Below are 72,089 nucleotides of genomic sequence, written 5' to 3' on the forward strand. Positions count from 1 at the left end.
TTTATGAGAGAATAAAATAAAAGTCAGCATAAAGTGAAGGAAGGTGTCATTGCATGCCGTGTAATAGACGGTCCCTATCATTACACATCACTGGGTGGTTTTTATGAGGACCACCGTCTTCACAGCCCAGTGATTTAACAAGAAAAACATCTAAACCGTCAGACAAGGGGGCATCAAATAGACCATGAGTGATTAAATCAAGTCAGACTAGACGATGCTAGATCTATATCTATTGCAGCAGACTGCTGGTCCCTTTCATGACCAATTTAAAGTTTGAGGAGGTAAAAAGGAAGTAAAAGTTGTTCCACTACAGATGCAGGATCTTAATTTGAACCAGTTTGCTTCAGCAGGAAAATTATTCTGCAGCAACAGGAGATGTGAATTATTATGTGCATTATAATTAAAGGATTGGTATATTTTTCGTTAGCGCAAATCAAGTCTGAAATGTAAAAGTGGTAATTACAAACTTTAAAAGCCTTTTTAAAAGTCAAATACACTACAAGTTTGAATCTCCATACTTGCTGGAAAATTCTCAGCAACAAAATAATCATCCTACATCTGTCATCTTCTTCTAATCTGTCACACAGTTAGATGTTAGTGCTGCGATGTAAAAATTATGAGAGAATTTCTCAAAATGTTGAAGATTTTAAAATAATGAGAAAAAACATTCTGAACCTGCTATGAGAAAATAGACTTAAGAATACTCACATTAAGGAATGTGAGTAATGACAAGCTTTCTCTGCTATGTTTAATTAAATCAAATCAAATTGTATTTGTCACATGCAGCGAATACAAAAGGTGTAGACCTTACAGTGAAATGCTTATTTACGAGCCCATAACCAACAATGCAGTAATTAAAAAAAAATAAGAATAGGAATAAGAAATAAAATTAACAAGTAATTAAAGAGCAGCAGTAAAATAACAATAGCGAGACTATATACAGGGGGGTACCGGTACAGAGTCAAGGTAATTGAGGTAATATGTACATGTAGGTAGAGTTATTAAAGTGACTATGCATAGATGATAACAACAAAGAGTAGCAGCGGTTTAAAAAAAAGGCGGAGGCAGGCGCCATGCAAATAGTCTGGGACGCCACTTGGTTAGATGTTCAGGAGTCTTACGGCTTGGGGGTAGAAGCTGTTTAGAAGCCTCTTGGACTTAGACTTGGCGCTCCGATACCGCTTGCTGTGCGGTAGCAGAGAGAACAGTCTATGACTAGGGTGGCTGGAGTCTGGGCAAAGCTTCCTGCCATCCAGGACCTCTATACCAGGCGATGTCAGAGGAAGGCCCTAAAAATGGTCAAAGTGATGTACTGAGCCATACGCACTACCCTCCCGGAATACCGGAACATATTCCAGTTTGTGCTAGCAAAACAGTCCTGCAGTTTAGCATCTGCTTCACCTGACCACTTGTTTATTGATCAAGTCACTGGTGCTTCCTGCTTAAATTTTGGCTTGTAAGCAGGAATCAGGCCGATAGAATTATAGTCAGATTTGCCAAATGGTGGTTGAGGGACAGCTTTGTATGCCTCTCTGTGTGTGGAGTAAAGGTGGTCCAGAGTTTTTTCCCCTCTGGTTGCACATTTAACATCCTGATAGATATTTGGTAAGACCGATTTAAGATCCCTGTATCATAGTCCCCGGCCGCTAGGAGCGCCGCCTCTGTGTGAGCGTTTTTGTGAACGTTTTTCTGTTTGTTTATGGTGGAACACAGCTCATTGAGTGAGGTCTTAGTGCCAGGATCAGTCTGTGTTGGTATGTAGACAGCTACGAAAAATACAGATGAAAACTCTCTAGGTAGATAGTGTTGTCTACAGCTTATCATGAGATGCTCTAACTCAGGCTAACAAAACCTTGAGAATTCCTTAGATATCGTGCACGAGCTGTTTTCTTTACAAAAATACATAGTCAATCTCCGCTTGTCTTACCAGACGCCGCTGTACATTCCTGCCGATAAAGCGTATAACCAGCCATCTGCCTGTTGAGAATGTCGTCGTTCAGCCACAGATATTACAGTTTTGAATGTCCCGTTGGTAGTTTAATCTTCCGCGTAGGTCATCGATATTATTTTCCAATGATTACACATTTGCTAGCAGAATGGGAGGCAGTGGGGGTTTATTTGATCGCCTACAAATTCTCAGATGGCAGCCCGCCCTCTGGCCCCTTTTTCTCCGCCTTCTCTTCATGCAAATGACGGCGATGTTCCTGGGAACGCAGTTTGTCATTCATTTCGGGCTCGTCTAAATCTTTAAAGGAAAAAAAGGATTCTGCCAGTTCGTGGTGAGTAATCGCAGTTCTGATGTCCAGAAGTAATTTTTGGTCATAAGAGACGTTAGCAGCAACATTATGTACAGAAAATGTTACAATATAAGTTACAAACAACGCAAAGAAACGAACAAAAAAACACAATAGGAAAGGAACATGTAAAACGTTAGCCTTCTTCTCCAGCGCCATGTTAGTGGATATACAGTTGAAGTTTAAGTTTACATACACTTAGGTTGGAGTCATTAAAACTAGTTTTTCAACCAATCCACACATTTATTGTTAACAAACTATAGTCTTGGCAAGTCGGTTAGGACATATACTTTGTGCGTGACACAAGTAATTTTTCCAACAATTGTTTACAGAGAGATTATTTCACTTATAATTCATTGTATCACAAGTCCAGTGGGTCAGAATTTTGCATACACTAAGTTGACTGTGGCTTTAAACAGCTTGGAAATTTCTAGAAAATTATGTCATGGCTTTAGAAGCTTCTGGTAGGCTAATTGACATCATTTGAGTCAATTGGAGGTGTACCTGTGGATGTATTTCAAGGCCTACCTTCAAACTCAGTGCCTCTTTGCTTGACATCAATGGAAAATCAAAAGAAATCAGCCAAGACCTTAGAAAAAAATGTAGACCTCCACAAGTCTGACTCATCCTTGGGCGCAATTTCCAAACGCCTGAAGGTACCATGTTCATCTGTACAAACAACAGTACGCAAGTATAAACACCATGGGACCTCGCAGCCATCATACTGTTCAGGAACGAGATGCGTTCTGACTCCTAGAGATGAACATACTTTCGTGTGAAAAGTGAAAATCGATCCTAGAACAACAGCAAATGACCTTGTGAAGATGCTGGAAGAAATAGGTACAAAAGTATCTTTATCCACAGTAAAATTAGTAAAAACAGTGAAAAGCCGCTCAGCAAGGAAGAAGCCACTGCTCCAAAACCACCATAAAAAAGCCAGACTACAGTTTTCAACTGCATATGGGGACAAAGATCGTATTTTTGGGAGAAATATCCTCTGGTCTGATGAAACAAAAATAGAACTGTTTGGCCATAATGACCATCGTTATGTTTGGAGAAAAAATGGGGAGGCTTGCAAGCTGAAGAACACCATCCCGACCGTGAAGCACGGGGGTGGCAGCATCATGTGGTGGGGTTGCTTTGCTGCAGGTGGGCCTGGTGCTCTTCACAAAATAGATTGCATCATGAGGAAATAAAATTATGCGGATATTTTGAAGCAACATCTCAAGACATCAGTTAAGTTAAAGTTTGCTCACAAATGGGTCTTCCAAATGGACAATGACCCCAAGCATACTTCCAAAGTTGTGGCAAAATGGCTTAAGGATAACAAAGTCAAGGTATCGGAGTGGCCATCACAAAGCCCGGACCTCAATCTCATAAAAAAATGTGTGGGCAGAACTGAAAAAGCGTGTGCGAGCAAGGAGGCCTACAAACCTGACTCAGTTACACCAGCTCTGTCAGGAGGAATGGGCCAAAATTCCCCCAATTTATTGTGGGAAGCTTGTGGAAGGCTACCCGAAATGTTTGACCCAAGTTAAGCAATTTAAAGGCAATGCTACCAAATACTAATTGAGTGTATGTAAATGTCTGACCCACTGGTAATGTGATTAAATAAATAAAAGATGAAATAAATAATTCTCTCTACTATTATTCTGACATTTCACATTCTTAAAATAAAGTGGTGATCCTAACTGACCTAAAACAGGGAATTTCTACTTGGATTATACATCAGGATTTGTGAAAAAGTGAGTTTAAATGTATTTGGCTAAGGTGTATGTAAACTTCCGACTTCAACTGAACATGTGATGGCTTGACAAAGTATATGAGGCTGCCATTTCTTCTGAGAGACTCAAATGCAGTGCCACTAGATGTTTGTCAGGTTGTTGGGGTGCTGTTGGCGAGGCTAGGGGGTTTCAACATATCTCTTCCATGGCAATATTCATGACACACAACATAATGTGTTGCTTTTGGGTCCTTCATATTTTTTACAATTGTTTATTTCCATTGCTCTACAAACCCTGTTTCATTGTCTTGTCAAAATTTCTGCAGACATTACCACAAAGTAGCGACGTGCCCGAAAGATCACGGAGGCCTGATGCTCCAACACGTTTCCAGCCTTTACCTTTATTAGAATCAAATAAAAGTCAGCATAAAGTGAAGGAAGGTGTCATTGCTTACCATGTAGTAGACAGTCTCTATCATTACACATCACTGGGTGATTTTACGAAGACCACCATCTTCTCGAGGACCATACATGAATTTACATGACTTAACATTCCCAGATCCTTCATTTAATGCTTGCTTATCTCTTCTCATATCAAAAAATGTAAACCTTTTGTTCTGAAGCCATGACTTTAAAAGACACACTAAGATGAAGTGGTGAAGATTTAACCAACTGATGATTCAATCAAGACAAGGCCTATGTAATCTGACCACCTCCATTTTAACATACACATCACAGTAGAACTGTAACAAATTATTAAGGATTTTAATATTTAACTAGGAAAGTCAGATAAGAACACATTCTTATGTACAATGATGGCCTACCAGGGAACTGCAGGTTAACTGCATTGTTCAGGGTCAGAACAACAGATTTTTACCTAGTCAGCTCAGGGATTTGATACATCAACCTTTCAGTTACTGGCCCAACGCTCTAACCACTAGGATACCTGCCACCGCTGAAGATCTCATTATAACCCTGGGCTCCAGTTTGTAAAGTGAACCTGATATTACAACGTTGATCTTAATGAATATGAATCAGATTCATATTCCAGTCAGATGTACATAACCCGCCTTCCACAGAACCAATTCAAATTCCTCAAGAACAAACTCAATGACTGTCTGTTGGCCTCTGCAGACTGCCAAAGATAATAATTACATTAATTATACCATATGATCTTTATAGTATATCTTATATCAAGATATAAGATGTGTTGTGAGCATAAAGACACATTTTCATTCTCTGCAAGTTAATGGACAATAAAACATTTTTCTTCTTCTAAGATAAAGGCAGCAGCACAATAAGCAGGAATGGAATAACGAATGATGGCGATGTACTTTGAATTAAATATTTTTCTCTCCCCCAGTGGAAGATCATTATCACACAGTTGTTTCCTATTATGTGACTCAGTGGACCCTCACATTAGCAAGCACTCTGAACAGCATTCAGTAATAGCTACAGCATTCAGTAGCAGTTACACAGCGTTCAGTAGCAGTTGCACGGCGTTCAGTAGCAGTTACACAGCGTTCAGTAGCCGTTGCACAGCGTTCAGTATCAGCAAAACAGCGTTCAGTAGCAGCTATACAGCGTTCAGTAGCAGGTAAACAGCTTTCAGTAGCAGCTACAGTGGTCATTAGCAGCTACAGCATTCAGTAGCAGCTACACATCGTTCAGTAGCAGCTACAGCATTCAGTAGCAGCTACACATCGTTCAGTAGCAGCTACATACAGCGTTCATTAGCAGTTACAGCATTCAGTAGCAGCTACATACAGCGTTCATTACCAGCTACAACGTAGGTGCACAGGTTGTGAGATAAAAAAAATAAAAAATCAAGGTGACTGACAGTGACACATTTTATACCGTCTTGCACACTCTTGCCTGCATCTAGCTGATTAGGGTGTAATCATTAGTCCAACAGTTGCAAACGAGAGTTTCTATTGGACAATTTTAGGTATGTTTATCCCTGTTTTGTACTGTTTGTTTCCGTTAAAGAAACAGAACCGGTGGAATGAATACACCCCTGATCACACGCGAACACAGTTCACATTCATAGCAGCCACATACAAACAGCATGATCTCTTTTATCATTGTAATTCCTTCTCGCATCTACGCGCACTCCTCCTCTCTCACCCTTTCCCTTTGCTTGTGGACTTCAGTGCATAACACATCAGCTGTGTGACCAAGCCAAACCATCATAACCGCTAACAGCTACTCACCACCTTTTATGCACTGCAGTGCTAGCTAGCTGTAGCTTATGCTTTCAGGACTAGATTCATTCTTTGATCCATTTTAATTACTGTGCATGTCTATGGAAGGGGGTGAGAATCATATTTTGAAGTCAATGTACCCAGAGGAGAATGGAAACTAGCTTTCCTCTGGCTACGCCATGGTTCTACCCTGCAGACTGTTGCTGCGGCTACTGTAGACCTTTACTGAAAACAGTGTTTTAATCAAATATTCGGTGACCTGGATGTATTTAGTATAGCTTTATCTAAAAAATTATAGCTTTTTTAATGTTTTACTATTTTTGTTTTTATGAAATTCACTGAGGAAGATGGTCCTCCCCTTCATCCTCTGAGAAGCCTCCACTGGTGTACGCCTCAGCAGCCCACAGCACTCTAATACATACATATGGGAACAGCATATTAGTCTGTGAGGTAAGTCGAATGGAGAAACCCACTGATCCATGTACAAAAGTTGCTTTGATTAAATCCTAATATGCATATTTTGGATCCTCCTGAGTAGAATAGACAAATAGACGTGTCAATACTTCACATTGTGTCGGCTTCCACCAGATGGCCCTGTTTCATACGTTCTCTCTGACTTTGTGAAAAATGCTGATTAATGCAAAGAGATCCTAGCCTTCTCCCAGTGAGTGTGTGTTTTTGTGTGTGTGCGTGCGTGTGAGTGCCCACCTCCCAGCAGCTCGCCCTTTGTTAATTGCTTCCATCCTCCGCTGAAATAAGGGGCTCTTGTTGAGCCCTGCACCACTATGTTCTCACTCTAGTGGCAAGGTCTGGTGTGAGGAGCAGTGGTTTGGGGAGAGGGTTGAGAATAGGGGAATGGAAAGAGTACAAGAGAGAGAGAGAGAGGGAGAGAGAGAGGGAGAGGGAGAGAGCGTGAAAGGGAGATAGAGGAGAGAGGGAAAGATAAAGAGAGAAAGAGTGAGAAAGATAAAAGTTGAGATAGAAAAATCATTTTGAGTGGCTGTATGGCTCCTTCAGCCCACAAGGTAACCAAAGCCTTGTTTAGACACTGCTGCACAGGAAGCCTGTTTCTGAAGTCATTGTTGTTACAGGAACATAGGATTAGTTCCAAATGGCACCCTATTCCCTATAAAGTGCACTACTTTTGACCAGATCACTATGGGGTGCACCAAATAGGGCATAGGGTGCAATTCTGGACGCACACATAGAGAGCTGCTAGCTAGCTACCCACTGGACTGGACACAGATATCAGTTCAACATGTCGTTAGAGACTAACATGAATTCATGGTCAAATAAACAACAAATACCACCATGTATTGGATATAGGTTAAAAGTTTGGTAAAGTAAAATCAGTAATACCCTTAGGTAGATAGATGACTGTGCAAATCCAATCAGTTTTCCACGTTAATTCAACATCATCACATACTGTCGATTCTTTTGGCTTGAAATTACGTGGAATCAATGTCCTGCTGAGTCAGTCATGTTCAAGTTCATACAGCTAGACAATTAACTTCCTCGTTAAACGGTTCCTTCAGAGTGAATGTTACCCTTGTTAAACGGTTCCTTCAGAGTGAATGTTACCCTTGTTAAACGGTTCCTTCAGAGTGAATGTTACCCACGGTAAATGGTTCCTTCAGAGTGAATGTTACCCTCGTTAAACGGTTCCTTCAGAGTGAATGTTACCCTCGTTAAACGGTTCCTTCAGAGTGAATGTTACCCTCGTTAAACGGTTCCTTCAGAGTGAATGTTACCCTCTGTAAATGGTTCCTTAACAGGCTCACTACACTGCTCGCATCGCGTGTGCAAGTGTTGCAAAATAAATGTAGAAATCTATATTATTCAATTATTGTTCCAACACTGCTCGCGAGCGTCTGCGTTGCCAAGGGCTAAAATAGAAGTCAGTTCTATTTCTGACGCAGATCGCGATGCAAGTCCTGCCTCTCCCATCTCCTCATTGGTTTATAGAAGCAGGTACCCACATACCATCTCCTCATTAGTTATACCTACGTGGGTTACTGAAAGACAAATGAGGTCGGTGGAGGTAATGGACCTAATTTATGAAAGTTGCCAATCGCAATATAAAGTCAAGAGAAGAAAAAGCCTAGAAGGAGAGATGACTAGAAACAATTCGATTGACCGTTTTATGTGTGGATTAATTGTCGGAGTAGAGGACCTTGTGCATTTCAGGCAAAATAACAACTCAATGTTTATATCCCAGGACAAATTAGCTAACAACAGCAAGCTAGCTAGCTAAATTGCCGTAAAGGTTTAATGCTTTTTGACCTGTCCCTAAATTAATGTAATTGGTTCAGAGTTTGTTTTTACATTTTAACCTGCGTGTCGTGACCTCGTTTGGTGTAGGGGACAAAATAAATGTATGCACGATGGCGCACGAGCGCAGCTGGTTTGGGTTCCGTGTCAGAGTGAATGTTACCCTTGTTAAACGGTTCCTTCAGAGTGAATGTTACCCTCGTTAAGCGGTTCTTTGGAAATGAATTTTACCCTCATTAAATGGTTCTTTCAGAGTGAATATTCATCTCGTTAAACGTTTCCTTCAGAGTGAACATTCCTCTCGTTAAACGGTTCCTTCCTTAAAATGCCCCTCACATTTGGAACCTGCATGCACAGTTGGAAATTAAACCTTTGTAGTGTTGACGCGTCTTTCTCGCTGACTCCATTTGCAATTACAGTAGACTCATATTCCAGAGGAGGGGGTGGGTGGTATTAAGGACTCACACAGCTAAGGCAGGGAAAGACAGAATTAAAACCCTGCCATACCAGGAAGACAGACAACGAGAATAAATAAAAATGTCCTTTCCCCTCAGGATTTGAAGCAAAGTTCAATCATTGTGTTAATTATGGTCCATTCCAGTGTTGATATCGCATCTGTCAGTTAGGATCCAATCAACCACCTCCCATGCAACGTGACTGTTGAGAGCTGATCAACATTGGATGTGTGTCTCCCTTCACGTTTTAAATGAGATCATTTGTTTTCTGAAATCAATCTGCATTACAAATGATTAGATGCTATGATTATTTTAACAATTATACCATGCAGCTCAATTAGCATAATGCATTTTCTTGCAGCTTATCTCCCTGTTTTGTTATAATAGTAAACATATCCATGTTACTATATGTATTCAATCCTAATGCTCACTAGTTATGCAGCCATATATAGTATTCTGAATTGTGGGGCTCCTTTCTGGGTGCCTTATTAAACTGGGATAATTACTCAGAAAGTAGCATTTAAATTGCTTGTACACCTGTTCTTATACCGCAGCTACAAAGGCAAGATTTTGTCATATCTTATCATTATTGCTAAAATGTTAGATGCTCATTGAACAAGACTAGTGTTAATTCGTTTCCACAATACCACACACACACACACACACACACACACACACACACACACACACACACACACACACACACACACACACACACACACACACACACACACACACACACACACACATCTGTGTGCTGCTTCAGTGGTGATTTTCCCAGCGAGCTACAATGAGTGGTGACCATATGTCTCCCACTGGTCTGTGAGGGTTTGTGTGTCTCCCACTGAGCTTGGAGAGGAGGGGTGTTCAGCAGGTATTCAGATGCCCACTCTCTCCAGAGCTGCCTCCTGTCTCTCCCTGATCACACAAGGGGAAAACATCATGAGACAAAAAAGATTTGACCGTGAGCAAGGAGAAGAAAATACTGTGAGAACTAGCTCCCCATCCAACATCTGTGGCCCCGTGTAGCAGAGCCTCTAGAATAGGCCTGGGGATTTCCTTTGAGTAGCTATATCAATCAATTAGTCTTGGCACAGACGTCTATTCCACATTGGTTCAATGTAATTTTATTGAAATTTTGTGGAAACAATGTTGATTCAACCAGTGTGTGCCCAGTGGGAAAGGGTGTCCCAAATGGCACCCTATTCCCTTTAAAATGCATGCCCTTTGGGTGCTGGTCAAACGGGGTGCACTCTAAAGACAATAGGTTTCCATTTGGGACAGAGAAATTATCAGGTGATTGGGTAGACTGAGTGAGTGTCTAATTCCATTAAAAGACTGTTCATCAACAGTGTAACCATGATTTCTCACACACTGTGGACTAATGTTTTAGGGGCCAACACCATAGCAATGACAGGTCCATATATTGGGAGTCTGGTGAGAAAGAGACCTTGTGAAAGGTGTAGCCTACCACCGATGCAGTATACAGTGTCTTCAGAAAGTATTCAAACCCCTTGACTTTTTCCACATTTTGTTGTATTACAGCCTGAATTTAAAATGTGTCACGGTTCATGAATCCACTGCCTCCCTCTCTCTTTCTCTTTCTCTCTCTCTCTCTCTCTCTCTCTCTCTCTCTCTCTCTCTCTCTCTCTCTCTCTCTCTCTCTCTCTCTCTCTCGTGGTTGTGTGGGCGTGGTTCCCAATCTCGGCCTGATTGTCTGTGCCAGCTGGAATCACTTATCTTCCCTTTATATGTTCTGTAACCAGTGTTTCTTGTTGTCAGATCGTTGTTACTTCTCTGAGGTTGTGTCGTGTGTCCGTGCTCTTCTCTCACCGCCCTTGTGTGGATTATCTGCTGTGCTCCCTCCTACCCATCCGGACACACTCCCCTGGATTTTTCAGCACGCTATCATCGGAAGATGCGCCCTAGTCCCTGGGTCGGATTCCGTCTGAGTACAGTCTGTCTGTCCTGTTGCTGCTGTAAACTGTATTCATTAAACCATCGTTGCTTGCATCTTGCATCCGCCTCTGTATTGTCACAAAATGAAGTTAATTGAGATTTTGTGTCACTGGCCTACACACCATACCCCATCATGTCAAAGTGGAATATATATATATATTTTTTTATGAAAAGCTGAACTGTCTTGAGTCAATAAGTATTTAACTCCTTTGTTGTGGCGAGCCTAAGCATGTTCAAATCAAAATGCATTTGTCACACGCCCTGAATACAACAGGTGAAACACTTACTTACAAGTCCATTACCAACAATGCAGTTCACAAAAGAGTTAAGAACATTTTCACCAAATAAACGAAAGTAAAAAAAAATAATATAAAGTAACACAATAAAACAACAAGAACGAGGCTTTATGCAGGGGTTACTGGTACTGAGTCAATTTGCCGGTATACGGGTTAGTCAATGTAATTTGTACATGTAGGTTGGGGTAACGTGACTACGCATAGATAATAAACAGCGAGAAGCAGCAGTGTAAAATAGTAGATAGTCCGGGTGGTCATTTGATTAATTGTTCAGACTTATGGCTTGGGGGTAGAAGCTGTTGAGGAGCCTTTTGGTCCTAGACTTGGCGCTCTGTTACCACTTGCCTCTGATACCGTCTAGGACAGGCCTGGGCAACTCCAGTCCTCGGGGGCCTGATTGGTGTCACACTTTTGCCCCAGCTTACACACCTGACTCCAATAATCAACTAATCATGATCTTCAGTTAAAAATGCAATTAGTTTAAATCAGCTGTGTTTGCTAGGGATGGGGGAAAAGTGTGACACCAATCAGATCCCCAAGGACTGGAATTGCCCAGGCATGTATATAGGTCCTAGATGACAGGAAGCTTGGCCCCAGTGATGTACGCACGGCCCTCTGTAGAGCCTTACGGTCAGATGCCGAGCAGTTGCCATACCAGGCAGTGATGCAACCAGTGATGCTCTTGATGGTGCGCCGTAGACATTTTTAAGGATCTGGGGATCCATGCCAAATCTTTTCAGTCTCCTGAGAGGGAAAATATGTTGTCGTGCCCTCTTCTCGACTGTCTTGGTGTGTTTGGACCATGTTAGTTTGTTGGTGATGTGGACACCAAGGAACTTGAAACTCTCAGGAGTAAATATTTGCTTCACAAGTCACATGATAAGTTGCATGGACTCTGTGTGCAATAATAATGTTTAACGTGATTTTTGAATGACTATCTCATCTCTGTACCCCAAACATATCTGTAAGGTCCTTCAGTCGAGCAGTGAATTTCAAAGACATATTCAATCACAAAGACCAGGTTTTCCATTGCCTCGCCTTAAAAGGGAACCTATAATAACAAAATCAAAAAGCTGATATTGAATATCCCTTTTAGCAGTTATTAATTACACTCTGTATTGTGTATCAACACACCCAGTCACTTCAAAGATGTTTTTTTATTTTTTATTTCACCTTTATTTAACCAGGCAGGTAAGTTCTCATTTACAACTGGGACCTGGCCATGATAAAGTAAAGCAGTGCGACAAAAACAACAACACAGAGTTACACATGTGATAAACAAACGTACAGTCAATAACACAATAGAAAAATCTGTATACAGTGTGTACAAATGAAGTAAGGAGGTAAGGCAATAAATAGGCCATAGTGGCGAATGAATTACAGTTTAGCAATTAACACTGGAGTGATAGATGTGCAGATGAGGATGTGCAAGTAGAAATACTGGTGTGCAAAAGAGTAGAAAACAAAAATAAATATGGGATGAGGTAGGTAGTTGGTTGGATGGGCTATTTACAGTATGGCTGTGTACAGCTGCAGCGATCGGTGAGCTGCTCTGACAGCTGACGCTTAAAGTTAGTGAGGGAGATATGTGTCTCCAGCTTCAGTGATTTTTGCAATTCATTCCAGTCATTGGCAGCAGAGAACTGGAAGGAAAGGCGGTCAAAAGAGGTGTTAGTTTTGGGATGACCAGTGAAATATAACTGCTGGAGCACGTGCTACAGGTGGGTGTTGTTATGGTGACCAGTGAGCTGAGATAAGGCGGAGCTTTACCTAGCAAAGACTTATAGATGACCTGGAGCCAGTGTGTTTGGCGACGAATATGTAGCGAGGATCAGCCAATGAGAGCATACAGGTCACAGGGGTGGGTAGTATATGGGGCTTTGGTGACAAAACGGATGGCACTGTGATAGACTGCATCCAATTTGCTGAGTGTTGGAGGCTATTTTGTAAATGACATCACTGAAGTCAAGGATCGGTAGAATGGTCAGTTTTACAAGGGTATGTTTGGCAGCGTGATTGAAGGAGGCTTTGTTGTGAAATAGGAAGCCGATTCTACATTTAATTTTGGATTGAAGATGCTTAATATGAGTCTGGAAGGAGAGCTTACAGTCTAGCCAGACACCTAGGTAGTATTTATAGTTGTCTACATATTCTAAGTCAGAACCGTCCAGACTAGTGATGCTAGTCGTGCGGGTGGGTGCAGGCAGCGATCGGTTGAAGAGCAGTTGGAGGCCATGGAAGGAGTGTTGTATGGCATTGAAGCTCATTTGGAGGTTTGTTAATGTCCAAAGAAGGGCCAGATGTATACAGAATGGTGTCGTCTGCGTAGAGGTGGATCAAAGAATCACCCGCAGCAAGGGTGACATCATTGATATATACAGAGAAAATAGTCTGCCCGAGGAATGAACCCTGTGGCACTCCCACAGAGACTACCAGAGGTCTGGACAACAGGACCTCCGATTTGACACACTGAACTCTTTCTGAGAAGTAGTTGGTGAACCAGGCGAGGCACTCATTAGAGAAACCAAGGCTGTTGAGTCTGCCGATAAGAATACAGGGATTGACATACGTCGTGCCTAACTCAGTTGCCTGAGAGGAAGGAAACTGCTCAGGGATTTCACCAAGAGGCCAATGGTGAATGTAAAACAGCTACAGAGTTTAATGGCTGCGATAGGAAAAAAATTGGGGATGGATCAACAACGTTGTAGTTACTCCACAACACTAACCTAATTAACTGAGTGAAAAAAAGGAAGCCTGTACAAAAACATATACTCCAAAACATGCATCCTATTCACAACAAGGCACTAAAGTAACACTATAAAAAATGTAGCAATGCAATTCACTTTTTGTCCTGAATACAAAGTGTTATGTTATGTAAAATATTTTCAGTCTCCTGAGGGGTAATAGGTTTTGTCGTGCGCTCTTCATGACTGTCTTTGTGTAATTGGACCATGTTAGTTTGTTGGTGATGTGGACAACAAGGAACGTGAAGCTCTCAACCTGCTCCACTGCAGACACGTCGATGAGAATCATCTCCTTTGTCTTGATCACTTTGAGGGAGAGGTTGTTGTCCTGGCACCAAACGGCCAGGTCTCTGACCTCCTCCCTAGAGGCTGTCTCATCGTTGTCGGTGATCAGGCCTACCACTGTTGTGCCATCGGCAAATTTAATGATGGTGTTGGAGTCGTGCCTGGCCGTGCAGTCATGAGTGAACAGGGAGTACAGGAGGGGACTGGGATTGCACCCCTGGGGGGCCCCTGTGTTGAGGATCAGTGTGGCGAATGTGTTGTTACCTACCCTTACCACCTGGAGGCAGCCCGTGAGGAAGTCCAGGATCCAGTTGCAGAGGGAGGTGTTTAGTCCCAGGGTCCTAAGCTTATTCGTGAGCTTTGAGGGCTCTTTGGTGTTGAACACTGAGCTGTATTCAATGAATAGCATTGTCACATATGTGTTCCTTTTGTCCAGGTGGGAAAGGGTAGTGTGGAGTGGAATGGAGATTACATCATCTGGGGATCTGTTGGGGCGGTATGCATTTCGGAGTGGGTCTAGGGTTTCTGGGATGATGGTGTTAGTGTGAGTCATGACCAGCCTTTCAAGGCTCTTCATGGCTACAGACGTGAGTACTACGGGTCGGTAGCCAATTAGGCAGATTACCTTAGTGTTCTTGGGCACAGGGACTATGGTGGTCTGCTTAAAACATGTTGGTATTACTGACTCGGTCAGGGAGAGGTTAAACATTTCAGTGAAGACTCTTGCCAGTTGGTCAGCGCATGCTCGCAGTACACGTCCTGGTAAACCATCTGGCCCTGCGGCATTGTGAATTTTGACCTGTTTAAAGGTCTAACTCACACCGGCTGCGGAGAGCGTCATACAGTCTTCCCGGAACAGCTGGTGCTCATGGATGTTTCAGTGTTACTTGCCTCGAAGCGAGCATAGAAGTAGTTTAGCAAGTCTTTTAGGCTCGTGTCACTGGGCAGCTCTCGACTGTGCTCCCCCTTGTAGTCTGTAATGGTTTGCGAGCACTGCCACATTCGACGAGCATCAGAGCCGGTTTAGTACGATTCGATCTTAGTCCTGTATCGATGCATTGCCTGTTTCATGGTTCTTCGGAGGGTATAGTGGGATTTCTTATAAGCTTCCGGGTTAGCGTCCCGCTCCTTGAAAGCGGCAGCTCTAGCCTTTAGCTCAGTGCGGATGCTGCCTGTAATCCATGTCTTCTGGTTGGGCTATGTACGTACAGTCTCTGTGGGGATGACGTCATCAATGCACTTATTGATGAAGCCAATGACTGATGTGGTGTACTCCTCAATGCCATTGGAGGAATCCCGGAACATATTCCAGTCTGTGCTAGCAAAACAGTCCTCTAGCTTAGCATCTGTTTCATTTGACCACTTTTTTATTGGTCTAGTCACTGGTGCTTACTGCTTTAATTTCTGCTTGTAAGCAGGAATCAGGAGGATATAATTAAGGTCAGATTTGCCAAATGGAGGTATAGGCAGAGCTTTGTATGCATCTCTGTGTGTGGACTGTTGGTGGTCCAGAGTTCTTTTTCCTTTTGGTTGCACATTTAACTGCTAAAACAGTAAAACAGATTTACTAGGATTAGATTTACTGGGTGAGCTATTTCTTGTTTGCTTATGGCAGAGTACAGCTCATTGTCTTACCAGACGCCCCTGTTCTATCTTGCCGGATAACCAGCCAGCTGTATGTTGATATAGTCGTCGTTCAGCCACGACTCTGTGAAGCATAAGATGTTACAATTTTAAATGTCCCGTTGGTCGTTTAATCTTACGCATAACTGGTTGATTTTATTGTCGAAAGATGGCATGTTTGCTAGCAGAATGGAGGAAAGTGGGGGTTTATTCGATCACCTGTGAATTCTCAGAAGGCAGCCGGACCTTCGGCCCCTCTTTCTCTGCCTCCTCTTTATGCAGATCACGGGGGCCTATTCCCGAGGAAGCAGTGTATCCTTCGCGTCATGCTTGTCAGGGTTGTGGAAGGAAAAAGAGGATCCTGATAGTCCGTGGTGAGTAATCGCAGTCCTGATGTCTAGAAGTTATTTTTGGTCATAAGAGACGGTAGCGGCAAAATTATGCACAAAATAAGTAAAAAACGAAGTTACAAACAACGCAAATAAGAGAACAAAAAAACACAATTGGCTGGGTGCACATAAAACGTCTGCCATTTTCTCTGGCGCCATTTTACACCATTTGAAATCTTTGGCCTGAATGCCAAGTGTCACATCTGGAAGAAACCTTGCACCATCCCTACTGTGAAGCATGGTGGTGGCAGCATCATGCTGTGGGGATGTTTTCTTTCTTGGGTATGACGCTACAAGCTTGGCATACATGTATTTGGGAATTTCTCCCATTCTTCTCTTCAAATCCTCTCAAGATCTGTCAGATTGGATGGAGAGCGATGCTGCACAGCTTTTTTCAGGTTTTTCCAGAGAGATGTTCAGGTTCAAATCTGGGCTCTGGCAGGGCCACTCAAGGACATTCACAGACAGTTCCCGAAGCCACTCCTGCATTGTCTTGGCTGTGTGCTTAGGGGCATTGTCCTGTTGAAAGGTGAACTTCGCCCCCAGTCCGAGTCCCTGAGCACACGGAAGCAGGTTTTCATCAAGGTTCTCTCTGTAATTTGCTCCGTTTATCTTTGCCTCGATACTGACTAGTCTCTCAGTCCCTTCCACTGAAAAACATCCCCACAGCATGATGCTGCCACCACCATGTTCCACCGTAGGGATGGTGCAAATCCTTCGATGATAAATGCAAATCCGACCATCACCCCTGGTGAGACAAAACTGCGACTCGTCACTGAAGAACACTTTTTGCCAGTCCTGTCTGGACCAGCGACAGTGGGTTTGTGCCCATAGGCGACGTTGTTGCAGGTGATGTCTGGTGAAGACCTGCCTTACAACAGGCCTACAAGCCTTCAGTCCAGCCTCTCTCAGCCTATTGCGGACAGTCTGAGCACTGATGGGGGGATTGTGCGTTCCTGGTGTAACTCGGGCAGTTGTTGTTGTCCTGTACCTGTCCCGCAGGTGTGATGTTCGGATGTACTGATCTTGAGCAGGTGTTGTTCCACGTGATCTGCCACTGCGAGGACGATCAGCTGTTTATTTATTGCCCTGGCCACATCTGCAGTCCTCATGCCTAAGGCACATTCACACAGGTGATCAGGGACCCTGGGCGTATTTATTTTGGTGTTTCTCAGAGTCAGTAGAAAGGCCTCTTTTAGTGTCCTAAGTTTTCATAATTGTGACACTTAATTGCCTACCGTCTGTAAGCTGTCAGTGTCTTAACAACCGTTCCACAGATGCATGTTCATTAATTGTTTACGGTTCATTGAACAAGCATGGGAAACCGTGTTTAAACCATTTCCAATGAAGATCTGTGAAGTTATTAGGATTTTTATGAATTATCTTTGAAAGACAGGGTTCTGAAAAAGAGACGTTTTTTTGTTGTTGTTGCTGAGTTTATATATTTGTGCCACTTCAATTTGTGGCACAGCGTATGAATTGGCACTGATGAAAGGGCATGTAAGTACAATTTCATAATTCCCAGTCTGGGTCTGGTCTCCTGAACTGTGTGGGTTGGTGTATGTGTGTGAACCTACATATCTAGCGGAACTGTTTCTGCATTACCAGCCCTGCAACCCCAGCATTATCTATGGCTCCCTTCAGAACCCAGGGGGCTCATTAGGGATGTCCATTGTTCATTTGGATCAGATCTTTACTGGAATATTTTTTATTATTGTGATCAGTGAATGTGTTATGTCCCCCGATTTCAGCAGCAATCCTTGTTTGGCCTATGGCCTATGGCCTCTCTCTCACTCACTCACTCACTCACTCACTCACTCACTCACTCACTCACTCACTCACTCACTCACTCACTCACTCACTCACTCACTCACTCACTCACTCTCACTCTCTCTCTCTCTCTCTCTCTCTCACTCTCACTCTCACTCTCACTCTCACTCTCACTCACTCACTCACTCACTCACTCACTCACTCACTCACTCACTCACTCACTCACTCACTCACTCACTCACTCACTCACTCACTCACTCACTCACTAATTTTCAAACTATTTGACAATATACTGTATCTTTCAGTGCCCAGTCTCTGTTGATCCAAGGTGAGGATAACTCCCTGATTTCTCCCTGATAACTCCCTGATTTCCTTTTACGACCAGTCCCCTTCGTAATATATGACGGCATCTGTGGAATGACACAAATGATTACACATGGCTTATGCACTGATTAAATAACTTATTACGTGTGTAGGGGAGCCAGTGCTGTATATCCCTGCAACATGGCATCAATTGCATTCGGCGGCTGTCCAAGACAATAATGCTGAACAGTGCCACAGTGGATACAAAACATTAAGAACTCTTGATCTTTCCATGACATAGAATAACATGGTGAATCCAGGTGAAAGCTATGATCAATTATTGATGTCACTTGTTAAATTCAGTTCAATCTGTGTAGATGAAGGGGAGGAGATAGGTTAAAGAGGGATTTTTAAGCATTGAGACAATTAAGACATGGATTGTGTGTGTGTGTGCCATTCAGAGGGTGAATGGTCAAGATAAAATATTGAAGTGATTTGAACGGGGTATGGAAGTACTGTGCCTTGCAAAAGAATTCACGCCCTTGGCATTTTTCCTATTTTGTTGCATTACAACCTGTAATTTAAATGGATTGTATTTAGATTTTAAGTAATGGACATACACAAAATTGTCCAAATTAGTGAAGTGAAATGAAAAAAAAATACTTGTTTAAAAAAAATACAAAAAATGTACAACTGAAAAGTGGTGGGTGCATATGTATTCATCCCCTTTGCTATGAAGGTCCTAAATAAGATCTGGTGTGACCAATTACCTTCTGAAGCCACATATTTAGTTAAATAAAGTCCACCTGTGGGCAATCTAAGCATCACACTGATCTGTCACATGATCTCAGCATATGTACACCTGTTCTGAAAGGCACCACTAAGCAAGGGGAACCACCAAGCAAGCGGCACTCTGAAGACCAAGGAGCTCTCCAAACAGGTCAGGGACAAAGTTGTGGAGAAGAGCAGATCAGGGTTGGGTTATAAAAAAATATCTGAAACTTTGAACATCCCACAGAGCACCATTAAATCCATTATAAAAAATTGAAAGAATATGGCACCACAACAAACCTGCCAAGATAGGGACACCCACCAAAACTCACGGACCAGGCAAGGGGGGCATTAATCAGAGATGCAACAAAGAGACCAAAGATAACCCCGAAGGAGCTGCAAAGCTCCACATCGGAGATTGGAGTGTCTGTCCGTCCATAGGAGCACTTTAAGCCATACACCACAGAGTGGGGATTTACGGAAGAGTGGCCAGAAAAAGGCCATTGCTTAAAGAAAAAAATAAGCAAACACATTTGGTGTTCAACAAAAGACATGTGGGAGACTCCCCAAACATATGGAAGAAGGTACTCTTTTTTTTATAAAGCTTTTTGGCCATCAAGGAAAATGCTATGTCCAACACCCTCTCATCACCCCGAGAATACCATCAGTGAAGCATGGTGGGGGTAGCATCATGCTGTGGGGATGTTTTTCATTGGCAGGGACTGGAAAACTGGTCAGAATAGAAGGAATGATGGATGGCGCTAAATACAGGAAAATTCTTGAGGGAAACCTGTTTGATTGCCAGAGATTTGAGACTAGGACGGAGGTTCACCTTCCAGCAGGACAACGACCCTAAGCATACCGCCAACGCTTGAGTGGTTTAAGGGGAAACATTTAAATGTCTTGGAATGGCCTAGTCAATGCCCAGACCTCAATCCAATTGAGAATCTGTCGGATTACTTAAAGATTGCTGTACACCAGCGGAACCAATCCAACTTGAAGGTGCTGGAGTAGTTTTTCCTTGAAGAATGTGCAAAAATCCCAGTGGCTAGATGTGTCAAACTTAGAGAGACAGGGATTGAAGGGAAGGTGCTCAAGAGACTTGAAGCTGTAATTGCTGCAAAAGGTGGCTCTACAAAGTACTGACTTTGAGGGGGTAAATAGTTATGCATGCTCAAGTTTTCCGTTTTTTTGTCTTATTTCTTGTTTGTTTCACAATAAAAAAATATTTTGCATCTTCAAATGGTAGTCATGTTGTGTAAATCAAATGATACCAACCCCCTAAATATATATTTTTTTTCCAGGATGTAAGGCAACAAAATAGGAAAAATGCCAAGGGGGTTGAAATCTTTCGCAAGCCATTGTAGGTGACAGGTGCACCGGTTTGTGTCAAGAACTGCAACGCTGATGGGTTTTTCACCAGCAACAGTTTCCCGTGTCTATCAAGAATGGTCCACCACCCAAAGGACATCCAGCCAACTTAACACAAATGTGGGAAGGATTGGAATCAACATGGGCCAGCATCCCTTTGGAACGCTTTCAACACCTTGTGGAGTCATGCCCCGATGAATTGAGGCTGTTCTGAGGGATTGGGGGGTGGGGGGCTGGAACTCAATATTAGGAAGGCGTTCCTTGTGTTTGCTATACTCAGTGTATCTGTACCATTATAGCATCTGTGACAGCGAGGGCAGTGCCATTGAGGCTACAACCCATAGGAATTCCCACCCAGCGGACTACTTTGACTACTTTAAACTGGAGGAAGCATGGCGCTGCCCATGCTAAAAGTGCCTTTTGGCTACTAGTGGCCTCTATCATTCTCTACGAACATTTCCAATATGCCATCTTAGGTAGTGAGCAGTCGGGCAGAGAGAACAGGCCTTTGGCACTGTGATGATGCCAATACCTTTCAGTCAAATATATTGCATGGCTTATCAAGTAGTTATTATTCATACTTTGGCAAGATGGCTTTTTCTTTTACTTTGAGGCTAGAGGAGCTTTTATGTTTTGTGGTGTTAGAAAGGTTTTTAAATTTGGCAATACACTCAGGGAATGGAGATCTTAAAAATCACACTGTAAAAACGTTCAATAGATTTTTCATCTCTGTTGCCTGTGTCTGTTACTCATTGTGTTTTAGTGGATGTGACCTGATGCACTACATCATGAAGATAAACTATTGATACGATGAGGACAACATATTTTGTTTACCTACATCATCTAAAGAAAAATATGTATAGTTATTAACTCTCTGGGCAACAGAGACAAAGAGGGGAATGAAAACCCCCGAAAACAACAAAGAGTAGCTCTCACAGAAGACAGTGCCATAGACAGGCAGCTTTATGTCGAAGCAGATTTATATTCACAGCATTGATATTGAGGAGCGTGCCGTGCCGCATTGTTCTTCTCTTCTAAAAACTTTTCTTCAGAGCGCCTTCCCTTCAATCCCTGCCTCTCGTGTCATTATCAGCATCAGTGCAGGCTCTGACAATTTGTAAATTCATTTCAACATTCCTAGCATGTACACGCCAACAGAGAGCAGGGAGACAAAGAGGAACAAGTAATGAAGCACCAGGTGCAGCCGTTTGATTGGGCTGGAGTTCAGCTCCTACATCGGGCCAACTGCTGCTGTGGCCCAACGTTGAGAATTCCCTCCAACAAATCTCCTTCCCCGTCACTTGGAGATCCACTTGTAGGTCTACCGGCACGGAAAAATAGAAAGGAAAGAAAGAAGCCATTTCTGAAGACAAGGAGGCACTTCTGGGACTTGTCATTGGATCAAAACAAGGACAACCGAGTGAGACTCCCAGGCAGAAAAGTTTAGAATTCATGTTTGAGAAATGAGAGAATGGAATGGGAGAGGTCTGTGTGAAGAATGGGAGAAATTGAAAGGAAGTCATATGTTTTCTCCAGTCCACTAAGGTTTCACACAATAGGCCCATCTGTGGTAACTTTATTCCACTGCGCTTTCTTCCTTGTTCCCTCTGAAATACAACAAATATCTTAATCTGTTCCCGGTTCATGTAGAGACCTCTCTGGTAACCCCTGCTTTTCTGTTCATAGGCCCAACACTTCTATACCTCTAAAAAGCAGAATAATCTGTCAGTTCTCTGATAGTAATGGTAGTTCATTTGGAAGGAGGTCTCTGTACATTTTCAGGGGAATGCTAGAGTACATGATGTGGTGTATTTCCAGTCTGATGACAGCAGAGAACATCAGTGAATTCAAAGCTGTTCTGCTACTTTATAATGACATGTGGATGTTTGCTTCCCCACTGAAAAGGAGAGCTATTTCCCATGACCCCCTTAGCCACACATATCTGAACGTCTAATGTTGCGGCACAGTAATCAAAGAGGAAGTTCAAAGAAAGGACATCACTTATTTGCACAAAAAAGACACATTTGATCTTGCCTAGTATAGGAAACCATTTGGTTTGGACCAGGGGAAAATAGATAATTATTTGCATAAAACAGAGTTGACGGATGTCAAAACATACAGTACATTGGATTGTGTTTATTTTAGTAATGGGATGCGAAACAAAGTGCTCTTCTAGGACTCTTCACACCAACAATCAAAGGTGTACAATTCTTCAGATAGACAGAAAAGATACAGTCTCACATTGCTATCTCTTTACAGTGTCCCAAAATATATGATGTGCCGAATGTGGGCAGAAATGTTTTGCCATATTCCCCTATATTGGCTCTGGTCAAAAATACTGCACTATATATTGGAATGGGGTTCGAATTGGGACACTCTATAGACATGTATGTTCATCTAACAAATGGATCATAAATCAAGTCTTTTATTGACAATTCCTCTACATCAGGTGACAATACATATTTTATACCCGCACATCATATAACTGGATGGCTATTCAGGATAAACTCAGTTGATCTGTCGCTCTTTATATTTGTCTGCTCGTCCCTCTGAAGATACTGATAACAGTGTGATAAAATGGCTTGTCTGGCTGTGACAGGATGAAGGCTGGAAGAGGGAGAACTGGGAGAGGCAGGGCTGGGAGACGGAGGGCTGGGAGACGGAGGGCTCGGAGAGGCAGGGCTGGGAGAGGGAGGGCTGGGAGATGGAGGGCTGGGAGAGGGAGGGCTGGAAGAGGCAGGGCTGGAACATGGAGGGCTGGGAGATGGAGAGCTGGGAGAGGGAGGGCTCGAAGAGGGAGGGCTGGGAGAGGGAGGGCTCGAAGAGGGAGGGCTGGGAGAAGGATAGCTGGAAGAGGGAGGGCTGGAAGAGGGAGGCTGGAAGAGAGAGGGCTGGAAGAGGGAGGGCTGGAAGAGGGAGGGCTGGGAGAAGGAGGGCTGGAAGAGGGAGGGCTAGAAGAGGGAGGGCTGGAAGAGGGAGGGCTAGAAGAGGGAGGGCTGGGAGAAGGAGGGCTGGGAGAGGGAGGCTGGGAGAGGGAGGGCTGGAAGAGGGAGTGCTGGGAGAAGGAGGGCTGGGAGAGGGAGGGCTGGGAGAAGGAGGGCTGGAAGAGGGAGGGCTGAGAGAGGGAGAGCTTGAAGAGGGAGGGCTTGAAGAGGGAGGGCTTGAAGAGGGAGAGCTGGGAGAGGGAGGGAGGGCTGGAAGAGGGAGGGCTAGAAGAGGGAGGGCTGGGTGAGGGAGGGCTGCTGTGGAGTGATCTAGAGACTATCGTTGCAGATAACCTCACAATGCTGTCTTCTTCAGTCACACTTTAGACCGCCACATTTCAGAGAGAGAGAGAGAGAGAGAGAGAGAGAGAGAGAGAGAGAGAGAGAGAGAGAGAGAGAGAGAGAGAGAGAGAGAGAGAGAGAGAGAGAGAGAGAGAGAGAGAGAGAGAGAGAGAGAGAGAGAGAGAGAGAGAGAGAGAGAGAGAGAGAGAGAGAGAGAGAGAGAGAGAATATTTGGACATGTCAAGCCAAAAATATGTATTATCTCCTTGCATGCAGTAGAGTTGTACATATCATATTCTATACCTGAGTTCCGGGTCCAATGTGAATTACAATGATGCCATCCCACTTGTCCTTGGCGGTGTCATTGTTTTGCTTTCACATCCTGCTGGGAGTCGTAGAGACAGAGAACCTTGTCGAACATAATATACCCCTGTAAGTCAATTCACATGGCAGATACACTGTGCTGGTTTAATTGATAGTTTAACATCATTGAAACCTCCCCAGAGAAACTCATTTGCAGAGCAACAGTATGTGGCTGCTGTATTATACCAGATGGCCTTTTGGGTGACAAAGACATCAACAGCATGTATGGGAAACTCCCTATAGAGCATGAAGCAGCAGGGAAATTCCTACATGTTGGCTCTGTATGGTTAGGAGTAGGTATAGGTAAAGCATGGCCTATTCCACATCAAATTACATTATATTTTACTGTAGATGATTCATATTGTTATTATCTCAAAAAGAGACCATCCTCGGGACACACTGTCAAGGTTAATAATGAGTTAGGCTCCACATCCAACACTTCCGACAGCCATCAATGCCTCAATGGTAGGTAGAGGGATAAAATAAAATCAAACAACAGAATCAATGAGTGACACTCTCGTCTTGATCCTGATCAAAGACAATGTGATGTGAGACGGTCCAGAATATTTTCTGGAGGAAGACATCTGTATATAAATATATGGATGAGCAATGACCGAGCGGTATATGCAAGATGCAATAGATGGTATAACATAGAATATATACATATGGGATGAGTAATGTAAACATTATTATTAAAGTGCATTAATAAAGTGACTAGTGATCCATTTGTTAAAGTGGCCAATGAGTTCAAGTCTGTATGTGGGCAGCAGCCTCTCTGTGCTAGTGATGGGTGTTTAAAATTGGCCTTGAGATAGTAGCTATTTTTCAGTCTCTCAGTCCCAGCTTTGATGCACCTGTACTGACCTCACCTTCTGGGTGGTAGTGGGGTGAAGATTTCCTTGATGATCTTTTTGGCCTTCCTGTGACATTGGAAGCTGTAGGTGTTCTGGAGGGCAGGTAGTTTGCCCCTGGTGATGCGTTGTGCAGACCACTCCACCCTCTGGAGAGCCATGCGGTTGTGGGCCGTGCAGCTGCCTTACCAGGCGGTGATACAGACCGACAGGATGCTCTTAAATGTGCATCTGTAAAAGTTTGTGAGTGTTTCAGGTGACAAGACACATTTCTTCAGCCTCCTTCTCCACTGCTGTCCCGTCGATGTGGATATGGGGGTGCTCCCTCTGCTCTTTCCTGAAGTCCACAATCATCTCCTTTTGTTTTGTTGACGTTGAGTGAGAGGTTGTTTTCCTGACACCACACTCTGAGTGCCATCACCTCCTCCCTCTAGGCTGTTCCGTCATTATTGGTGATCAAGCCTACTACTGTTGTGTTGTCTGCAAACTTGAAGATCGAGTTGTACAGGAGGGGGCTGAGCACACACCTTTGTGGGGCCGCAATGTTGAGGATCAGAAAAATGTAGATGTTGTTTCCTACCTTTACCACCTGGGGGCGGCCCGTCAGGATGTCCAGGACCCAATTGCACAGGGTGGTGTTGAGACCCAGGGCCTCAAGCTTAATGATGAGCTTGGAGGGTACTATGGTGTTGAATACTGAGCTGTAGTCAATGAACAGCATTCTTACATAGGTATTCCTCTTGTCCAGATGGGATAGGGCAGTGTGCAGTGTGATGGAAATTGGGGTGGTATGGAAATGACAGTGGGTCTAGGGTGACAGATAGGGTAGAGGTGATATGATCCTTGACTAGTCTATCAAAGCACTTCTTGATGACAGAAGTGAGTGCTACGGGGCAATAGTCATTTAGTTCAGGTACCTTTGCCTTCTTGGGTACAGGAACAATCTTGAAGCAGGGACAATCTTAAAGCATGTGGGGACAGCAGACTGGGATAGGGAGAGATTGAATATGTCCATAAACACACCAGCCAGCTGGTCTGCTCATGCTCTGAGGACGTGGCTAGGGATGCCGTCTGGACTGGAAGCCTTGCGAGGGTTAACATGTTTAAAGGTCGGCCACAGAGAAGGAGAGCCCACAGACCTCCGTAGTACGTCTGTGGCACCTTATCCTCATTATCCTAAGTTGGCAAAGAATGTGTCACGGACACAAGATCTCGGTGTCCGTGACGTGGCTGGTATTCTTTTTGTAGTCCATGATTGTCTGTAGACCCTGACACATACGTCTCGTATTTGAGCCATTGAATTGCGACTCCACTTTGTCCCTATACTGACATTTCACTTGTTTGATTGACTGCGGAGGGAATAACTTCACTGTTTGTATTTGGCCAAATTCCGGGTCACCTTTCAATGGTTAAATGCGATGGTTCACACTTTCAGTTTGCGCGAATGCCGCCATCTATCCACTGTTTCTGGTTAGGGTAGGTTTTAATAGTCACAGCGGGTACAACAACTCCTATGCACTTCCTTATAAATTCACTCACAGAATCAGTGTATAAATCTATATTATTCTCTGAGGCTATCCGGAACATGTCCCAGTCTGCTTGATCAAACTTGAAGTGCGGATTCCGATTGGTCAGACCAGCATTGAATAGTCCTTGTCATGGGAACATCCTGTTTGAGTTTCTGCTTATAGGAACCGAGAAGCAAAATGGAATCGTGGTAAGATTTGCCGAAGGAGGGCCTTGTATGCAATGCGGAAGTTAGAGTAGCGGTGATCCAGTGTTTTGCCAGCCCGGGTACTACAATCAATATGCTGATAGAATTTAGGTAGGCTTGTTCTCAAATTTGTTTTGTTAAAATCCCCAGCTACATTAAATGCAGCCTTAGGATATATGGTTTGCAGTTTGCATAGAGTACGGTGAAGTTCCTTGTGGTATCGGCTTGAGGTGGGATATACAAGGCTGTGACAATAACTGACGAGAATTCTCTTGGGAGACAATACGGTGGGTATTTGATTGTGAGGAATTCTAGGTCAGGTGAACAAAAGGACATGAGTTCCTGTATCTTGTTACAATTACACCATGAGTCGTTAATCATTAAACATACACCCCCACCTTTCTTCTTCCAGGAGAGATGTTTATTTCAGTCGATGCGATGCACAAAGAATCCCAGTGGCTGTATCGACTCCAAAAGCATATCCCCAGAGAGCCATGTTTCCATGAAACAGAGTATGTTACAATTCCTAATGTCTCTCTGGAAAGCAACCCTTGCACTTATTTCATCTACCTTGTTATCTAGAGACTGGACATTAGTGAGTAATATACTCAGAGGCGATGGGTGGTGTGTGCGCCTCCAAAGTCTGACCAGAAGGCCGCTTCGTCTACCTCTTCTGCGGTGATGTTGTTTTGGGTCAGCCTTTGGAATCCGTATGAATGCCTTGGGTGGTTCGAACAAAGCATCTGCTTCGGGAAAGTCATATTCAATAGTTCCTCCCAAATGTAATAACACTTTTTCTGGGCTAACAATGTAAGAAATAATACATAAAAAAACTAAATACTGCAGAGTTTCATAAGGACTAGAAGCAAAGCGACCTTCTCTCTCGGTGATACATTTCATAACTTAGGGAAGAGTGTGGTAGGTTTTTACATTCAGCATCACTCAGTCAAGGGAAATATAGTATTATTTCCAACACAGATATCTACATATAGTTCAGGATGTTTTATATCCCTGGAAATAATAAAAAAAATAATGAAACATTACAGTTTTGAAAACATAACTGGTCCAAAAAATAGTGTTCTCTTGGCACAATTTACCCTGGGTATGGGGTAAGTTGAGCCACGGGACAGGGTCTGTACTGAATTAAATATTACAACAACCTTTTTAAAACTATGTCTATATTTATTTCCCAAACACAATGCAAAACAATCACAATTACTTTTTTTGTCTTTTAATTGTTTGAAGCATCTTTTAGCACAGGCCTAACGCCTAACAAACACTTTATACTTTTTAAACACTTTTAAACTAGGCCTGGCCCTGTAGTTTCCTCGCATCCCAGCGATAATGGCTTGTATTAAGCCTGGGAAGAAATCACTACAATTTGCTCAACCATTGATTCAATTTAACCCACTCGCTCCTATGGCATCTCCATTCAATGCCATTTAAAAAATCAAACATTTTATCAATATATACATGGCCAAGCGGGAAGGAACATAAACAAATATCAATGTTATTGAATAGTGTTATATAACTGAACAAAAATATAAATGCAATATGTAGTGTTGGTACCATGTTTCATGATCTGAAATAAAAGATCCTAGAAATGTTCCATACGCTCACATTTTGTGCACAAACTTGTTTACATCCCTGTTAGTTAACATTTCTTATTTGCCAAGATAATCCATCCACCTGACAGGTGTGCCATATCAAAAATACGATTAAACAGCATGATAATAACACCGGTGCTCCTTGTGCTGGGGACAATAAAAGGCCACTCTAAAATGTGCAGTTGTCCCACAACACAATGCCACGGATGTCTCAAATTTTGAGAGAGCTTGCAATTGGCATGCTGACTGCAGGAATGTCCACCAAAGCTGTTTCCAGATAATTGAATGTTCATTTCATTTCTCTACCATAAGCCGCCTCCAATATCCAGCAACATCACACAGCCATTGAAGAGGAATGGATCAACATTCCACAGGCCACAGTCAATTCTATGCGAAGGAGATGTGTCATGCTGCGTGAGGCAAATAGTGGCCACATCAGATAAAGACTTGTTTTCTGATCCACGTCCCTACTTTTCTTTAATGAGTGTATCTGTGACCAACAGATATATATCTGTATTCTCAGACATGTGATATGCATAGATTAGGGCCTAATGCATTTATTTCAAATGACTAATTTCCTTATTTGAACAAAATCTTTGAAATTAATTGTTGCATGTTTATATTTGTGTTCAGTATGTAGCTTCCATTAAACTTATGTGCATAAGCAAGGCTGGTTGGTCTTACCAAATTACAGTATAGAATTCATATAGCAGGGTGTCTTATGCACGTCAATGTTACTGCGATCACCCTGAGACGAGGAAGCTTCTTCAGTAGTTATGGACTATATGCTTTTCAGGAAAGGTAAGCAATTAGGTATGACTAAATCAAGGACATTCCATCACGTATTTAGAAATGTGGTTTTATACCACTTATCATGTTCAGATAAGATACTAATGAAACATTGCATAATTATAGCTCACTTGAGAGTCAAATATTAAGTTACTTTTTGTCAGCATTCTTACTCATGATCCTTTTTTTAATCAATGCTGACAGACACTTTGTCCAGTAAATCAATTCTTACAAATAGTTTTGTGACAATAACTGAATAGATCCTTTCATTACAGTTGTTTGGGTTGCATCCCAAACGACAACCTACTAACTGTATACAGCGCCTTGCAAAAGTATTCATCCCCCTTGGCGTTTTTCCTATTTTGTGGCATTACAACCTATAATTTAAATTGATTTTTATTTGTATTTATTTTTATGTCATGTAATGGACATTTTGCATAATGCATAAAATTGTCCAAATTGGTGAAGTAAAACAAAACATTTCAAATAATAAAAAATATATGTTTTTAATTAAAAATGGAAAAGTGGTGTGTACATATGTATTCACCCCCTTTGCTATGAAGCCCCTAAATAAGATTCAGAAGTCACATAATTAGTTAAATAAAGTCCACCTGCGTGCAATCTAAGTGTCACATGATCTGTCACATGATGTCAGTATATGTACCCCTGTACTGAAAGGCCCCAGAGTCTGCAACACCACTAAGCAAGGGGCACCACCAAGCAAGCGGCACCATGAAGACCAAGGAGCTCTCCAAACAGGTCAGGGACAAAGTTGTGGAGAAGAACAGATCAGGGTTGGGATATAAAAAAATATCAGAAACTTTGAATATCCCACAGAGCACCATTAAATCCATTATTAAAAAATGGAAAGAATATGGCACCACAACAAACCTACTATGAGGGCCGACCACCAAAACTCCCAGACCAGGCAAGGGCATTAATCAGAGAGGCAACAAAGAGACCAAAGATAACCCTGAAGGAGCCTCAAAGCACCACAGCGGAGATTGGAGTATCTGTCCATAGGACCACTTTAAGCCGTACACTCCACAGTGCTGGGCTTTACGGAAGAATGTCCAGAAAAAAGTCTTTGCTTAAAGAAAAAAAATAGCAAACACGGTGTTCGCTGAAAGGGCTGTGGGAGACTCCAAACATATGGAAGAAGGTAATCTGGTCAGATGACGCTATTCAGAATTTAGCTTTTTGGTCATCAAGGAAAATGCTTTGTCTGGCACAAACCCAACACCTCTCATCACCCTGAGAACACCATCCCCACAGTGAAGCATGGTGGTGGTAGCATCATGTTGTGGGGATGTTTTTCATTGGCAGGGACTGGGAAACTGGTCAGAATTGGAGAAATGATGGATGGCGCTAAATACACTGAAATTCTTGAGGGATATCTGTTTCAGAGTTCCAGAGATTTGAGACTGGGGCGGAGGTTCACCTTAGATCAGGACAATGACCCTAAGCATACTGCTAAAGCAACACTCTAGTGGTTTATGGGGAAACATTTAAATGTTTTGGAATGGCCTAGTCAACACCCAGACCTCAATCCAATTGAGAATCTGTGTTATACCCAACCAACTTGAAGGAGCTGGAGCCTTGAGCCTTGAGCCTTGACGCTTGAGCCTTTGCCTTGAAGAATGGGCAAAATTCCCAGTGGCTAGATGCGGCAAGCTTATAGAGACATACCCCAATATACTTGCAGCTGTAATTGCTGCAAAATGTGCCTCTACAAGCATTAAATATGGGGGGGGGGGTGTATAGTTATGCACGCTCAAGCTCTGTTTTTTTGTCTTCTGTCTTGTTTGTTTTACAATAAACACTATTTTGCATCTTCAAAGTGGTAGGCATGTTGTGTAAATCAAATGATACAAACCCCCCCAAAAATCTATTTTAATTCCAAGTTGTAAGGCAACAAAATAGGTGAAATACAAAGGGGGGTGAATACTTTCGCAAGCCATTGTGGTGCATTACTTTTGACCAGGGCGCATACAGCTCTTATCAAAAGTAGTGCACTATATAGGGAATAGTGTGCCATTTTGGGCGCATTCCTTAGATTAATTCCATCCCTTTTCCAGTTGGTTAGGTTCTCAAGTTAAGTCTTTGTCCTTATGCTAACACGACTCATACTGTGATGGGTTGTATTATCGAACACCATGTGTCCCTTCTCTTTTAATATCTGCTTTATTATGATAGCAAGGCATCTGAGGTTAAAGTCACATCATAGGAGAAAAAAGTGTCTAGCCAAACTATTCAGGATATTCTTATGGAGCAAGGTGAGTTTTTATGAGATGTCAAAGTATCAAGCTAGATTGAATGGAAATGTCAATTGAAAGTGGAATTATATTGTGTAGAGTTGTAGTCCTTAGTCACAGGACTGTACAACCTGTATTGTGTTGAGGATGCTTACTGTATGACTGTTCAGCATTCTCAAGGCTCCTCTGAATACATCATTTAGTACAGTGAAGGTTTTACATCAAGAGGGTGTATAATTTCACTGTACAATGGCCAACTCTGCTGCCATAGAGAAACGTTACATCGGTTACGTCCAAAATGGCACCCTATTGTCTATATGTAACCCTACTGCCTGGTCTCATATACTGTAGCTCTGGTCAAAAGTAGTGCTCTATATAAGAAATATGGTACCATTTGGGATTATTAACATGCCATCATGTTACAACAGAGAAGCACACATGGGATTATGCTAATTTCAGAGCTGAACACAGTAACTCACACATACAACCACTCCCCTCAGATTCAATCCCTGTGTGTTAACCTCTCCTCTTTTCTAATATGCTCTATGTCCCTGGCTGATGTCCCTGTACCTGTGCTACCCTAGAGGGACCTTTAAGAAGCGGTGTCACTAAATGATGCTTTTATGTAGCTGTGGCTCCCGTTGAGTGGCAGGAATACACGACTAGTACATCTGCTGCTGGTTTGCAGGCTGTGCCAGGGCCAGATGTGGGCTGCCGTTCAGCGGGCATAAAACAAACATCGCAAATGCCACCCGCCATCTGTTAAAGCAGAAATCAGCAGGGTGAGACTGAGCTGAAGTCCTCTCTCGCTACTTCTGGGAAAATGGAAGGCTGTGTTGATAGACATTTAGGTTCTGTCTCAAATGGCACCCTATGGACTCTGGTCAAAAGTAGCGCATTATAAAGGGAGTAAGGTCACATTCGGGATGCCTACATTTCCCTGTTGGGAGGGATGGGCAAAACATTTGTCTTGTAACATCATCCGGAAAATGCTCTTGGTCCTACACATGGTTAAACTCTTAGTCCTACCTATAGATTGCAATTAGAGCCAGGAAAAACTCCAGTCCCTGGTCAAGAGATCATGCATGGGATAAATTGCTTTCCCCCATAAGGGGGAAGTGAGAATACAAAGATGAAAACTTGAAAGGAACCATAACAATCAGGAACAGATTGCATACTTTTTCATATCAATTACTTTATTTTTTAAAGAGAAGGTCAACAATTGTTTAGCATGTTCAACAATTTCAAAGAAAAGGGGGTCACGTCATTCTCTGATGAAAATGAGTGACACTTTACATGTTGATGCATTGCTCTACGTGTCATATTTATTCAGTTGTGTGGGCTTCTTTAATGAAAAAAGCAAGTTTTGATTTTCAACATGAAAGGAGAGACACAGAAGCTGTCAGTCAAATTGATGTGTGCAGTCAAGTGATGCCTATACCACCTACAGGATTGATGTTGGAGGGAAATACTAGGGGAGGGAGAGGGAGATGGGAGGCTAGCAGAGAGAGAGAAGAAAGACAGAGAGAAGGAGAAGCAGAGAGAGAGATTATTGTCTTTCCTAAATGAGGCTTGTTTGGTATTCATGCACATTCATGCAAGCCTTGGTTTTGCAGGTGTTGTAATGTATTTTATTTTAACAGAAATTTGAGCATAAACATGATTTTCTACAATATCATGAAATTACATTACTTAAAGATGCATAAGAGCTTTGTTTGCCTAACCTCTGTTTCCACAAGCAAGAGTATATCTTTTTTAATTGTTGTTTGTTTTAAAAGAAAAGCACATCTTGCAGAGTTTCTCATTATTGGATGCATTCTGAATTCACAAAGAGACACGTCATAGCGGTATGTGCTTCATGTTTTCTTTTCTGTTTCGTTCCCTTTATCTTTCAACAATGTGTTATTTGTGAGGTCTATTTTTAAAATAAAAGCAGTGTGTCTCCTTAACAGTATTTTGATCATGTCACCTCCTGAATTCCCATTCTCACTTTGACTTATCGTTTCAACCTCCCAATAGATCCTATACATGTACATATTCACCTGAGTTACTTTGTTTCGGTGTCTGTTCTCAAAGATTTGTATTATCAGAGAGAGGGGTGCTCAACAACATGTAACCCAAAACCTGTTTTCAAAATTCCCCTATCCTACCTCAAGTTAAATACAAATATGTACAGTATCAAACGTCCTGAGTGCCTCTAATACATTTTATGCTACCATGTTGAAACCGTGACGGCCATTTTGTTATAGAACTTTTCAGGCAGAGAGATCCTGACTGGAGACACCATGTAAAATGTAGTCTCCTGTACTGTATCTAGTCAAACAGGCTGGTCTCATAGACTAGACGTAACACAGTAAACAAAAAATATGTGACACTGAAATTAGTATGATATGTTACGTTTGGTGTAGTTACATAAGACAGAAGACAGAAGGTTACCACACCTTGTGTGGTGTTCACATCTGTGGGACCCATTTTTCAATGTTTACTAAAAGAAAAATTATACAATGAATTATTTTCTCAACCTGAGACTCATTGGCCTTGGCTCATTTTCTGTGAAAAACATTTAAAATAACGTATTTTCATTGAGTGCACACTGCACCCCCTACACGTTTACATTATGTGATGTTCAGGTCCCGAGGGTAATGAAAGTGTGTGAGTAGGTGAAAACAAGTAAAAAATAAAACAAAAATGTTTGCTGCGTGCCTTCATTCTGTCTTCCTCCTCCCTGGGCCTGCTCTTTCAACATAGCACTAAGAACCTGTCTGTCTGTCTCCCTGCCTGTCTGCCTGTCTGCCGTTTTTCTTGCACACTTTACCCTTTGTAGTGTGTGAAACTGCGGGAACCTGCACAATGTTATTACAATACATTATTTCGATACATTGTAAATCAAATTGCAAATTCGGGGAGGGACACAACAAATAAATAGCTTTGGATTTGTGGCTCCCTACCACAATCAATCAATATGGCAAAGATTCTCTGCTCAGAGGGCCTTCAAAATATTTTTTTGCAGAGAGAGAAGCTGGTGTGGAAGGAGTGTCTTTGACACAAATATGAGGAAAATGTCTCTGTCAATTCGGACTTTGAAAGTGAGTTAGAAGAAGAGGATGAGATTGGCGGTAAAACATGTGCAGGACATAAAGTCTTCTTTGAACTGTTGATCCAAGACACCATCCAGAAAATCATTCTGGACTGCACTAATTTGGAGTGAAGGCGTGCTTTTGGAGAGAGATGGAAGGAGATGGACCAAACTAATTTACAAGCATACTTTGGGGCTCTTCTCCTTGCTGGTGTTTTCAGATCCAATGGGGAATCCACAGAATCCCTGTGGGATGCAGAAACTGGCAGAGAACTTCTCCATGCAACATTGTCTCTGGAAAACCCACATTATTTTCAGGATTATCCACACCAGACCAATTCGGCGGCAGAGGGACAAGCTACAGTAGCTGCAATCAGGTCAGTATGGGACACGTGGGTGGACCGCCTTCCCCTGTTTTACAATTCTGGGCCAAACGTTACTTTTGATGAGCAGCTTATGCCATTTATGGGCCGCTGCCCCTTCAGGAAGTACATACCATCTAAACCAGCAAAATATGGAATCAAGATCAGGGCTGCCGGTGATGCTGCCTCATCATATGCGTTGAACTTGCAAGTGTATACGTAGAAGCCAGATGGAGGAGCCCTGAGAAGAACCAATGGATACAGGTTGTCCTGCACATGACACGTGGCCACAACATCACATGCAATAAAAAAAATTCCTTTGCACAAGCTGGGACAGGAGATCCCCAAGAGGAAGCTGACAATGGTAGGAGCAATACGAAAGAACAAGCCAGAGCTCCCACCTCAGCTGTTGAATACACAAAATAGGCCTATCAATTCCTCTAAGTTTGTGTTCACGGCCGACACGTCCCTAGTGTCCTACATGCCAAAGAAATGCAAAAATGTGGTACTCATGAGTGCGCTGCATAGGGATGGGAGAATCTGTGGCCAGGAACATCAAAAACCAGAAATCATAATGGATTACAATGCCACAAAAGGAGGGGTAGACAATTTAGCCAAGCTGGTGACTGGCTTGAAGAGCCCTTCGCTGACCACTTGTGATATTCTTCAACATCTTGGACATCTCGTTGTACAACATGTTTGTCATGACGTTGAACCCAGATTGGAACAGAGGGAAGCTCCAGAGGAGATGACTCTTTCGCAGGGAGCTTAGCTAAGCATTGGTAAGACCTCAAATCCAGAGGAGGCAACATATCCCAAGGACCCCAGCTTCTGCAGCCGTTGTGAGGAGGATTTTCAGGAGGAGGAGGCTGGTGCTCCTACCGCCTAACCCATAGAACCAACAACTCCCATACCGGAAGTAAGTGTGAGTGATGTTGTTGTTGTGTGTTTGTGTGTGTGTCTGACTCTCCTACTTTGGCCTGCTGTAATCTATGTAGGTGACTGAGTTGTTACTAAAATTCCCGAACTAAATGTTTTCATCATTCTAGATTGCAGTCGGTAGCAACGAGAAGAAGCACTGTGATGTGTGTGGACCCAAGAAGGACAGGAAGACACAGGACACATGCATCAAGTGCAAGAAATACACGTGCAATATGTACACACATAGTAACACTCGGTTCCTCATGTGGCGTGTATAACGGCCTTCATTTGTTTTCAATGGGGCTCGTTTATCATTTCCATGAAATACTGTATGTAAAATTGTCCTTCCAATTTGTTCAGTTCAAAGAAATTAACATCAATAGTGATGAAAACCATGTTTAATTTATATTTGGTCAAGAGAAACACGATTTATTCCAACCATGTTTTGATAATAATAATAATAAATAAATAAAAAATTATTTTTATGAATAGCGCTTTTATTGATAAATGTAATCTAGGCAGAGGGAAATGGCAAATATTAACCATGTATGCTGACTATATTGCTAATCATTTGCTCTTGCTGCGGGCGATTCCCTGATCCACCTCTACGCATACTGTATACTTCCGGCCCTTCCTTGGACACTGTGCTATCTAACCTCCAAACGAGCTTTAACGCCATACAACACTCCTTCCATGGCCTCCAACTGCTCTTAAACGCTAGTAAAACCAAATGCATGCTTTTCAACCGCTCGCTGCCTGCACCCGCACGCCCGACAAGCATCCCCACCCTAGATGGTTCCGACCTAGAATATGTGGACATCTATAAGTACCTAGGTGTCTGGCTAGACGGTAAACTCTCCTTCCAGACTCATATCAAACATCTCCAATCTAAAATCAAATCTAGAGTCGGCTTTCTATTCCGCAACAAAGCCTCCTTCACTCACACTGCCAAACTTACCCTAGTAAAACTGACTATCCTACCGATCCTCGACTTCGGGGATGTCATCTACAAAATAGCTTCCAGTACTCTACTCAGCAATCTGGATGCAGTTTATCACAGTGCCATCCGTTTTGTTACTAAAGCACCTTAAACCACCCACCACTGCGACCTGTATGCTCTAGTCGGCTGGTCCTCGCTACATATTCGTCGCCAGACCCACTGGCTCCAGGTGATCTACAAGTCCATGCTATGTAAAGCTCCGCCTTATCTCAGTTCACTGGTCACGATGGCAACACCCACCCATAGCACGCGCTCCAGCAGGTACATCTCTCTGGTCACCCCCAAAACCAATTCTTTCTTTGGCCGCCTCTCCTTCCAGTTCTCTGCTGCCAATGACTGGAACGAACTACAAAAATCTCTGAAACTGGAAACACTTATCTCCCTCACTAGCTTTAAGCACCAACTGTCAGAGCAGCTCACAGATTACTGCATCTGTACATAGCCCACCTATAATTTATCCCAAACAACTACCTCTTTCCCTACTGTATTTATTTCATTTATTTTGCTCCTTTGCACCCCATTATTTGTATTTATACTTTGCACATTCTTCCACTGCAAATCTACCATTCCAGTGTTTTACTTGCTATATTGTATTTACTTTGCCACCATGGCTTTTTTTTGCCTTTACCTCCCTTATCTCACCTCATTTGCTCACATCGTATATAGACTTGTTTATACTGTATTATTGACTGTATGTTTGTTTTACTCCATGTGTAACTCTGTGTCATTGTATGTGTCGAACTGCTTTGCTTTATCTTGGCCAGGTCGCAATTGTAAATGAGAACTTGTTCTCAACTTGCCTATCTGGTTAAATAAAGGTGAAATAAATAAAGAATAATAATAATAAAATGCTTGGGGTGCTTGGGGTCATTGTCCATTTGGAAGACCCATTTGCAACCAAGCTTTAACTACCTGACTGATGTCTTGAGGTGTTGCTTCAATATATACACACACTTTTCTATTCCTCATGAAGCCATCTATATTGTGAAGTGCACCAGGCCCTCCTGCAGCAAAGCACCTCCACAACATGATGCTGCCACCCACCCACTTCACTGTTGGAATGGTGTTCTTCAGCTTGCAAGCCTCCCCCTTTTTTCTCCAAAATAAAAAATGGTCATTGTGGCCAAACAATTCTATTTTTGTTTCATCAGACCAGAGGACATTTCTCAAAAAAGTACGATCTTTGTCCCCATGTCTAGTTGCAAACTGTAGTCTGGCTTTTTTATGGCAGTTTTGGAGCAATGGCTTCTTCCTTGCTGAGCAGCCTTTCAGGTTGTGTCGATATAGGACAAGTTTTACTGTGGATATAGATACTTTTGCACCTGTTTCCTCCAGCATCTTCACAGGATCCTTTGCTGTTGTTCTGTGATTGATTTGTACTTTCGCTCCAAAGTACGTTCATCTCTAGGAGACAGAACGCGTCTCCTGCCTGAGTGGTATGACGGCTGTGTGGTCCCATGGTGTATATACTTGGGTACATTTGTTTGTACAGATGAACGTGGTTCCTTCAGGCATTTCAAAATTACTCCCAAGGATTTTCTGGGGTCTTGGCTGATTTCTTTAGATTTTCTTTTGATTTTCCCATGATGTCAAGCAAAGAGGCACTGAGGTAGGCCATAAAATACATCTACGGGTACACCTTGTTCTCAACTGGCCTAGCTGGTTAAATAAAGGTTAAATAAAATAAATAACTAAAAACGATGTCAATTAGCCTATCAGAAGCTTCTAAAGCCATGACATCAATTTCTGGAACTTTCCAAGCCGTTTAAATGCACAGTCAACTTATTGTATGTGAACTTCTTCCCCACTGGAATTGTGATACAGTAATTTATAAGTGAAATGATCTGTCTATAAACAATTGTTGGAAGAATGACTGTCCCAACCGACTTGCCAAAACTATAGTTTGTTAGCAAGACATTTGTGGAGTGGTTGAAAAATGTGTTTTAATGACTCCAACCTAAGTGTATGTAAACTTCTGACTACAACTGTAAGTCAACATCTACACTACCGTTCAGAATTTGGGGTCACTAAGAAATGCCATTTTGTCATTTTGTCCATTAACATAACATCAAATTGATCAGAAATACAGTGTAGATATTTTTAATTTTGTAAATGACTATTGTAGCTGGAAACATCAGATTTTTTATAGAATATCTACATAGATGTACATTAGAATATCTACATAGGCGTACAGGCAACTCCGCGATGCTGGCCTTCTAGTCAGAGTTGCAAAGAAAATGCCATATCTCTGTCCAGTGTCTGTATTCTTTTTCCCATCTTAATCTTTTTTTATTGGCCAGTCTGAGATATGGCTTCATCTTTGCAACTCCGCCTCGAAGGCCAGAATCGCGGAGTTGCCTCTTCACTGTTGACGTTGAGACTGGTGTTTTGCGGGTACTATTTAATGAAGCTGCCAGTTGAGGACTTGTGAGGCATCTGTTTCCCAAACTAGACACAATGTACTTGTCCTCTTCGTCAGTTGTGTATCAGGGCCTCCCACTCCTCTCTCTATTCTGGTTAGAGACAGTTTGCGCAGTTCTTTGTAGGGAGTTGTACACGGTGTTGTAAGAGATCTTCAGTTTCTTGACATTTTCTCATATTGAATAGCCTTCATTTCTCAGAACAAGAATAGACTGATGAGTTTCAGAGAAAGTTATTTGTTTCTGGCAATTTTGAGCTTGTAATCAAACCCATAAATGTTGATGCTCCAGATACTCAACAAGTCTAAAGAAGGCCAGTTTTATTGCTTCTTTAATGAGGACAACAGTTTTCAGCTGTACTTACATAATTGCAAAAGGGTTTTCTAATGATCCATTAGCCTTTTAAAATGATAAACTTGGATTAGCTAACACAACGTGCTATTGGAACACAGGAGTGATGGTTGCTGATAATGGGCCTCTGTACGCCTATGTAGATATCCCATTAATAAATCCTCTCTGGGATTGGCGTCCCGCTGGCGTGACAACTTCTGGTAAAGTTGGAGGGCGCGCAATTTAAATAAATAATCATAAAAATTATGGATATTAAACATGTAGGAACATACAAGTCTCTTATATCAGTTAAAAGCTTACATTCTTGTTAATCTAACTGCACTGTCTGATTTACAATATGCTTTACAGTGAAAGCATGCTTGCCAAGCATGCCAAAAATATTTTTCAACCAGTACAGGATTCATAAATAAACCGTGCTTCTACACCTGCATTGCTTGCTGTTTGGGGTTTTGGGCTGGGTTTCTGTACAGTACTTTGGGATATCAGCTGATGTACGAAGGGCTATATAAATAAATTTGATTTGATAAATTCACAAATAGCGACTTACTTTTTGAAAATCTTCCTCTAATTTGTCATCTAAAGCGTCCTAACTACAACATGTAGTGTTGTTTTGTTAGATAAAATCCTTCTTTATATCCCAAAAAGTCAGTTTAGTTGGTGTCATTGGTTTGAGTAATTCAATGGAATGGAATCCAAAAGCTACCGCTAAACTTTGTTAAAACAAGTCAAAATACGTTTCTATTTAGTCCTCAGGTACCCTAAAATGTAATTAATCTATAATATTATGGAAAGAAGTATGTTCAATAGGAAAATGATGTTAGCAGGTGCGTGTCCTCTTCATCGCGCGCACAGACTGATTTCCAAGTCTGTATCCCAGTACTAAAACTCATAATTCTTCCTCGTTTGGGAAGAAACAAGCCTGAAACCTTGAACAAAGACTACTGACATCCAGTGGAAGCCATAGAATTTGCATACTGGGAGCTGGATGACATTTTTCCCTATACGTTCTAATGGAAGGGCTTGGGCTCTCAAAACAAAAAATATTCTGGTTGGTTTTTCTTTGGATTTTCTCCTACCATATCTATTGTGTTATAGTCTCCTACATTATTTAACATTTCGACAAACTTCAGAGTGTTTTCCTTCCAATGGTACCAATTATATGCATGTCCTGGCATCAGGGCCTGAGCAACAGGCAGTTTACTTTGGGCACGTCAGTTAGGCGGAAATGGAGAAGAATAGACCCTAGCCTGAAGAAGTTTTAAAAATCTGCCATTTCCAGCTACAATAGGCATTTACAACATAAAAAATGACTATACTTTATTTCTGGTCAATTTGATGTTATTTTAATGGGCAAAAAAATTGCTTTTCTTTCAAAACAAGGACATTTCTAAGTGATCCAAACTTTTGAACGGCAGTGTAAGTATTAAGTATTTTTAAGTCAATTGTTATGGCTGAGTTATTTTACAAACCCAATAATGTTGTGGGTCCATCAGACCCGCAGACATTGGGTGAATAACAATAACATGAACGGAAACACACAAGGGTTAAAGCAAAATGAAAGGATGGTGGTTTTTCGGAGTGGATGGGTGAGTGAATAACGCAAATGTCTAGCAACCAAATGGTTCTGTGTTAAGCATTTTAGCAACTTTGCAACTACTTACCATGATAGCTAACCCTTCCTCTAACCTTAACCCTTTAAACTAACTCCTAACCCTAACATTAACCCCTACGCAATCAAAACATAAAATAGCATCACTCTCTTCTAAATGAGATGCTAATGAACACTTTTGACACCATCTGGTGGCTGATCATGTAAATACCAAAACGAGGCATGCCGCAGGCAGAGGCGAGCCTCTCTAAATGGCACACCTCTGCAGCTTGTCAACATGGCAGTTTTGCTACTCCAAAACCATCTCCTCTGTTGTCAAAAAGGTGAGTGGGACGCCTGTGTACATTTTCAAAAAAAACATTAATTTATGCAAGCCACATATTTTATGATGCTTTATATACAATGACATTGTTTGTATATCACGTCAAGAAAATATAACTTACATTCAGAGTCCAGAGTATTCATACCACTTGACTTATTCCACATGTTGTTGTGTTACAGCCTGAATTCAAAAATGTTCATACCCATCTACACACAATAACCCCATAAAGACAAAGTGAGAAAACAAATATGCTATTTTTGCAAATATATTGGAAATTAAATATAAAAATTGTATTTACATGAGTATACCCACCCATTTGCACTGTACCTAATAGACACCAATGAGAGTTGGGAGTTTTGAATACTACAATGCATTTTCAGACAGATATAACAATAATAATTTTCTCAAAAGTATTGTTTGCAAGGTAATATTTGCATGGAGTGATCACTGTGTGTATACTCTGGCTGGCTATATTTCATACATGGAACTTATGGATGTTTTTTCAATGCACAAATAATGACACTGAAGATTAACAACTTGTGCAAGACATATGATGCTGCTTTTAGAGCTTGGGTTTCATAAATATTGAGTTGTTTACATTTAGTGCAAGCTGTTCACAATGCAGAAATACATATTGTGGTTTGTACCCCTGTGTGATTTGCACCCATTTTCTACCCGGTGCACATATATTTAACATTGCATAACTATTGCTAAGAATGTTAAGGATAGGGCTGATTGCTGCCCCCTTTGGGGTGATTGCGTGCCCATAGTAAACAGAAAAAAAATCTGTCAAAAATGGCTAATATATGCAATTAAAAATTATTATTGAATAGAAAACACTCTAAAGCTTCTAAAACCGTTTAAATTATGTCTGTAAGTAAAGCAGAACTCTCAGGGCACTCATTCTCCCAAACTCTCTCTTGTCATCATAAAAGTTGGCCCAACTTTGACATCATCGCCCCCACCCTTCCCAAGCACCTACAGTCCTGGGAACAGTTCCTATGCCTTCAGCGCGGTGTCCGCTTTCAATGGGGCTTCTCATTGTGTGAATCGAACGCTCACGAGAGTATTATAGCCTAGTGAACGAAATCTGTAACGTTAAAAATAAATGTAACACAGCGATTGCATTTAGAAGAAGTGTATCTTTCTATATATATGTAGAACATGCATATTTAGTCTAAGTTTATGTTGTGTATTCCATGTTAGCTGACGGCATGTGCCGAAGCCATCGTCATTTCTCCGGACATTTGCGTAGCATTTTTTTAACATGGCGTCATTGTAAACAGAGATTTATGGATATTTATAGCATATTATTGAAAAAAACATAAATGTACTGTGTAACATGTTATATTACTGTCATCTGATGAAGATTTCAAAAGGTTAGTGAAATTATTTTTCTTTTAATCCTGCGTTTGGTGATTGCATATTTTGTTCAATTTGGCTATGGAAATTAGCTGTGTCTTCGGTGTGTCTTCGGTGGTGGTTTGACATAAATATGTGCTATGTTTTCGCCGTAAAACATTTTAGAAATCTGACTTGCTGGCTAGATAAACAAGTTGTTTATCTTTAATTTGAGCTATTGGACTTGTTAATGTGTGGAGGTTAAATATTTCTAAGAATATTTTTGCATTCCGTGCGCCACCGTTCCAGCTGACGGTGGGGGGGCTGATCCCCAATTGGGAACCAACCTCTTTGTCAGGTTAAATTGTATCACTTTTTTTTCAGAAATATTTTTTTTAGGGTTTCCTTAGGCATTCCTAATCACTGCTTAATTTTCATGCAAGGAAAACTGGGTCCGGGTATCTAAGGGTTAACCTTAACCCTAAATTTAGCCCTAACCTTAACCCTATCTCTAAATCTAACCCCTAACTAGCTAACATTAGCCACCTAGCTAACGGTAGCCACAAGAAAATGGAATATAACAAATTGGAATATAATTACAAATCATAAGATATCATACAAATCGTAATTCATAACATATCCCACAAAATGAATGATGGACATCCGCAAATGAATACAGTGGCCTGAGAAAGTATTTACCCCCTTGGTATTTTTCCTATTTTGTTGCCTTACAAACTGGAATTTTTGGGGGGGTTGTATCATTTGATTTACACAACTTGCCTACCACTTTGAAGATGCTAAATATTGTTTTGTTTGAAACAAACAAGAAATAAGACAAAAAAACAGAAAACTTGAGCATGCATAACTATTCACCCCCTAAAGTCAAAACATTGTAGAGCCACCTTTTGCAGCAATTACAGCTTCAAGTCTCTTGGGGTATGTTTCTATAAGCTTGGCACGCCTGGCCACTGGGAATTTGGGGTTCCGCTGGCGTACAGCAATCTTTAAGTCATACCACATATTCTTAAATGGATTGAGGTCTGGGCGTTGACTAGGCCATTCCAAGACATTTAAATGTTTCCCTTTAGACCAGTGTTGCTTTAGCAGTATGCTTAGGGTCATTGTCCTGCTGGAAGGTGAACCTCCGTCCAAGTCTCAAATCTCTGGAAGACTGAAACAGGTTTCCCTCAATAATTCCTTGTATTTAGCGCCATCCATCATTCCTTCTATTTTGACCAGTTTCCCAGTCCCTGCCAATAAAAAACATCCCCAAAGCATAATGCTGCTACCACAATGCTTCACTGTGGGGATGTTGTTCTCAGGGTGATGAGAGTTGTTGGGTTTGCACCAGACATAGCACTTTCCTTGATGGTCAAAAAGCTCAATTTTAGTCTTATCTGACCAGAGTACCTTCTTCCATATGTTTGGGGAGTCTCCCACATGCATTTTGGTGAACACCAAACATGTTTGCTTATTTTTTTCTTTAAGTAATGGCTATTTTCTGGCCACTCTTCCGTAAAGCCCAGCACTGTGGAGTGTACGGCTTAAAGTGGTCCTATGGACAGATACTCCAATCTCCGCTGTGGAGCTTTGCAACTCCTTCAGGGTTATCTTTGGTCTCTTTGTTGCCTCTGATTAACGTCCTTCTTGCCTGGTTCGTGAGTTTTGGTGGGCGGCCCTCTCTTGGCAGGTTTGTTGTGATGCTTTCAATTTTCAAATAATGGATTTAATAGTGCTCTGTGGGGTGTTCAAAGATTCAGATATTATTTTTATAGTCTGCACTTCTCCACAACTTTGTCCCTGACCTGTTTGGAGAGCTCCTTGGTCTTCATGGTGCCGCTTGCTTGGTGATGCCCCTTGCTTAGTGGTGTTGCAGACTCTGGGGCCTTTCAGAACAGGTGTATATATACTGAGATCATGTGACAGTTCATGTGACACTTAGAATGCACACAGGTGGACTTTATTTAACTAATTATGTGACTTCTGAACGTAATTGGTTGCACCACATCTTATTTAGGGGATTCATAGCAAAGGGGTGAATACATCACTTCACCAATTTGGATTATTTTGTGCATGTCCATTACATGAAATCCAATTTAAAATACATTTGAATTACAGGTTGTAATGCAACAAAATAGGAAAACACCAAGGGGGATGAATACTTTTGCAAGGCACTGTACATACAGTACCGTACCAAATGTAACATATCATACTAATTTGAGATATCATACTAATTTGACTGTCCCGCATTTCCGTTTACTATGTTACATCTACCCCTGAGTCCAGGCTGAGTCAAACGGAGCTCATACATTTTCAGCCATTTTATTTCTAGATGAGCACAGAGTCCAATTCATTTTTAATGTCTGTTGAAATATATAACCTTAAAAAAACAGTTTCAGGATGAGAAGGGGAGGGCCTATCCAATGCCCAAGAAATTCACCAATGAAATATATTTTGTGAGTTTTTAACACATAAAAGCAGATATTGAACTAGCTTTAATTTTGAAATTGACTGAAATTCGCTGAAAGGCACTTTAAGCCCAATGAAGGAAAAAATCATCACTCTCGTCCTGTTACATTTGAACATTTTTACTCTGAATAAAAGCTGTTATTGTGTTTAATGGCTTTTGAACTGTGCTTACAGTATATAAACTGACCATAACGATCCATTGAATGCATGGATTATATCACACTCTATATAGTCTGTATGAAAGAGTGCTGACATAAACAGGCCAGTGTGTGTTTCAGATCTATCAAAGAGTTGCAGACTTGAGTGTAGGGAATGCATGAAGTGTTGAATTAATAATATTCAGTTAAATATGCAGTTCAAGTGTAATACTACAATACTACACACAGTCTCAGGAACAAAACACACATATGCTCTTTTATGAAGTGAAAAATCTAAACCATGAAACAATCTTCTTTCACACAGTCCTTCCACAGCAGCTGACTTGGAATCCCAGACCATGTTTGTTCTTTCCCTTTATCCATCCCTCTATATTTGTGCTTTCCTTGATCCTCTTCAACTCTCTCTCTCCTTGTCCCTCTCCATCTACCTATTTCCCTCCCAATCTCTCTCTCACTCTCTCTCTTTCTCTCTCTACCTCCATCTTCTTCTCCCTCTATTTCTCTCTCTTTCTCTGTCTATCTGTCTCTCTCCCTCACTCTTCCTCAGATGTGTTTTGTGTTCTTTGAACCTAATCAGACTTCGGTCTGTAGCAGGGTGAAGTGGGATCACTTCAGAGACTGACTCATCACAGGTTCCGATAAGCCACACAGACTGCTGTGTGTGTGTGTTTGTAGACTAACCACCAGCCCGTTAGATATCAGACCAGTTAGTGGCTGTGGCCTCTCTGTGTATCCTGGTCTGGCCGTTGGGAGCGTTCGCAGTTTTGGAAGCAGATTTCCAAGGAACTGAGATTTAGTGTGACTGATCCATTTATCAGACCTGACTCTGGCTGAGAGAGTAGAGAGGGGGAATAGAGGGGTGAGAGGAGAGGCGAGAAAGGAGGGGAAAGAGGAGGTGAGAGGAAAGTGGAGAGAGGAGGAGGGGTTAACTGGGGTGAAACAAGCTAGGATATGTCTCTACTGGCATCAAACACAGACAGAACAGCATCATGGATCCATCACTCAAAGTCAGGTGTCATGACAATGACATGGAAAGGGTTGTCAGGTTTGATTTGGTTGCCATGCACTGGCTAGGATGCATTTGTTGCTGTCACAACAACAACATCAACTCTCCGTCATAGCTAAACCATCCATCCCTCCTGAAATCTATCTGTAAAGGTTAAAACATTTGGGGAGAACATCAAACTGTCCATGCCAGGGGATGAGCCCTCAGTGTAGAGCAGCAGGAGGTCTGAACCAAAGAGGTGCTATTGTCATCTATAATTTATCTGCTGTCAGATAGGAAAGGAGTGGTGGACCTCAGAGCTGGCCTTTCATGCCTTTCAAATGTCATGTTTGGAGCTTGGTTTTCTCAGTTAGTTTAAAAATACAGGACTGGCATATGAAGAAATGCTGTGGCAGGTCTGGTCTGATGCCAGTAGGCCAGGTATTCCCGCCATAGCAAACTCACAATCCAGGCAGGGATCCCCATCATATTTTATCAAAAACATTATTTTTGCATGTCTTGTCTTATCATCAAGTGAATCATATCAGCAAGGAGAAGTAATAAACATTTTTCAATTAATATATTTGGCAGCTAGTTTTTCATGTTTCCCCACATTATAATTGGAAGATGAAGCCTATTAGATAGAAAGGCAACTACAAACACATGTTCGCTAATAGCAGCTGTTTAGCTGGTTAAATAAAGGTTGGCCATGTTGACAAAAATGTATGTCCAAGTCAAAAAAGCTTACCAGCAGCAAGCGGCACTTTCTGCGACTGGTTTTCCAAGTGCTTTTTCAAAGCCTATGTTAGATACTCCAGGGAGTGTAATTAGCTCCAATGAGTGTAATTTGCTCAATATAAGGAATTAAGAAATACAGTAGAAAACAGGAAAATGTAAGTCAAAATGGGTTTATTCTGTTGTTGCTAGCGATAATAATAAAAACATTTGGGGGAACTTGTTTAACTTTTTTTTAAATATTTTTTTCTCCCCAAAACCCCTGCAGTACCTCAATGGTAGAGTTCTTTTTGAGTCCAAAAAGTAGGATCTGGACCCGGACCAGAACAGACATGAAGACAATCAGACCCGTACCCGAATGGACACACACATTTGTTTTAAAGGGGGACCCAGACCTGAGAACAATCAGACCCGTACCCGAATGGACACACACATTTGTTTTAAAGGGGGACCCAGACCTGAGAACAATCAGACCCTAGTTCGAATGGTCCCGACGATAACTAGACCTAGACCCAGCCTGTACCTTTATGGGTCTGAGTCTAGAACAGACCCGACTGGATTCCAGTGACCAAAAAATAATGTTTATCAACCAAGATGCTCTTCTGGTTAACGAATAGGTCTTTGTACAATATGTTGGCCTTTTATGCCAAGACATGTATATTATTAGCGTAAAAGAAATATCTAAAAGGAATGCCATTTGATCATAGGCTGTGGTGGAAATGGAAATAAAATCACTCTGGAAACCCTCCAATGTAAAATCCTTGAAGTCAGCACATTTTTACAGGTCAGAATGATTTCACTCCTTGAATGAATCATAAAGTGGAGGTTTTTGCAGGTCGAAAAGATTTTGCAACAGGTTGCCCAGATTTGAGCAGGTAAGTGCCTGCATTCACAAAAGGACACTGTAAGCGTTTGTCAGTTGCTAATGGATCCAAGACGAAAATACTTATTGACTGAACCAAAGTCAACAGATGAGGGATTAACATGTAGACAGTGGTTGAAAAAGTACCCAAATCTCATACTTGAGTAAAAGTAAAGATACCTCAATAAAAAATGACTCAAGTGAGTCATCCAGTAAAATATTACTTGAGTAAAAGTCAAAGTATTTGGTTTTAAACATACTTAAGTATCAAAAGTAAATTTAATTACTAAAATATACAAAGTATCAAAAGTAAAAGTATAAACACTTTCAAATTCAGATGGCACACCTTTCTTGTTTTTTAAATATATTTATGGATAGCTCACTGCAACACTCAAACATCATTTCCAAATGAAACAATTGTGTTTAGTGAGTTTGCTAGATGAGAGGAAGTAGGGACGACTACAGATGTTCCCTTTATAAGTATGTGAATTGGACAATTTTCCTGTTATAGACCTATATCCATCCTGCCCTGCGTATCTAAAATCTTCAAAAGCCAAGTTAACAAACAGATCACCAACCATTTCGAATCCCACCGTACCACTATGCAATCTGGTTTCCTAGCTGGTCATGGGTGCACCTCAGCCATGCTCAAGGTCCTATCATAACCACCATCGATAAAAGACAGGACTGTGTAGCCATCTTCATCGACCTGGCCAAGGCTTTCGACTCTGTCAATCACTGCATTCTTATCGGCAGACTCAATAGCCTTGGTTTCTCAAATGACTGCCACTGTGTTATTAACAAACCTACAAATGAGCTTCAACGCCATACAACACTCCTTCCGTAGCCTCCAACTGTTTTTAAATTCTAGTATAACTAAATGCATGCTCTTCAACCAATCGCTGCCCCATCACTACTTTGGATGGTTCTAACTTAGAATATGTGAACAACTACAAATACCTAGGTGTCTGGTTAGACTGTAAACTCTCCTTACAGACTCACATTAAGCATCTCCAATCTAAAATTAAATCCATAATCCATAATCCACAAAGCATCCTACACTCATGCTGCCAAACATACCCTTGTAAAACTGACCATCCTACCGATCCTTGGCTTTGGCGATGTCATTTACAAAATAGCCTCCGACACTCTACTCAGCAAACTGGATGTAGTAAATCACAGTGCCATCTGTTTTGTCACCAAAGCCCCATATACTACCCACCACTGCGACCTGTAAGATCTCGTTGGCTGGCTTCAGGTCATCTATGAGTCTTTGCTATGTAAGGCCCCACCTTATTTCAGCTCACTGGTCACCATAGCAACACCCACCCGTAGCACCCGCTCCAGCAGGTATATTTCACTGGTCACCCCCAAAGCCAACACTTCCTTTGGCCGCCTTTCCTTCCAGATCTCTGCTGCCAATGACTGGAGTGAATTGCAAAAATCACTGAAGCTGAAGACTTATATTTCCCTCTCTAACTTTAAGCATCAGCTGTCAGAGCAGCTTACCGATCACTGTACCTGTAAACAGCAATCTGTAAATATCACCCCAACTACCTCATCCCCATATTGTCATTTTGCACATCATAATCTGCACATCTATCAGTCCAGTGTTGAATTGCTAAATTGTAATTATTTAGTCTCTATCGCCTATTTATTGCCTTACCTTCCTACTCTTCTACATTTGCACACTCTGTACATAGATTTTTCTATTGTGTTATTGACTGTATGTTTGCTTATGTGTACCTCTGTGTTGTTGTTTTTGTCGCATTGCTTTGCTTTATCTTGGCCAGGTTCGCAGTTGTAAATGTGAACTTGTTCTCTACTGACCTATCTGGTTAAATAAAGGTGAACTACAATATATATATATATATTTTTAAAGTCCTGATAAGCATTCAAAATGTAACGTGTACTTTTGGGTGTCAGCGAAAGTATATGGAGTAAATAGTATATTAATTTATTTTGGAATGTAGTGAAGTAAAAGTGAAGTACTTAAGTAGTACTTCAAAGTATTTTTACTTAAGTACGTTACACCACTGCGTTCAAACACTCTGGGCTCTTTTTTTGGCTGACTTTAATGAAGCGCAATGGTCAAACACATGCTTGTTTGCAATTTCGACCTGTAAAGCAGGCACTCTTCTATTTTCAAACCCCTAGTGCCAGGATTGGTAATTTACCTGTCTTATATGAGCTCGCCCGCTCCATGTTGGTTGTAATGGTAATATATAAGGTGTGTCCTTAAAAACATGTGCCACAAGTGCCAATTTCAGAATGTGATAGTGGGGATATTTAAGACCAACCGAAAGCTGCTCTCAGCGGTAATTCTGTTAGTTATGACATACATTTTTACAACTGAAGCACAGACTATTGAGCCATGATGCACAGTGTCCATGTAGTAACCGAAAGGTTGCTAGATTGAATCCCCGAGCTGACAAGGTAAAAATCTGTTTTTCTGCTCCTGAACAAGACAGTTAACCCACTGTTCCTAGGCTGTCATTGTAAATAATAATTTGTTCTTAACTGACTTGCCTAGTTAAATATAATGTAAACATAAAATAAAATACAAAATAATTCCCCATTTAGTTACATTTTATTGTCCTGCCCAAGGCATTCGCCTGCTCAAGACTATTTATAAAGGGTTAGGCTCGTGAGAACGCTTGGAAATAAATCGAAATCAACAAAGCTTTATTAAAAGATCAGAAAAACAGTCAGCGGACGGTACATTATTTTAGATGTCTCCTGTTATTATGTTGAGTGTGTGTAAAAACCACATCCATGTAGGATACATCCATGTATGATACAGGTGACCCCTGTATTTAGAAATATTTAAGTTATTTCCGTGTAACAATTGCTTGTTTTACACAAGCCCCTGGTTTACCCTTACCCTACTATAACGACAGCTGGTTCAACAGCAATCTATCTGGTGTCTTTATTATCATGGCCATGTATTAGCCAATTAAACTATCCATAAAAGGTTTATAAACAGTCTACTCGTGAGGCTTGTTCCGTCATTCTTTTGCATTATTCACAATTCACGTAGGCCTAACTGCAGTGCACACTCCATATTTCCACAAAAGACATGCTCCTCTAAAAAGGCATTTTTTAAAGGGAGCCTAGTAAAAAAAATTGGGGAGAAGTGCAATGCGTAAAGGCTTATACTCGTTGAAGCCAATTACAATGATGTTGACTGTCAACACTCCAAAAATATTGAGCAAACACTGGATGTTTTTTTTCTTACTGTTGCAATCACTTGTTACTGTAGCCTATGCTATTTAATTAACAGTATCAATCAATTTTGGATTATAGGACAAGAATATTCCATGCCTCCATCCGAATTGGAGATAACGACACCACAAAGACCATCAATAACCTACAGGACTTGAGACAAACACATGCAGTATTAAGCCATGGAACGCTTTGATTGGCCAGTGAGTGGCCAAGCCCTCGTCACACCAACAGCTTGCTTATTCATCCAAACCCATCCCCTTCGCGCCACCGCCAGCTATTGCACTCATAATTCTGGCTGTGAAAATACCACAAATATCTCTGACACAGACCTGGACCTATAGCACTACTGACCAGCGCTTACTGTGGATTTACCATTGTGTTAAATTTGTTAAAATAGAGCCCTCTATTCTGCCGAGCTTGCTGACTTCTTCCATTGTGGTCAAAATAAGGCGGAGCACAGATGTCTGTGTCTCGGCCCTGTCTTAGTGGGGAGATGTTTGGCTTGGGACAGGAGGTAGTGGGGTTTGGCACTGGGCATCTAAACAGTAGGACGTCATGCATAGCCGAGAGGAAAGTATGTGTGTGTGTGTTCAAATCAGTGTTTTTGTGTGGGTGTGGGTGTGGGTATGTGTGTGGGTGTGGGTATGTGTGTGGGAGTTGGTGTGTGTGTGTGTGTGTGTACAATCTCAGTTTATTAATCAAGAGTGCGTGAAAGGAGTGTGTGTGTGTACAGGTATGTTAAAGTGGAGAGAAAGAACAGGCTGTTCTATGGGCAGTCACGCACCACGTCTCTAGTCATGGAGAGGACAGCCAGTTAATGTAAAAGGTGAAAAGCAGAGCAGGTTTGAGCATCATATTAAAGGGGAATTCCACCACATTGTGCTTCATCCAGTATTCTCTCTTTAGTTGCAGAGTTCATAGACAGACTGATGATATGTTAGGAAAAGCAAGGTGTTGGTATGGATTTTACCTTCCATTCATAAACCTCTGAACTGAGTCAGGGTCGCGGTCTGACCATGGGAAGAAAAGTGCATGATTAGGATTCCGAGTATGCTCCATTGACTTCCTTCTAAGGCATCCATTCTTACAAGCCAGAAAGCATCAACCTACTGTTATTCAGCGTCCGGTCGATGTTGGTTATTAGTTGTTACAGCGTGATAAAAGGGTCTGTGAAAAAGTTGAATCCCTCAAGAAGAGAAGAGTCAAGGGTTCAGGGAAAGAGGGTATGCGTGAGCACAGTGTGTGTGTGTGTGTGTGTGTGTGTGTGTGTGTGTGTGTGTGTGTGTGTGTGTGTGTGTGTGTGTGTGTGTGTGTGTGTGTGTGTGTGTGTGTGTGTGGGCAAATGTGTACTTTCGTCTGTGTGTGTGTCTTTCTTTAAGAGATTGACAGACATGGCAGGCTGGGGAGTGGAGCCTTGAACTGCATCCCAAATGGCACCCAATTCCTATTTAGTGCACTACTTTTGACCAGGGCCCATTTGGGATTCAGCCTTCACCCTCACAGTGTGCAGACCCAAAAAATAACCAGACCCAACAGGAGGCAAAACCAGAGAGAGGAAATATTTTCAAAATCAACACAAATTAATATGAAGAGAAATAAACACATATGGATCTACAGTGGAGTTCAGAGAACAGCGTGGAACTGGGCTAATATTTATCAAATGTCCAGTCTGGTCTGAAGGCTTTTGATTGTGGTTCCTAAGCAGTAGGGGATATGTGCATTTAATGTGTGTATATGAGGGCATGCAAGATATGTTGGCTTTAAGGAATTTGGCACATCTATATGCATGTTGAGAGACAGCTATGGAATCTCTTTCTCTCTCTCTCTCTCTCTCTCTCTCTCTCTCTCTCTCTCTCTCTCTCTCTCTCTCTCTCTCTCTCTCTCTCTCTCTCTCTCTCTCTCACTCTCTCTCTCTCTCTCTCTCTCTCTCTCTCTCTCACTCTCACACTCTCTCTCTCTCTCTCTCTCTCTCTCACTCTCTCTCTCTCTCTCTCTCTCTCTCTCTCTCTCTCTCTCTCTCTCTCTCTCTCTCTCTCTCTCTCTCTCTCTCTCTCTCTCTCTCTCTCTCTCTCTCTCTCTCTCTCTCTCTCTCTCTCTCTCTCTCTCTCTCTCTCTCTCTCTCTCTCTCACTCTCTCTCTCTCTCTCACTCTCTCTCTCTCTCACTCTCTCTCTCTCTCTCACTCTCTCTCTCTCTCTCTCTCTCACTCTCTCTCTCTCTCTCTCTCTCTCTCTCTCTCACACTCTCACACTCTCTCCTGTGACTTATGAGATTCAGAGATATCCAACATCTAGCAGCAGCATCCTGTCAGCACTACCACGGGTCCCTGCGTAGAAGCATCTTCTTTTTTTTTAACCAAAACCTGCTTTGAATTTCCGACATTTGGTAGGCTATTTGTTAGTCAACCTAGTCTATAATGACATACATGTAGCTTCTCTTCTATCATTACTTGTTGCCCTAGAACATTTAATAAAGCATTGCTCACCAGAATAATGTCAACAATCGATAAAATGAATGAATCAATCATCTAGTTGACCTCAGTAAAGTAAAGGTCACTCTTTCATATCTGCCTTACTCGTGGAGTGAGGAAATTTAGGGACCAATGAGAAAATGCAAAACAAAATAACATCAGTTTCACCGCTTTTAAAGAAATTGAAAGCTGTGAAAATGATCCAACATGATGATGATAAGACTTAATTTCGTCTTGGATGTACATTTTCTTGTGGTTGAAATAGCCTACTGTCAGCTTGTATATTGCTGAAAAAGATGCACAGTCCCTAAACGCACATTCACATTGTGTCAAGAGACAAGAGACATTGAAAGAAAGAAATCATATTTCTCCACATCTATTCCCAAGACAAGGGGGAGGCAGGGTAGCCTAGTGGTTAGGGCATTGGATTAGTAACCAGAAGGTTGCAAGTTCAAACCCCCGAGCTGATAAGGTACAAATCTGTCCTTCTGCTACTAAACAGGCCGTCATTGAAAAAAAGATTTTGTTCTTAACTTACTTGCCTAGTTAAATAAAGGTAATTTTTCTTTACAAAATGTACATTTGGATTATAATTTTACCACAAGAAATACTTAATTATACAGGGGTTAATATTATACTAGGCTACGTGAGAGTTAAAAGACCTATAGTCAATATTCACATTTCAGTTACTATTCCATTTAACCCATCTGAACTTTAAAAGTGCGCAGACCAGAAAGTGCGGCCGCACCTGTCGCACCCCTACTTCCTGCTATGTGTACATGTGGGAAAGGGGGCGTGGCTGAATCAATTGGAATTGAAAGTATTGACTCGAGGGCTTTGCTTTTCCAACTGATGTTATGACCCCGGTGTGACAAATAAATGCCCGATACCATATCATTGACATTAATAATTTATAAAGCTTAAATTTGAACGTATTAGCCTTCAAAATGTCCCAAAAATTCGACTCAATTTAAAATTGCTGGGGTCCAATTTAACTTGGTGTGTAGTAGGCCTGGTAACAACACATTCATCCTGTTATACTCCATGTAGTAGAAAATCAATTTTTTAAATTTGTATTTCTGACATATTTTAAGTACTTCAACATTTGCCCTTCTCCTTCTAGCTACTTAACAAGACCACAAACAAGTCATGGTTTAAAACTTTCCACTGTTGCAGAGACTGAGAGCTGCACTCTCTTTTCCTTTCTCATGGAAATTCCAGCCGTATCCATTGACCATTAAACCACAAAAAGTATAACAAACACCCCAGCCAGAAAGGAGAGAGTTCTTTGCATGTTCTTACTTTAAACACGGTCATGGACATTTGGGCTTAAGCCTTGGCAGAGGAGCTCACTATTTTATCTTCCTTGGATGGTCTGTCTGTCTGTGGGAAAACATGAAGCTGACCTGCCAAACTAAATATCCACCACACATGGCCCGTACAAAGACCAAACATGCGTCCCAAATGGCACCCTATTCCATATATAGTGCACTACTTTTGACCAAGTAGTACACCTTATAGGGAATATGGTGCCATTTGGGATGCACACCAAGTACAAAGGCAACAAAGAGACAGCTGACGGGTGGTTCCAACAGTGGTGTATTCTGCTGTTATGGCCGTTTGTCTTTAAACTAGAGAATAAAGGTGTGGATATGTTCTAAATGGTGTGTTGTGTAGGACACTGCGGCCAGGCTATAGGAGCTGGGTCCTGGGCCGTGAACCTGGGTCTTAGCCAGGTTAAATACACATTTTGGACCCACAGAGAAATCGATTTAGCTGGGATGGCATTCTGAATAGTGGTGGGACTGCCGGGGAACGTCTCCATGCGAATAAGCGAAATCAAAGCTGACCATAGTATTGGCATTATGGAACAGCTCGTTTTGTTCTGCAAAGATTCACAAGCTAAATATATCGTATAAAATAAATATTGATTCAAATGTTACGTCAACATGTAAATCACTTTTTCCTATTACATTATTCATATTATTTCATTATTATTTTTGTTTTTAATAAAGTACTTTTGTAAGAATTTACTTCAGTACAATCACATCATCATCTATTGTACTCTCTAGGTAACATAAAAGATAAGAACACTTACCTCAGAACAGACATTTGTCTCCATACATGCTATTCCAGGTTAGTTTCTTCACTAATATCCACCCAGTTAGGCCTCTGAGAAAACAGCGTAAGCACTGATTAATGCTCCTAAAGAGGGCCATTTCATGATTTATAATGCACTTGTGCATAAATCCACCAATCTAATCCATCAGCCAGACAAAGAAGAGGGTGGCAATAAAGCATAACTTCCTCAAGAGGAGCCCAGATTTATCAGGGTGCTCAGAGGGTTTACATAAACAGAGTTGCATAATGCCCTAGCTAAAACAAATATGTCTGAGATGAATAGTACTTATAAATGTTATAAAGCTGAGTTAGCTAAATTTCACCCTCTTATTGTGTAGGTGTATAATGTACTTTTTGTTGCTGTCATAGCTACTAAAACAGTTCTTCCTACACTCTTAGAAAAAAAGGTTCCAAAAGTGCTTGGCTGTCCCCATAGGATAACCCTTTTTGGTTCCAGATAAAAACCCTTTTGAGTTCAATGTACAATCCTCTGTGGAAAGTGTTTTTCATTAACTTGAAAGGGTTCTACCTGGCACCAAAAAGGGTTATTCAAAGGGTTACACTATGGAGAGCGCCAAATATCCACTTTAGGTTCTAGATACACTATCTCTAAGCAACAAAAAGCCTATCTTTGATGCAATGTTATGATGGAAAACAGGAGTGATGTGGAATTTCACCACATTTTTCTGCTTGACTGTTTGTGCACTTTTAGCCATCATTTTCTCACTGGGATTTCAAAAAAAGTTTTGTCATTATTACACAACAAAGTACCTTAGTACTCTTGAGCTGACGTCTCAGGATGCTTTTTCACCACTTTATCATAGTCACAGGAAATTGCTCATCGAAATGGAATTCCAGATTCTTGCTCGCCTACAATGGAACTGTACAAACCTTTCTCAGTCTGGTTACATTCCGACAGTAACAATTTGTCTCCAAATTGGTCTTTTCTCTTCAAACAGGAATTTGATGGCTGTAGAATGTCCTTGTTATAGACAGTTCAAAATGGACTGTCTGAAAGGGTATTGTATTTTTTTTATTGGGCACAGGGGACAGTAGTGTGTTTTTTCCCTGGTTTACATTCGCTCTTTTGCAGGTTTTACTATATGCCTTCCATCCTAGGCAAATGTCCTCATGTGCTTGCATGCACCTCCCCTATATCAATGTGTTTGTTCTTCCCATATATACTATGCTTTTCCATAGCTAACTTTTACTATATGTCTCTTATAGCCACAAACATAATACTTTGCATATTCCTTTGTTCTGTCAGTGGCGCTCTAACAGAGCTCAGCTAGGTGGATCATTTGTTCAGATCTCTAATAGGCTAACTAGCAATCGTATCCAACATAAAAGCACTCAAAGCTTATTTAATTGTCTGTATAAATCCAGAAGAACAAATAGGAATACCTCTATCATTGCGCATGAAAGAACAGTTTTATTTTTTATTTCACCTTTATTTAACCATGTAGGCCAGTTGAGAACAAGTTCTTATTTACAACCGCCCCTTGGCCAAGATAAAGCAAAGCAGTGCAACACAAACAACACAAGGTTACACATTGAATAAAAAACATTCTGTCAATAACACAATAGAAAAATCTATATACAGTATTTGCAAATGTAGGGAGGTAAGGCAATAAACAGGTCATAGTGGCGAAATAATTACAATTATACACTGGAGTGATAGATGTGAAGGAGATGAATGTGCAAGTAGAGATACTGGGGTGCAAAACAGCAACAAAATAATTAACAATAAGGGAATGAGATAGCTGGGTGGGCTATTTACAGATGGACTATGTACATGTGCAATGATCGGTATGCTGCTCTGACAGCTGATATTTAAAGTTAGTGAGGGAGATATGAGACTCCAGCTTAGGTGATTATTGCAATTCATTCCAGTCATTAGCAGCAGAGAACTGGAAGGAAAGGCGGCCAAAGCAGGAGTTGGCTTTGGGGATGACCAGTGAAATATACCTGCTGGAGTGCGTGCTACAGGTGGGTGCGGCAAGGTGACCAGTGAGCTGAGATAAGGTGGGGGTATACCAAGCAAAGACTTATAGATGACCTGGAGCCAGTGGATTTGGTGACAAATTGGAACCGAGGGCCAGCCGAACGAGAGCATACAGGTCACAGCGGTGGGTAGTATATGGGGCTTTGGTGACAAAACGGATGGCACTGTGATAGACTACATCCAATTTGCTGACTAGAGTGTTGTAGGCTATTTTGTAAATGACATTGCCGAAGTCAAGGATCGGTAGGATAATCAGTTTTACGAGGGTATATTTGGCAGCATGAGTGAAGGAGGTTTGCGAAATAGGTTTGCAAAATAGGAAGTCGATTCTAGATTTAATTTTGGATTGGAGATGCTTAATGTGAGTCTGGAAGGAGAGTTTACAGTCTAACCAGACACCGAGGTATTTATATACATATTCCGAACCGTCCAGAGTAGTGATGTTAGTCGGGCCGGCGGGTTTTGGGCAACGATCGGTTGAAGAGCATGTATTTAGTTTTACTTGCATTTAAGAGCAGTTGAAGGGCACAGAAGGAGTGTTGAATGGCATTGAAGCTCGTCTGGAGGTTTGTTAAAACCTCTTTGGGCTGAGATCCCGCTAACGGGATCGATATGACAACAGCCAGTGAAAGTGCAGGGTGCCAAATTCAAAACAACAGAAATCCCATAATTAAAATGTCTCAAACATACTGTACAAGTATTTCATACCATTTTAAAGATACACTTCTTGTTAATCCCACCACAGTGTCTGATTTCAAAAAGGCTTTACAGCGAAAGCAAACCAAATTATTATGTTAGGTCAGAGCCAGGTCACAGAAAAACATTTTCCAGCCAAAGAGAGGAGTCACAAAAAGCAGAAATAGAGATAAATTAATCACTAACCTTTGATCTTCATCAGATGACACTCATAGGACTTAATGTTACACAATACATGTATGTTTTGTTCGATAAAGTTAATATTTATATTAAAAAATCTTATTTTACATTGGCGCGTTATGTTCAGTAGTTCCAAAACATTCAATGATTTTGGAGAGAGCCACATCAATTTACAGAAATACTCATAATAAATATTGATAAAAGACACAACCATTTTGCCCGGAATTATAGATACACTTCACCTTAATGCAACCGCTGTGTCAGATTTTTTTTTAAACGTTACGGAAAAAGCACACCATGCTATAATCTGAGTACGGCGCTCAGAGACCAAAACAACCCAAACAGATATCCGCCATGTTGTGTAGTTAACAGAAGTCAGAAATTGCATTATAAATATTCACTTACCTTTGATGATCTTCATCAGAATGCACTCCCACGAATCCCAGTTCCACAATAAATGTTAGTTTTGTTCGATAATGTCCATCATTTATGTCCAAATACCTCCTTTTTGTTCGCGCGTTTATCCCAGTAATCCAAATTCATGAAGCGCCATCACCAGGAGCAGACAAACTCAAAAAGTTCAAAGAAACGATGTATAGAATCAATCTTTAGGATGTTTTTAACATAAATCTTCAATAATATTCCAACCGGAGAATTCCTTTGTCTTCAGAAATGCAATGGAACTCAAGCTAACTCTCACATGAACGCGTGTCACCGGCTCGTGGCTCTCTGGCAGACCTCTGACTCATTCCCCTCTCATTCGCCCCCACTCCACAGTAGAAGCATCAAACAAGGTTCTAAAGACTGTTGACATCTAGTGGAAGCCTTAGGAAGTGCAATTTGTCCCCATAGATACTGTGTATTCGATAGGCCAAGAGTTGAAAAACTACAAACCTCAGATTTCCCACTTCCTGGTTGGATTTTTTCTCAGGTTTTTGCTTGCCATATGAGTTCTGTTATACTCACAGACATCATTCAAACAATTTTAGAAACCTCAGAGTGTTTTCTATCTAATACTACTAATAAAATGCATATATTAGCAACTGGGCCTGAGTAGCATACAGTTTACTCTGGTCACCTTATTCATCCAAGCTACTCAATACTGCCCCCAGCCCAAAGAAGTTAACACTGTCCAAAGAGGGCCAGAAGTATACAGAATGGTGTCGTCTGTGTAGAGGTGGATCAAAGAATCACCCGCAGCAAGAGTGACATCATTGATATATACAGAGAAAATAGTCTGCCCGAGGAATGAACTCTGTGGCACCCCCATAGAGACTGCCAGAGGTCCGGACAACAGGCCCTCCGATTTGACACACTGAACTCTATCGGAGAAGTAGTTGGTGAACCAGGCGGGGCAGTCATTTGAGAAAAGAAAGCTGTTGAGTCTGCCGATAAGAATGTGGTGATTGACAGAGTCGAAAGCCTTGGCCAGGTCGATGAAGACGGCTGCACAGTATTGTCCTTTAATGATGGTGGTTATGATATCGTTTAGGACCTTGAGCGTGGCTGAGGTGCACCCTTGACCAGCTCAGAAACCAGGTTACATAGCGGAGAAGGTACAGTGGGATTCGAAATGGTCGGTGATCTGTTTGTTAACTCGGCTTTCAAAGACTTTAGAAAGGAAGGGTAGGATAGATACAGGACTGTAACAGTTTGGGTCTAGAGTTTTGCGGCAGCTTTACAATTTCTATGGATCTCAGACAATACGTAAGAGAGGTTGAACAGGCTAGTAATAGGGGTTGCAATTATTGCAGCGGCTAATTTTAGAAAGAGCGGGTCCAGATTGTCTAGCCTAGCTGAATTGTTGGGGTCCAGATTTTGCAGTTCTTTCAGAACATCAGCTATCTGGATTTGGGTGAAGGAGAAATGGGGGAGGCTTGGGCAAGTTGCTGTGGGGGGTGCAGAGCTGTTGACTGGGGTAGGGGTAGCCAGGTGGAAAGCATGGCCAACCGTAGAAAAATGCTTGTTGAAATTCTCGATTATTGTAGATTTATCGGTGGTCACAATGTTTCCAAGCCTCAGTGCAGTGGGCAACTGGGAGGAGGTGCTCTTATTCTCCATGGACTTTACAGTGTCCCATAACTTTTTGGAGTTTGTGCTACAGGATGCAAATTTCTGTTTAAAAAGCTGGCCTTTGCTTTCCTAACTGCCTGTGTATATTGGTTACTAACTTCCCTGAAAAGTTGCATATCATGGGGGTTATTTGGTGCTAATGCAGTATGCCACAGGATATTTTTGTGCTGGTCAAGGACAGTCAGGTCTGGAGTGAACCAAGGGTTATATCTATTCTTAGTTCTTTAAAAGACCAAAGACCTGGATAGCATGACTTGGATAGCGTGACAGAACTCTACAGGCTATCTCTGCAGAAGTTTGCAACTCCACCCCTTTGGCAGTTCTATCTTGGCGGAAAATGTTGTATTTGGGGATGGAAATTTCAGAATTTTTGGTGGCCTTCCTAACCCAGGATTCAGACACGGCTAAGACATCAGGGTTGGCGGAGTGTGCTAAAGCAGTGAATAAAACACACTTTGTGAGGAGGCTTTGATGTTAACATGCATGAACCCAAGGCTTTTACGGTTACAGAATTCAACAAATGATAGCTCCTGAGAAATAGGGGTGGAACTGGGCGCTACAGGGCCTTTGTTAACCTCTACATCACCAGAGGAACAGAGGAGAAGTAGGATAAGTGTATGGCTAAAGGCTATAGGAACTGGTCGTCTAGTGCATTGGGGACATGTTTATAAATCAATCCTCAAGGTGTTTTTCAAATATCTATTCGATAATATATCCATCGGGACAATTCGTTTTTCAGTAGGACCGATTGGAGTAATGGCTACCTCTGTATTTTACGCGAGAATCTCTCTGGCAGTATCAGGTGACCACTTGCGTAATGTAGCCGCTTACAGGTATTCTTCAACATAAATGTGTAAAACTATGTCACAATGCCATGTTTCTGTCGATATTATGGAGCTAATCTGGAATATTTTTCGCCGTTTTCGTGACTGCAATTTCCGGGCGATTTCTCAGCCAAACGTGAAGAACAAATGGAGCTATTTCACCTACAAAAATTCTATTTTTGGAAAAAAGGAACATTTGCTATCTAACTGGGAGTCTTGTGAGTGAAAACATCTGAAGCTCATCAAAGGTAAACGATTTAATTTGATTGCTTTTCTGATTTTCGTGACCAAGTTACCTGCTGCTAGCTGGACAAAATGCTATGCTAGGCTATCGATAAACTTACACATGCTTGTCTAGCTTTGGCTGTAAAGCATATTTTGAAAATCTGAGATGACAGGGTGATTAACAAAAGGCTAAACTGTGTCTCAATATATTTCATTTGTGATTTTCATGAATAGGAATATTTTCTAGGGATATTTATGTCCGTTGCGTTATGCTAATCAGTGTCAGGCGATGATTACGCTCCCGCACGCGGGATGGGGGGGTCACTAGAGGTTAATTCCAGGTTTAATATCTTTCATCACATTCCCTGTGGGTCAGACGTTTACATACCCTCAATTAGTATTTTGTATCATTGCCTTTGCATTGTTTAACTTGGGTCCAACATTTTGGGAAGCCTTCCACAAGCTTCCCACAATAAGTTGGGTGAATTTTGGCCCATTCCTCCTGACAGAGCTGGTGTAACTGACTCAGGTTTGTAGGCCACCTTGCTCGCACACACTTTTTAGTTCTGCTCTCAAATTGTCTATAGGATTGAGGTCAGGGCTTTGTGATGGCCACTCCAATACCTTGACTTTGTTGTCCATAAGCCATTTTGCCACAACTTTGGAAGTATGCTTGGGGTCATTGTCCATTTTGAAGACCCCTTTGCCACCAAGCTTTAACTTCCTGACTGATGTCTTGAGATATTGCTTCAATATATCCACATAATTTTCTTTCCTCATGAAGCCATCTATTTTGTGAAGTGCACCAGTCCCTCCTGCAGCAAAGCACCCCCACAACATGATGCTGCCACCCCCATGTTTCACGGTTGGGATGGTGTTCTTCGGCTTGCAATTGCCCCCCTTTTTCCTCCAAACATAACAATGGTCATTACAGCCAAACAGTTCTATTTTTGTTTCATCAGACCAGAGGACATTACTCCAAAAAGCAAGATCTTTGTCCCCATGTGCAGTTGCAAACCGTAGTCTGTCTTTTTTATGGCAGTTTTGGAGCCGTGGCTTCTTCCTTGCTGAGCGGCCTTTCAGGATATGTCGATTTAGGACTCGTTTTACTGTGGATATAGATACATCTGTACCTGTTTCCTCCAGCATCTTCACATGTTCCTTTGCTGTTGTTCTGGGATTGATTTGCACTTTTCGCACCAAAGTAGATTCATCTCTAGGAGACAGAACGCGTCTCCTTCCTGAGCAGTATGACAGCTGTGTGGTCCCATGGTGTTTATACTTGCGTCCTCTTTTGTGTACAGATGAACGTGGTTCCTTCAGGCGTTTGGAAATTGCTCCCAAGGATGAACCAGACTTGTGGAGGTCTACATTTTGTTTTCTGAGTTCTTGGCTGATTTATTTTGATTTTCCCATGATATCAAGCAAAGAGGCACTGAGTCTGAAGGTAGGCCTTGAAATACATCCACAGGTACACCTCCAATTGACTCTGGTGATGTCCATTAGCCTATCAGAAGCTTCTAAAGCCATGACATCATTTTCTGGAATTTTCCAAGCTGTTTAAAGGCACAGTCGACTTAGTGTAGGTAAACTTCAGACCCACTGGAATTGTTATATAGTGAATTATAAGTGAAATAATCTGTCTGTAAACAATTGTTGGAAAAATGACTTGTGTCATGCACAAAGCAGATTTCCTAAACGACTTGCCAAAACTATAGTTTGTTAGTAATACATTTGTGGAGTGGTTGAAAAACAGGTTTTAATTGCTCCAACTTCAACTGAATTAAAAACTACTTCCATCATGTTTTAAAACCAGTACAGGTTGCCTTCAGACGAGTCACATGGGGCTTGTGGGGGTCGTAGTGCAAAACGGACACCGTCATGTTCGTGAGAGTCTCCTCTTTACATATAGTGGTCATATTACAGTAGTTTGTAGGCCCAACTGTTGACACCACATACATTTTTGTGAGAAGACTGTCTCCTGGTGTGACAAACAGCACTGTACCACAGTTGTGGAAGGCCGACACAGGCGGATGCGGTGGATTGAGACACGGTACATACAAAAAAACGGATAGCTGTAGCTTAAATAAACGGATTTTGATGGGGAATTTTGTGTTATGTTTATTAGATTGACTCTAACTTGAATATGTATTACCTTTTTATGTGTCAGAAACACAACCAGTCACAATGTTTTAATTTGATAAGGCTACTTCTAATCAAATCAAACAGTATTAGTCACATGCTTTGTAAACAACAGGTGTGAACTAATAGTGAAATGCTTACTCATGGACCCTTCCCAACCATGCAGAGAGAAAGAAAATAGAGAAATAATAGAAAAGTAAAACACGTCATAATAGATATGTAATGAGTGATGATAACTTGACTACATAATATATACAGTGGGAAGAACAAGTATTTGATACACTGCCGATTTTGCAGGTTTTCCTACTTACAAAGCATGTAGAGGTCTAATTTTTTATCATAGGTACACTTCAACTGTGAGAGACGGGATAAATAAAAAAAATCCAGAAATTCACATTGTATGATTTTTAAGTAATTAATTTGCATTTTATTGCATGACATAAGTATTTGACCACCTACCAACCAGTAAGAATTCCGGCTCTCACAGACCTGTTAGTTTTTCTTTAAGAAGCCCTCCTGTTCTCCACTCATTACCTGTATTAACTGCACCTGTTTTAACTCGTTACCTGTATAAAAGACACCTGTCCACACACTCAATCATGGGATCATGGTGTTGATGTGAGCCATTACCAGCCTTTCAAAGCACTTCATGGCTACAGACTTGAGTGCTACGGGTCTAGGCAGGTTGCCTTTGTGTTCTTGGGCACAAGGACTATGGTGGTCTGCTTGAAACATGTTGGTATTACTGACTCAATCAAGGACATGTTGAAAATGTCAGTGAAGACACCTGCCAGTTGGTCAGCACATGCCCGGAGCACACGTCCTGGTAATCCGTCTGGCCCTGCAGCCTTGTGTATGTTGACCTGTTTAAAGGTTTTACTCATGTCAGCTACGAAGAGCGTGATCACACAGTCATCCGGAACAGCTTATGCTCTCATGCATGCCTCAGTGTTGCTTGCCTCGAAACGAACATAGAAGTGATTTAGCTCATCTGATAGGCTCGTGTCACTTGGCAGCTCGCGGCTGTGCTTCCCTTTGTAGTCTGTAATAGTTTGCAAGCCCTGCCACATCAGACAAGCGTCGGAGCCGGTGTACTATGGTTCAATCTTAGCCCTGTATTGATGCTTTGCCTGTTTGATGGTTCGTCGCAGGGCACAGCGGGATTTCTTGTAAGCTTCCAGGTTAGAGTCCCGCACCTTGAAAGCAGCAGCTCTACCCTTTAGCTCAGTGCGAATGTTGCCTGTAATCCAGGGCTTCCGGTTGGGGTATGTACAGTCACTGTGGGGATGACGTCCTCAATGCACTTATTGATAAAGCCAGTGACTGATGTGGTGTATTCCTCAATGTCATCGGAAGAGTCCCGGAACATGTTCCAGTCTGTGATAGCAAAACAGTCCTGTGGTTTAGCATCTGCTTCGTCTGACCACTTTTTTATAGACAGAGTCACTGGTACTTCCTGCTTTAATTTTTGCTTGTAAGCAGGAATCAGGAGGATAGAGTTGTGGTCGAATTTACCAAATGGAGGGCGAGGGAGAGCTTTGTACGCGTCTCTGTGTGTGGAGTACAGGTGATCTAGAATTTTTTTCCCTCTGATTGCACATTTAACATGTTAATAGAGAATTGGTAGAAATGATTTAAGTTTCCCTGCATTCATTTCTCCGGTCACTAGGAGCGCCGCCTCTGGGTGAGTGCGGTCTTAGTGCCATCTGTTTGTGGAGGTAAATAAGCAGCCACGAAAAGTATAGCTGAGAACTCTCTAGGCAAGTAGTGTTGGCTGCAATGTATCACAATTAACTCTACATCAGGCGAGCAAAATCTAGAGACTTCCTTAGATTTCGTGCACCAGCTGTTGTTTACAAATATGCACAGACCGCCCCACCCCCTTGTCTTACCGGAGTGTGCTGTTCTATCCTGCTGGTGCAGCGTATATCCCGCTAGCTGAATATCCATGTCGTCATTCAGCCACAATTCCATGAAACATAGGATATTACAGTTTTTGATGTCCCATTGGTAGGATATTCGTGATCGTACCTTGTCTAATCTGTTGTCCAATGATTGCACGTTGGCGAGTAATATTGACAGTAACGGCAGCTTTCCTACTCGCCTTCTGCGGGTCCGGGCGAGGCATCCGGCTCTTCGTCCTCTGTACCTGCGTCGCTTCCTCTTGCGAATAACTGGGATGTCGGCCCTGCCGGGTGTTTGGAGAATATCGTGAGTCCTACTTGTTGTTGAAAAAAATCTTTGTCTAATCCGAGGTGAGTGATCGCTGGCCTGATATCCAGAAGCTCTTTTCTGCCTTAAGATATGATTGCAGAAACATTATGTGCAAAATAATTTACAAATATCGCGAAAAAAAAACGCCTTAGTTGGGTGCCCGTAAAACTCCTGCCATTCCTCAAGATGCTCTCAATGGTGCAGCTGTGTAACATTGAGGATATGAGAGCTCATGCCAAATCTTTCAGCCTCCTTAGTGAGAAGAGGCATTGTCGTGCTCTCTTCACGACTGTGTGGATGTGTTTGGACCATGATATATCCTTAGTGATGTGGATAAAGAGGGACTTGAAGCTCTCGACCCGCTACAGCCTCGTCAATGTGAAATGATGGCTTGCTCGGCCCTCCGTTTTCTGTAGTCCACGATCAACTCCTCTGTTTTGCTAACATTGAGGGAGAAGTTGTTGTTCTGGCACCACACTGCCAGGTCTCTGGTCTTTTCGTTGTTGCCTACCACTGTGTCTTCGGCAAACTTAATGATGGTGTTGGAGTCATGTGCGGCCAAGCAGTCGTGGGGGACCAGAGAGTACAGGAGAGGACTATGTATGCACCCCCGAGGGTGTGTGGTGGATGTGTTGTTGCATACCGTCACCACCTGCGGGCTTCCTATCAGGAAGTCCAGGATCCAGTTGCAAAGGCAGGTGTCAGTCCCTGTAAGCATGCGCACATTCGTCCAAAATATAATTCCAGGAGTGGTGAAAGTGCATGGTGATGAGCTCGATGTTCTTTTCAATAAATATCAAGGGTCTTATTCTGGTGACATGATGATCGATGCTTGGCTGCGGTTTGACAAGTAAAAATGAACTTGCTCTTTTGTACATAATAACCTCATCATGTAGGCTATACCAGCAGTGTATGAGCATAGAGCAGACGTGCCAATTCCAGATTTGGCACATTCTTCATTTTCTGTGAGACAACCATCATTAGGCCTAGAGTTGAAAATGCAATGGAAACCCATTTAACTTGTTTTTTTATTTGGTAAATGGGAATTTAATAACCGCAAAAGTAATTTTTGTGCACTATGTATTTATGTACAAACTTTTATCCACAACAAGTCAATTTGATGGAAACAACTCTGATGATAGTTGTTTTTTTATGCAGATTTAAAATTCAATATTTGTATAAAGATCTGTTGCGAATTGGATGGAAACTTATCTACAGTATAGTACAGTACAGCCTAAAGACTTTGGCAAGTGGGCTAGTCCAATGTCACTTTGATTATGGCTGCACATCATGGTTCACCAGCAGCCCCAAACATCTAAAGAATAAACTACAGACCAGTTAAAACCAGCTTGTAAGAATTGTACTTAAACTCTCCCCTCATACTCATTTGGAGGTTGAGCATTTTAAGCATTTTAAGCAGTTAAGCTGGCTAATGTGTGAATATTTTTTGTGTCTATCTCAGAATCTGCCACTCTTCATTTTTACAGATTGAATAGAGCCCTTCGTGATTGCTAAGAATAGAAAAAAAAGAGAAATGAATGAGTCATGCTAATTTATTTACTGTTGAGGTTGTGAGAGGATAAACTTTGCAGGCAACATAATAAGCAGGCAGGTTTATTTTTCAACATAAAGGAAAATACAATGCAGGTATACTTTTCAATATAAGCACTTCTTGCTAATGCTTTGCTTCAGGGCTCTTGGAGAAGTTAAAGGCAAATGCTGACATTGGAAGACCTGACATTGTTTTCTTATGAGCTGGGAGGTTTTTCCTCCAGGCTTGCCTTAAGATGGGGAGATATAAAATGTTCCATTCTACCATTTCACTGGGCAGGGTAACAAACATTGAGAAAAAGAAAAAACACACCCACACACACACACACACACACACACACACACACACACACACACACACACACCACTGACTCATGCACAAACATGCCATTACAGGTAGCTTGACCTTGCTATCCTCATGTGGGAGCATGTGTCAAGCCCAAGACAATAAATGACAGATGACATCATTGTTCATGTTTAGAAAGAGGGGAATGTGTATGGCACACAGGCACAAAGGCAACATAAACACTTGGAGTAGTGTGGTGGAAAGTTATCCTTCCTATATTCATCACACATCCTCCCATTATCTACATTATGCTCGTCTCCACCCCCCACCAGTTGTCTTTTATTTTTCCGAATTATCCTCTGTGTATTTATACCTGCGTTTTCTGTTTGTCTGTTGCCAGTTTGTCTAGTTTTGTCAGGTCTTACCAGCGTGTTTCCTATTTCTCAAGTTTTGTTTTCTAGTCTTCCCGGTTTTGACCTTTCTGCCTGTCCTGAGCATGCCTGCTGTTCTGTCCCTGATTGACTCTGCTTTGGACTATGAACCTCTGCCTGCCCCTTTGTTATAATAAATATTCTGAGAACCTGAACTATCCGCCCCCTGTGTCTGCATCTGGGACATATCCTGAGTTGTGATTGTACAAACTGGCCATGACTGACCCAGCAGACTCGGACGAGCTCCACAATGCTGTCTCCCTCCAAGGAGTCACCATTGGAAGACAAGAGGAGTTACTTCATAACCTTGTGGAGAGACTCCATACTTTGGCGGAACGCCATGACCATGCCTTCAATGCATTGTTGGAACAATTCTACGGACTATCTACTAGGCAGCAAGCCACAACGGTAACCATCCAGACTCCCAGTAACTCCTCTACCAGCTGTGTTTCTCCCCAGTCTACTCCGGCTTCCCACGAACCCCACATACCTCCTCTGGAGCGCTATGCTGGGGATCCCAGTGTTCCCTCATCTTTGAGCTACAGCCCTCTTCACTTCCTTCAGATCGTTCGAAGATAGTGTATCTTTTCCACACGGGATGGGTGTCGCTAAACCAGGGACGGCTGTTGCTAATGTGCGCTAATGTGACTAGAATGACATTGTATACAACAGCCAACTTTCAGGGGCATAGACATGTCTTATATGGGAAGACAGCTTAACTTGTTGTTAACTTTTTATGGCTGCAGGGGCAGTATTGAGTAGCTTGGATGAAAAAGTGCCCATTGTAAACGGCCAGCTCCTCAGTCTCAGTTGCTAATATATGCATATTATTATATACAGTGCCTTGCGAAAGTATTCGGCCCCCTTGAACTTTGCGACCTTTTGCCACATTTCAGGCTTCAAACATAAAGATATAAAACTTTTTGTGTAGAATCAACAACAAGTGGGACATAATCATGAAGTGGAACGACATTTATTGGATATTTCAAACTTTTTTAACAAATCAAAAACTGAAATATTGGGCGTGCAAAATTATTCAGCCCCCTTAAGTTAATACTTTGTAGCGCCACCTTTTGCTGCGATTACAGCTGTAAGTCGCTTGGGGTATGTCTCTATCAGTTTTGCACATCGAGAGACTGACATTTTTTCCCATTCCTCTTTGCAAAACAGCTCGAGCTCAGTGAGGTTGGATGGAGAGCATTTGTGAACAGCAGTTTTCAGTTCTTTCCACAGATTCTCGATTGGATTCAGGTCTGGACTTTGACTTGGCCATTCTAACACCTGGATATGTTTATTTTTGAACCATTCCATTGTAGATTTTGCTTTATGTTTTGGATCATTGTCTTGTTGGAAGACAAATCTCTGTCCCAGTCTCAGGTCTTTTGCAGACTCCATCAGGTTTTCTTCCAGAATGGTCCTGTATTTGGCTCCATCCATCTTCCCATCAATTTTAACCATCTTCCCTGTCCCTGCTGAAGAAAAGCAGGCCCAAACCATGATGCTGCCACCACCATGTTTGACAGTGGGGATGGTGTGTTCATTGTGATGAGCTGTGTTGCTTTTACGCTAAACATAACGTTTTGCATTGTTGCCAAAAAGTTCAATTTTGGTTTCATCTGACCAGAGCACCTTCTTCCACATGTTTGGTGTGTCTCCCAGGTGGCTTGTGGCAAACTTTAAACGACACTTTTTATGGATATCTTTAAGAAATGGCTTTCTTCTTGCCACTCTTCCATAAAGGCCAGATTTGTGCAATATACGACTGATTGTTGTCCTATGGACAGAGTCTCCCACCTCAGCTGTAGATCTCTGCAGTTCATCCAGAGTGATCATGGGCCTCTTGGCTGCATCTCTGATCAGTCTTCTCCTTGTATGAGCTGAAAGTTTAGAGGGACGGCCAGGTCTTGGTAGATTTGCAGTGGTCTGATACTCCTTCCATTTCAATATTATCGCTTGCACAGTGCTCCTTGGGATGTTTAAAGCTTGGGAAATCTTTTTGTATCCAAATCCGGCTTTAAACTTCTTCACAACAGTATCTCGGACCTGCCTGGTGTGTTCCTTGTTCTTCATGATGCTCTCTGCGCTTTTAACAGACCTCTGAGACTATCACAGTGCAGGTGCATTTATATGGAGACTTGATTACACACAGGTGGATTGTATTTATCATCATTATAGTCATTTAGGTCAACATTGGATCATTCAGAGATCCTCACTGAACTTCTGGAGAGAGTTTGCTGCACTGAAAGTAAAGGGGCTGAATAATTTTGCACGCCCAATTTTTTTGTTTTTGATTTGTTAAAAACGTTTGAAATATCCAATAAATGTCGTTCCACTTCATGATTGTGTCCCACTTGTTGTTGATTCTTCACAAAAAAATACAGTTTTATATCTTTATGTTTGAAGCCTGAAATGTGGCAAAAGGTCGCAAAGTTCAAGGGGGCCAAATACTTTCGCAAGGCACTGTATATGCATATATATGCATATATATATGCATATTATTAGTATTGGATAGAAAACACTCTAAAGTTTCCAAAACTGTGAGTATAACAGAACTGATACTGCAGGTGAAACTCTGAGGATAATCAAAACAGGAAGTGGCTTCTATTTTGAAAACTCCATGTTCCATAGCCTCCCTTTGCTGGATTTAAAGGGATATGAACCAGATTCCTTCTCCTATCGCTTCCTCAAGGTGTCAACAGTCTTCAGACATAGTTTCAGGCTTTTATTTTGAAAAATGAGCCAGAACGATAACATCCCGTCAAGTGGTCACATGAGTTTTGCTCGCGCAACAAAATTTGGACAGCCATTGTTTTCCCCTCTCCTACTGTGAAAGACATTTGCGGTTGATATATTATTGATTATATACAGTATTTTTAAAACAACCTGAGGATTGATTATAAAAAACGTTTGACATGTGTCTGTGGACATTATGGAAACTATTGTCGTGACCGTCTTTCCTGTGGATAACTGAACAACGCGACAAACGAACAGAGGTATTTTGGACATAAAAATAATCTTTATGGAACAAACGTAACATTTGTTGTGTAACTCGGAGTCCGAAGATCATCAAAGGTAAACGATTAATTTGATTGCTTTTCTGATTTTCTTGACCAAGCTTCCTGATGCTAAGTGTACCTCATGTTTTGCAGTGAGATCGATTTACTTACACAAACGCTTGGATTGCTTTCGCTGAAAAGCATAATTTCAAATCTGACACGACAGGTGGATTAACAAAAGGCTGTGTTTTCCTATATTGTACTTGTGATTTTCTTTCTCTCGGAGGAGGACCTGAGCCCTAGGACCATGCCCCAGGACTACCTGACATGATGACTCCTTGCTGCTCCAGTTTCAACTGTTCTGCCTTATTATTATACGACCATGCTGGTCATTTATGAACATTTGAACATCTTGGCCATGTTCTGTTATAATCTCCATCCGGCACAGCCAGAAGAGGACTGGCCACCCCACATAGCCTGGTTCCTCTCTAGGTTTCTTCCTAGGTTTTGGCCTTTCTAGGGAGTTTTTCCTAGCCACCGTGCTTCTACACCTGCATTGCTTGCTGTTTGGGGTTTTAGGCTGGGTTTCTGTACAGCACTTTGAGATATCAGCTGATGTATGAAGGGCTATATAAATAAATGTGATTTGATTTGATTTCATGAATATAAATATTTGTAGTAATATTTATTGAATGTAGCGCTATGCTATTCAGCGGTTGTTGATGACACTTAGC

The sequence above is a fragment of the Oncorhynchus kisutch genome, linkage group LG14 (genome assembly GCF_002021735.2).
Source record: "Oncorhynchus kisutch isolate 150728-3 linkage group LG14, Okis_V2, whole genome shotgun sequence".
Taxonomy (NCBI): Eukaryota; Metazoa; Chordata; class Actinopteri; order Salmoniformes; family Salmonidae; genus Oncorhynchus; species Oncorhynchus kisutch.